We start from the raw sequence: 52904 nt of genomic DNA on the forward strand, positions 1-52904 counted from the left end.
AAATCACATAACCAATAAAGGTTTTATACCCAGAACGCAAAAAGAACTCTCAAAATTCAATAATAAAACAAACAATCCAATAAAGTGTGGGCCTATGGAAGTCTGTTGCTGTCACTGTAATACAGTTTATTGTTTTTGGAAGCTTTTTGTTTTGGTGATAGTTTATTTCAATAAAAAATAGAAATAGTGGGCGCCTGGGTGGCTCAGTGGTTTAAGCCGCTGCCTTCGGCTCAGGTCATGATCTCAGGGTCCTGGGATCGAGTCCCGCATCGGGCTCTCTGCTCAGCAGGGGGCCTGCTTCCCTTCCCCTCTCTCTGCCTGCCTCTGCCTACTGTGATCTCTCTCTGTCAAATAAATAAATAAAATTTTAAAAAAATAGAAATAGTGGAATCATTAAAGGAGTACTAGTTGTTTTACTTTTAAAATTTTGATGCAGTAGATTTGACCTTTTTTGATGTATACTTGTACGAATTTTAAAACTTGCATAGATTCCTGGTGAAAACGTAAAATGGTACATCCAATCTACAAAACAATCTGACAGTTTCTTAACATTTTCAACACACACTACCTAGTCCAGCAAACCTATTAGTAGGTATTGACCATAGAGAACAAAATTTTGTCCACACAAAAACCTGTACACAAATGTTTATAGCAGCTTTTTATAGATTTTATTTATTTATTTGACAGAGAGAGACACAGAGAGAGAGGGAACACACAAGCAGAAGGAGTGGGAAAGGGAGAAACAGGCTTCCAGCCAAGCCGGGAACCAGATTTCCGTCTCAATTCCAAGACCCTGGGATCATGACCTGAGACCAAGGCAGACACTTAATGACTGAGCCACCCAGGTGCCTTTAGAGCAGCTTTATTCATAATCACCAACAGGTGGAAACAATCCAAATGTCACTCAGCAGGTGAATGGATGGTACATCCATACAATGGAATATAACTTAGCAATTAAATGCAACAAACTGTTGACATAATATGATAAATATCAAACCATCACACTGACCGAAAGAAGTCAGTCTCAGTGACTACATAGATAAATTCACTTGTATGGCATTCCAGAAAAGGCAAAACTACAGAGTCAGAGAATAATAGATCAGTGGTTGCCAAGTCCTGGGATAGAGGAGTATTTAACTATAAAGGTCAGAGAATTGTTCTTATGCTGACTGTGATGGCAGTTACAGGAATCTATGCAAGTGTTCAAATTCATGCAAGTATACATCAAAAAAGGTCAAATCTACTGCATAAAAATTTTAAAAGTAAAACAACTAGTACTCCTTTAATGATTCCACTATTTCTATTTTTTATTGAAATAAACTATCACCAAAACAAAAAGCTTCCAAAAACAATAAACTGTATTACAGTGACAGAAACAGACTTCCATTTCCAGAAACAGGCCAGACTAAATGTTCAAAGAAATTCTTCTCAATACCGAATTCTCCCAAGACCTTTTTTGATGCACTTAAAAAGTGTATCAGAGTTTGTGGTAAAGTAAGGGAAACAATAATAGTTCAGAATTCAGAATCTGGGTTTTGTTTGTTTTTACAGAGGGAATGCACTAGGCATCTATATATATATATATACATATATATATGTTAATATTCTTACCAATATGAGGGACAACATCACATAATCAAACATTCACATTTCTGCAGTTAGTTCACACCAGTTCAGGTCAAGTTTTTTCATTTAAAAAATAACGTGTAAGGGGCGCCTAGGTGGCTCAGTGGGTTAAAGCCTCTGCCTTCGGCTCAAGTTGTGATCCCAGGGTCCTGGAATCATGCCCCACGTCAGGCTCTCTGCAGAGCAGAGCCTGCCTGCTTCCTCCTCTCTCTCCCTGACTGCCTCTCTGACTACTTGTGATCTCTATGAAATAAATAAATAAAATATTTTTTAAAAAGTAACATTTTAAAAACATATATTTTTAAAAAATAAAATATTTTAAAAAAATAAATAAAATATTTTTTTAAAAGTAACATTTTTAAAACATATATTTTTTAAAAATAAATAAATAAAATATTTTTAAAAAGCTTTCTGGATTTCTAAATTGCAGATAAGGAAATCGTGGACCTGCAGGAGCCAGTGCAAATCAAGATGGGCAAAGTGCCAGACAGGCAGCGCAGTCACCTGGGAAAACCAGCAATACCAAGAGACTTGAAGCGGGCACTTTCAAGGGCAATTGCTCAGGGCCCAAACAGGGTAGAAGATTAGACCAAAATCATGCCAAAGGCCCTAAGAGTTTACCTGAAAAACCCAAAGACCAAATGTATTTTAAGTGGTACCAGGAAGGTAGTGAAGTTGGCCCCAGATGCAAGGCAAAAGCAAATGCCAATATACTCATAACCCAATTTATTTACTTTTATTTTTTTTTCCTGGAATAACCCAATTTAAACAGCGTTCTCAAAAAAATTCCCACAGAGGGGCACTTGGGTGGCTCAGTGGTTAAAGCCTCTGCCTTCAGCTCAGGTCATGATCCCAGGGTCCTGGGATCGAGCCCCACATCGGGCTCTCTGCTCAGCGAGGAGCCTGCTTCCTCCTCTCTCTCTCTGCCTGCCTCTCTGCCTACTTGTGATCTCTGTCAAATAAATAAATAAAATCTTTAAAAAAAAATTCCCACAGAAAAAAATCCAAAATCCATGTTCAGACAGCCAAAAACCACTAAAATCACAAGCGACCAAGAGTGTGAATCTGAAGAAACAAATAGTGAACCAGATTCAAAAAACCTACAGATATTAGAATCATCAGATGATGAATATATGTTTAAACTTAAAGAAATACCAAATAGGCTGAGAAGTGGGATGAAGGGATAAAGGAACAAGAAACTGAAAACTGACCAGGCAAATTTGAATTAAATATCTAGAAATACAAAATTCAGTAACGTTTAGATAGAAAAAATTGTAAACTGATTCAACAGCAGATTAGACCCATCTTAAGAGACAATAAATGAAAAAAAAGACAATAATGAACTAAAACACAGATCTGAAGAAATGATCATCAATGTAAAAAAGCTACAAACAATATAGTTTTAGGCATATGACATTCCGGAAAAGGCAAAACTATGAAGACAGTAAGATTAATTCTCAGGGATTAGCAGGTAGGAAGAGATGAAAAGGCAAAGTATGGACAGTTTTTAGGGCAGTAAAAATACTCCTAACACCATAACGATGGACCCATGCCATGGTGTATTTGTTGAAAGCCATTGAATGCACAGCACCAAGAGTGAAACCTGATGTAAACTGTGGACTGTGGGTGACTATAGTGTGTCTGGGTAGGTTCAACAACGGCAACAAATGTGCCGCTCTGGTGGCGGACATGGAAGATGGGGGTGGCAGGTCTATATATGTGAGGGGGCCAAGAGTATACAGGAAATTGCTCTACCCTCCTCTCAATTTTGCTGTGAACATAAATTGCTCTGAAAAGGGGCACCTGAGTGGCTCAGTCAGTTAAGCATTTGCCTTGGGCTCAGGTCATGATCTCAGGGTCGTAGGATTGAGACCCCAGTGGGGAAGGGCTCTCTGCCTACTGGGGAGTCTGCTTCTCCTTCTCTCTGCTCGTGGTCTCTCTTGCTATCTCTGTTGCTGTGTCTCTCAAATAAGTAAGTAAAATCTTAAAAAAAAAAAAAAGGAAAATTGCCCTAAAAAAATAAAGTGTTACGGGGTAGGGGTGGGGGGAGAAAAGAAAAAACAAAAAAAAAAAAAAAAAAGAATCACCTTGGGACGCCTGGGTGGCTCAGTTGGTTAAGTGGCTGCCTTCGGCTCAGGTCATGATCCCAGTGTCCTGGGATCGAGTCCCACATAGGGCTCCTTGCTTGGCAGGGAGCCTGCTTCTCCCTCTGCCTCTGCCTGCCATTCTGTCTGCCTGTGCTCGCTCTCTTTGACAAATAAATAAAAATCTTAAAAAAAAAATCTTAAAAAAAAAAAAAAAGAATCACCTAGCTCTACGAGAAGCAAAGAACAGATAAGATGAAGACAGGAAAAAACATGGAGGCTGTCGAATCAGAATTCCAGAAGGTGATAATTGAAAAATTAAGAGAGTGTAACTTTCAAATGAACAGAGAAGAAATAAAGAGGTGCTGTTATTGAAATACTGATTTTAACTCAAACTCCCTGCTCACTTCATAATCCGAGGTACATTACTTAACTATCCTAAACCATAGGGGTGCCTGAGTGGCTCAGTAGTTAAATCCTCTGCCTTCAGCTCAGGTCATGATCTCAGGGTCCTGGGATCAAGCCCCGCATCAGGCTCTCTGCTTGGCAGGGAGCCTGCTTCCTCCTCTCTCTCTGCCTGCTTGTGATCTCTGCCTGTCAAATAAATAAATAAAATCTTTAAAAAAGGGGCGCCTGGGTGGCTCAGTGGGTTAAGCCTCTGCCTTCAGCTCTGGTCATGATCCCAGGGTGCTGGGATTGAGCCCCACATCGGGCTCTCTGCTTAGGGGGGAGCCCGGTTCCTCCTCTCTCTCCGGCTGTTTCTCTGCCTACTTGTGATCTCTCTCTCTGTCCAATAAATAAATAAAATCTTAAAAAAAAAATCCTTAAAAAAATAAACTATCCTAAACCATGGTTTTCTCATTTGTAAAATGGGGCAATAATGCTGACCTCAGAGGTGGTATGGCCATTAGGTGAAATCCGAGTATAGCACTTGGCACAGAACCCAATAAATGTCACCTGTTGGCAATTAAAAAATAATTTTACCAGGGGCGCCTGGGTGGCTCAGTGGGTTAAGCCGCTGCCTTCGGCTCAGGTCGTGATCTCAGTGTCCTGGGATCGAGTCCTGCATCGGGCTCCCTGCTCAGCAGGGCGCCTGCTTCCCTCTCTCTCTCTTTCTGCCTGCCTCTCTGTCTACTTGTGATCTCTGTCAAATAAACAAATAAAATCGTAAAAAATAATAATAATAATAATTTTACCTATGAAGCAGACAGTAAGTTAGTAGGAAATTAAGAATGAGATGAAAATGAAATAAGCATCCCTGGATAATGGTTTGATTTCAAAATCTCTGGAAGGCAGAGGCAGGATTCAACCCTTCTTTATTAGTTAATTCTGCAAAAGAGCCTTCGGAGAGGATTCAATTTTTGTCTGTATCCCTGCTGTTCTTCTTCAAATACCAATCCTTCTCCAGGACATTCTCCAAATCCTTCCGAATTTGCAAGTGGGTGTGAGAGAAAACTATTCTAATGCTTTTATTCCTGCCTCAAGTTCTACTTTATAAACTGATTAAACAAAGAGGATAAAGAGAGATAAGAAAACCACGTACTTACTTTTCATTAATTTTCCTGATAATTCCTTCAGTGGTGAAGAGGGACTATTTCTACTGGCTACTAGAAGTCTAGAGGAGGATTCTTGGATTTCCATGGAAACTGGATGTGTTCCTGTTCTGGCCATTTCAAGATGGAGAGAATGGGCACTGTCACATTCCCGGGAAGGCAGCAAGTGATTCTGAATGTTGCTAGTTCTATTGTTCAGGTCAATTCCTTCAGATTGAGTCATAAGCAGTTGAGCTGAGCTTGAATCCTCCAATCTCTTGTCAAGAGACTCAGTTACAAAAGATGTTGCAGTTTCATGCTTCTTAGATGGAGAGACAGGCTCAGCCTATGCACTCTGCTTCTCGGTGTTGAGACTGTGTGCTCTTATTCGGGACCAAGTTGTAGAGTGAAAACTTTCAGCTTCTAACCAAAATTTAACCAAATGCTACATTCGCCGAAGTTCCATGAATTGAATAAAATAAGGGAGAACAACAGTGTCATGCAGGACTTGTTCAAGAGTCTTTGAAAGACTTGATTTGGGGGCGCCTGGGTGGCTCAGTGGGTTAAGCCGCTGCCTTCGGCTCAGGTCATGATCCCAGGGTCCTGGGATCGAGTCCCGCATCGGGCTCTCTGCTCAGCAGGGGGCCTGCTTCCTCCTCTCTCTCTGCCTGCCTCTCTGTCTACTTGTGATCTCTCTCTGTCAAATAAATAAATAAAATCTTTTTAAAAAAAAAAAAAGAAAGACATGATTTGGTCTCTTGAGTCTGGTAGTCCAGACAAGATCTGCCTGAAAGAAGCAAAAGATTAGCAATTCAGTAACAAATAATTTAAGATTAATAGATTAGTCAGCCACAATCAGCTTAGTGGCACCAGAATTCTTGAATAAAAGTTTACTTCCCGGGTGCCTGGGTGGCTCAGTGGGTTAAAGCCTCTGCCTTCAGCTCAGGTCATGATCCCAGGGTCCTAGGATCAAACTCCGCATTGGGCTCTCTGCTCAGCAGGGGGCCTGCTTCCTCCTCTCTCCGCCTGCCTCTCTGCCTACTTGTGATCTCTCTCTGTCAAATAAATAAATAAAATCTTAAAAAAAAAAAAAGTTGGAGCGCCTGGGTGGCTCAGTGGGTTAAAGCCTCTGCCTTCGGCTCCGGTCATGATCCTGGGGTCCTGGGATCGAGCCCCGCGTCGGGCTCTCTGCTCTGCAGGGAGCATGCTTCCTCCTCTCTCTCTCTTTCTCTCTCTGCCTGCCTCTCTGCCTACTTGTGGTCTCTGTCTGTCAAATAAATAAATAAAATCTTAAAAAAAAATAAAAATAAAAAATAAATAAAAAAGAGTTTACTTCCCTAGCAATTTAATGAATATAAAGAACTAGAAATACTGTCACTGTGACTGCTAAACAGGCAAAGAAACAAGTGTTCGAACTTAATTCAACTATTAAAAAGCTCTTTAATTCAATTATTCTTATCTGACTTTTTTTTTAAGATTTTATTTATTTATTTGACAGAGAGATCACAAGTAGGCAGAGAGGCAGGCAGAGAGAGAGAGAGAGAGGAGGAAGCAGGCTCCCTGCTGAGCAGAGAGCCCGATGCGGGACTCGATCCCAGGACCCTGAAATTGTGACCTGAGCCGAAGGCAGCGGCTTAACCCACTGAGCCACCCAGGCGCCCTCTTATCTGACTTTTAATGGCAGTTCAGACCATGGAAATTCTTGGGGAAAAAAAAAATCTTACGATACTAGTACCAAAGAAAGGCAGCCAATAAAAATATGAAAATATATTCCATCTAATTAAAAATGCCAGAAAAGCAAATTAATATAACATTTTTGTCTGTCAAACTGGAAGATGTTTTTTTCAAAAAATAACAATAAAACCCAACAAAGGCACAGCAGAACAGGCAACACTGTCACCCACTGATGATGAAAATAAAAAATAACAAAACCTCTTTGGAAGAACATTCAGTAACAGAGGGCAAAGCTTTAAAAATCTGCATGACTGGGCGCCTGGGTGGCTCAGTGGGTTAAGCCGCTGCCTTCGGCTCAGGTCATGATCTCAGGGTCCTGGAATCGAGTCCCGCATCGGGCTCTCTGCTCAGCGGGGAGCCTGCTCCCCCCCCCGCCTGCCTCTCCATCTACTTGTGATTTCTCTCTGTCAAATAAATAAATAAAATCTTAAAAAAAAAAAAAGCATCTGCATGATTTCGCAACCCAGTAACGCCACCTCTAGGAACTTTTCCTGAAGAAAAATTGTCCATGTGTGCATGGCCAGAAAAATGTTACCAATGCTCAGTGTTTGTTACAACAGATTAAAGAGTAGCTCTGGGATTTTTATCTTGAGAAATAAAACTAAACTTACCAAAATTTAATAAAAATAAGTTCATTGTATATGTAACTAAATTTAGGTTACGATTATAACCACAAACTATTAGAATAAACAAAAACACTTTTTTTAACATTTAAAGCATTGACATTTTGAGGTTCAGCTTCATAAAATTAGCAGGGTTTGATCAATTTTTCAAAATGGCTTTTCTTAATCCTTTGATATTCAAATTATTTTCTTTTGAAACACTTCATGTGTCATCCTTGCCGGCTGTCTCTCTCTCTCTTTTTTTTTTTCTTTTATTTTTTCTTTTTTTTTTTTTTCCGAGAGAGGGTGCGAGTGAGCAAGCACAGCCCAACCCAACACCGGCTCTAATCTCATGACCCTACCTGAGCTGAAATCAAGAGTGGGGTGCTTAACCGACTGTGCTACCCAGGCACCTCCTGGGTGTCTCATGTTCAAGGTTAACCAGTACATCTCTGTCAACCTCCCTTTCTTGAACTTCACAAAATTCTGATCCTTTGCAAGATTTACTAATTTTTAAATTAAAATTTTAATTCTGAGATAATGGTAAGTTCAAATACAACAATAAGATACAATACAGGGAGATCCCATGTACCCTTTACCGAGGTTCCCCAAGGTAACATCTTACATTACCATATTACAGTATCACATCAAGGTACTGATGTTGCTACAACCACCAATCTTACTCTGATCTTCCCATTTCACCTGTACACAACTGTGGACTTCATTCCATGCAAGGGAATCCATGCAACTTTACCCTGGGTAACTGCCAAGTTACTGAACAGTTCCAATGCCACATGGATGCCTCATGTGGCCTTTTGTAACCACCTCCTCCATTCCTCGGCCCTGGCAAACACTACTCTATCCTTCATTTCTCTAATTTTGTCATTTCAAAAATATTATACAAATGGAATCCTACTGCGCATAACCTTTTGGGACTGGCTTTTGACGCTCAGCACAATTCCCTTGGGACTCACCCAAGCTGTGAGGTAAATCAATAGTGTGCTCTTCTTCATGGCTGAGCAGTATTCTGTGGTATGCAAGTACCAGTGTGTCTAACCACTCACTCGATGCTGCAAGACAGCCGGGTTTCGGCTTTTAAGCTGCTATGGACATCGGGGTACAGGCTTTTGTGGGAATGTAAGTTTCCACTTCTCTAGGATAAAAGCTGAAGAGTGCAACTGCAGGGTCATATGACATCTGCACGTTCTGCTCCACAAGAAACACCAAACTATTTTCCAGAGTGCCTGTACCATTTCACATCCCCACCAGCAACACAGGTGTAATCCAGTAAAACTTACAATTTTATTTTGTGATCAATACAAATGCTGTTTGCAGTGTACTGCTGAGTGTGGCCCACAGACACTCTGACATCTTTGAAGATACACAACTGTTAAGCAAATAGGTCAAAAGACGGGCTAATTTAATTAGACATCAATTTATTCACTTTTCTTTCAATTTATGATGCCATGACACACAACTTTTATGAAGTGCAGAACTGTGGGCGAAAATTCGATCTCCTTCGTATCTTTTTTGGGGGCAGGGGGGAAGAAGTTATTTTAACATAGTAGGGATCCTATTACACTCACTGTTATGTGACCTGCTTTTTGCACTTTAACCTTAGATATTTCTCTAGGTCATCTTCGGACTTTTAAATGGCTCCCTAATATTCCAGATGCGGGGACACCACAATGTATCTACTTCTCCATCGCCAGATATGTACCTGTTGTTCCTCATTTTTTGCTTTCACAAATAACACTGCAATAAAAGCTTTATACATACTTGCATCTACATCTTTTGGCATATATGTGACTACCTCTGAGGGCTAGATCTTCTATTTTACATTCTGATAACTACTTCCACACTGCCTTCCAAAAAAATCTTCATCAATCTACACTTCCACTAAATAGGACTGGCTATTTCTCTGCATCTCCGTTACCATTCAAATTGTCAAACTTTAAAGATTTGCTGATGTGTTAGGGAGAACATTAACTCATTACTTAAATTTGCAATTTCCTGAGTATGAGTGAAATGAGGCATCTTGTTCATATAATTACTGGTTAAATGTATTTCTTCTTCTGGAAATGGCCCTTTTTTTTTTTTAACTGAGAATGCTTTATATTTTTTGCTTATGGGAACGTAATAGAGTATCATTTGTTATACTTGTAGCTGTTATTTTTATTTACTTTTTAAATTTTATTTATTTTTTTATAACATTTTATTTATTCATTTGACAGTGACAGAGATAGCGAGAAGGGAAATATAAGCAGGGGAAGTAGGAGAGGAAGAAGCTGGCTTCCCGCCAAGCAGGGAGCCTAATGCGAGGCTCGATCCCAGGACCCCGGGATCATGACCCGAGCCGAAGGCAGACACCTAATGAATGAGCCCTCAGGTGCCCCAAATTTTATTTTAAGAAGGCTCCATGCCCAATGTGGGGATCAAACTCACAACCCACAGATCAAGAAACACATGCTCTTATCTTAAATACAGATCAAGAAACACATGCTCTTATCTTAAAGCACATTCCCATTATACAGTTCTACTATCCTCCAGCAAGAGTTTCCCATAACACACTCAATCCTTCCTACTAGAAGTTAACAAAAAGTGAGTCACTTACCCAGGTCGCCAAAATGAGCAGCCTCCATGTGGCTTGGCTGCTTCTTAAGTGTTGCTGTCCTGCTACTTGAAAAAGAGTCCATCTTGGCAGAAATGGCATTGATTGCAACATGACTTGGTCCTGCTGCCTCCAGCAAGGCATGATTTTTAGTGCTTTTTTGTGGGGAATGTACAGATATTGAAGCTATAATTTGGGGGGAAAAAGGTTAAAAATTAAACATAATTTGATAGCCTAAAAATGTCTCCTAAAGGACTTTAAGAGAACTTTAAAAATTAAATTTTGTAACACCTCCCTTAAGCATACACACTCAACAAAAAATACTTAACGGGAAAGGGAATCAAGCAGCAGAAAACTGGAAAGCAATGTCCTATTATTATTTATAACTCTCAAAATACTGTGCCAAAAATGGAACTTAAAACAAGAGATGTTTCTTTGAGAACTTCTACTGATGACAGAAAGTACCAAAGCCAGAAAACATTCTGATATATGGACCTTTTCAATTCCTTAATCCTTTTTGTCCAAGGAACAAAACTAAAACTTGTGAAATGGGGTAAAAGTGAGAAAAACATTCTTCAGAATACTTATTTTATTTTATTTTTTTGTCAGAGGAAGAGAGAGGGAGTACACAAGCCGGGGGAAACAGCAGGCTGAGGGAGAAGCAGGCTCCCTGCTGAGTAGGAAGCCCAATGTGGGACTCCATCCCAGGCCCCTGGGATCATGACCTGAACTGAAGGCAGACGCTTAAGCCACCCAGGCATCCCCTTATTTTACTTTTTAATTGGGTAACAAAATTTCTCTAATGAAAAACATTTATGATCAAGGATCAAGCTGCTTGAGATAAAGCACACTTAAAAAATTCACAAAATACATTTTCCTTAGTAGTCTGACGAAAGGGCCTATTGACGTCAGAATAAAGAAATTACCCATTTGCTAACAGGAAATAAGCAACTCAGTATTACAACACTGTCAAAGTAGTCCTGTGACGTTGCTACAGCTGGATCAGCATTCAAACTCTCCTATTTATTCCATACAAATATTAAAGACTCTTAGTAAAGGTCTTTAAGAAGTGTTGGCCTAGGGACGCCTGGGTGGCTCAGTTGGTTGGACGACTGCCTTCGGCTCAGGTCATGATCCCGGAGTCCCAGGATCGAGTCCCGCATCGGGCTCCCAGCTCCATGGGGAGTCTGCTTCTCTCTCTGACCTTCTCCTCACTCATGTTCTCTCTCACTGTCTCTATCTCAAATAAATAAATAAAATCTTTAAAAAAAAAAAAAGAAGTGTTGGCCTAGCACATTGCTATAGCAAGGACAGAAGGGACACCTGGGTGGTACAGTAGGCTAAGCATCTGCCTTCTGCTCAGGTCATGACCCCAGACTCCTGAGACGCAGTTCCATACACAGAGCTTCCTGCTCTGTGGGGAACCTGCTTCTCCCTCTGCCTGCTACTCTCCCTGCTTGTGCTCTCTCTCTAACAAATAAGTAAAATCTTAAAAAAGAAATTTTAAAAAATGTCCACCATGTCGGAAATGGTCTCCTTCCCTGACTCCTCCTCCTGAGGCTCTCTGCTCTTTTATTCTTTTTGCTAGAAACATTTACTCTCCAACCTTTTAATTATTACTAGAGCCAACTTTTCTGAAAAGATTATTTAAACCTGTAAGTACTCCTCTTTTTCCCACAAATAAACTTGAGACCCTGACACATCTGTTAAAATAAATAAAACCAGATAAAATAGGTACCTAAAATCTAAACAGATATCTAAAGGAGATTTTTAAAAAGAGTTATTAGGGGACGTCCGGGTGGCTCAGTCATTAAGCGTCTGCCTTTGGCCCAGGCCATAATTCCAGCATCCTGGGACTGAGCCCCACTTCGGGCTCCCTGCTCGGTGGGGAGACTCCTTCTCCCTCTCACACCGCCATCCTGCCCCTGCTTGTGTTCCCTCTCTCACTATGTCTCTCTCTGTCAAATAAATAAATAAATACATTAAAAAACAAAACAAAACAGTTATTAGTAACTCTGGTTGACTCAAGGGGAACGTCTCACTCACACTCTGGACCTCTCTGCAGCAGCTCTTAGGGTACACTTCTATGGAACTGGAGCCCCAGGGAGTAAGCCCTGACCTGCATCTGACACCTGGCCTTTGATCTGGGCTTGGGGCCTATTAATTCCTTACCGCTAGCTATTCTCACTTTGACTTGACCATATCAAGACCAATTTGTCCAAATACCAAACTCACCGCATCTTCTTCCAAACTAATGCTCCTATTCGATTTCCCTATCTCTGCTCAACCTGCCAGTCTCCAAAGCTCAGAATCATGGGCCCATTCTTTTTCACTCTACATGTTTACCTAAGATTGGTTGATTTTTTCTTAAAGATATTATACATCTACTTACATGTTTATTATCAACACCACACCCTTAATACAGGCTTTTCTGTATTACAGCAAAACGACTTCTTTGGTTTCCATCCTATAGAACTCTTCCAGACTTACCTTTCATAAATACCGTATATAAAGCATCAACATCCTACTCAAAGCCTACAGGCTCCCTATGTTCTCTGTCTAAACTCTCTATTCTGGTCTCTAAGGTCCTTACAACTGGGTATCAATCTTCTGTGAAAATACCCCCTTACTTGTCTGAAGGTCCCTCTGCCCAATATATACTCAAAGAAGAGGCTGGGCTGTTAGGGAAAAGAGAAAGAACTGCCTCTTTCACTCAAATCCTTATTATTCAACTTTTATATAGATTAAGTCCCATTTCTACAAAACCTTCCCCACACTTAAAAAAGCATTTGCTGATCACAAATTCCTCTGAACTCCTCACAATATTTCATCTAACTAAGCCATCATGTTCAGGGCCTCTTCTGCTACAACAAGAGCTACCAGAGTAGTACCTCCTACGTACCAAACCTTGTACTGGGGGCTCGATACACATTTTTTGGAGGGTATATTACTTCATTATCTCTTACACCAATTTTGCAAGACCAGTATTTTCCTCAAATTTTTTTAAAAGATTTTATTTATTTATTTGACAGAGATCACAAGTAGGCAGAGAGGCAGGCAGAGAGAGAGAGAGAGAGAGAAGGAAGCAGGCTCCCTGCTGATCAGAGAGCCCGATAGGGACTCAATTCCAGGACCCTGAGATCATGACCTGAGCCAAAGGCAGAGGCTTTAACCCAGGCACCCCTATTTTCCTCATTTTTGAGATGCAGAAAGACAAAAGTTAAATACTTGATACATGTCAATGAGATAGTAGTTGTTTCAACAGGCAGAACTTGAGCTTTGGTCTGCCAGACTCTAGAAAAATCACCCTTTTACCTTTGGTTGGAATCTCAGACTCTAGAATTATGTGGATAAAATAATATATGTAAATGTCTCCAACTACCTCCCACCCACCATTCCAAAATTGAACATATAATTTCCCAACTTGGTTCTCCACCAGTCACACAGTTAGGCAAGCCAGAAAAGTAGGTGTTAAACTGAAACCTTCCTATCCCTTACACCTCCTATTTAATCAATAACAAAGTTCTATTGATTTTTGCTCTGAACTGATCACTCCATCTCTCTTTATTTTCATCACTGTAGATCCAGCCCATGCCATCTGTGGACTCACTTGATGAATGTTCCTCTCCCCTATCAATCTCTAAGTTCAGTGAGTACAGGAGCAAAGTCTTTTTTTTTTTTTTGCCTAGCCTCAGTTTTTGGCTAATGCCTACAACAGAACAGGTGTTCAAGAAATGGTTGTTATTGGGACGCCTGGGTGGCTCAGTTGGTTGGACGACTGCCTTCGGCTCAGGGCGTGATCCTGGAGTCCCGGGATCGAGTCCCACATCGGGCTCCCAGCTCCATGGGGAGTCTGCTTCGCTCTCTGACCTTCTCCTCGCTCATGCTCTCTCTCTCAAATAAATAAATAAAATCTTTAAAAAAAAAAAAGAAATGGTTGTTATTAGTATGTTGGTGTATTTGCTACTATTCCACGTCTAAGCTCTAATCATACTGCAAACTTCTTGAGGGCCTGTTTCCTATGAAAGGAAGATTCTGTAAGATTCTGTTCTGTAAGATTCTAAGGTAAGCCAGTGAATGCTAAGCACAGATTATGTACTGTCACAGGGTAGGAACATGGAATTTTTTTAGCCAGGTACAGTTTCAGAAGTTAGGCAGGCCAACCCTCTCACTCCACAAATGAAGAATCCGAGGAAGGTTACAGGTCTTCCCAAGGTCACACTGTTAGTAGCAGTTTAGAGTAGAAGACCTGAGAAATATAAAGTGCCTGAGACATCAAACCCCTTCCTTCTACATTCGGATCTCGTCTTTACACATGCTGCTTGCTAAGGGCTTGAAGTATTTATCAAAGTCAATCAAATTCTGCTTAAGGAAAGCAGTATGAACCAACACGGTTCATAAACACCTGGCTTAAAATTAACAGACGTAAGCAGAAAATAAGACTGTAAAGTACCCTAGCTCTTCCCTAATATTACAAATCTCTTAAGTTATAATTAGTCACTCTCCAGCAAACTGAGCATAAATGGTTAATACTCAATGCTAGCCACATAAGATACAAACATCTGAAAAAGAGTCTAAGTAGCGGGCACCTGGGTGGCTCAGTGGGTTAATGCCTCTGCCTTCGGCTCAGGTCATGATCCCGGAGTCCTGGGATCGAGTCCCGAATTGGGCTCTCTGCTCAGCAGGGAGCCTTCTTCCCTTCCTTCTCTCTCTGCCTGCCTCTCTGCCTACTTGTGATCTCTGTCTGTCAAATAAATAAATAAAATCTTAAAAAAAAGTCTAAGTAGCAATCTATAGATCTCATGTAAATAGATTTTATTTATGAAATTTACATTAACGGCTATATAAACAATTTCCATTATAATTTTCCATTCCAATCTTTGTAATTAATATAATAAAATCAGTCAAAACTATAGTAGAGATTACAACCTAAAGAAGCATGCTCTAGCCTATAAACATAGATAATATACTGATTACAATAAAGTACTCTGGATAAATTTAAGTTAAGACCATTCATCCAAAGTAACAGAGAAGTAAAAACTATAATGATCCATACTTCCGGGTAAACAACAGAAAGCCAAGCCTTGTAAGTGGAAGTTCTTTACTCCAGAGCTGTCAGCTGAGTTCAGAGTATTTTTCACTTTGAGTTTTTTTGTTTTTGTGTTTTGTTTTGTTTTTTTAAGATTTTATTTATTTGACAGAGATCACTAGTAGGCCGGGGGTGGGGTGAGTGGGGAGCAAGCTCCCTGCCAAGCAGAGAACCTGATGTGGGGCTCGATCATAGGACCCTGGGATCATGACCGGAGCCAAAGGCAGAGGCTTTACCCCACTGAGCCACCCAGCAGGCACTTTTTGTTTTGTTTTTAAAGATTTATTTATGGGGCACCTGGGTGGCTCAGTCAGTTAAGCCTCTGCCTTCAGCTCAGGTCATAATCCCAGGGTCCTAAGATCGATCTCTGCATCTGTTTCCTTTCTTGGTGGGGAGTCTGCTTCCCCTCCTCTGCCCTTCCTCCCATTTGTGCTCTCTCTGTCTCTCAAATAAAATAAATTTTAAAAAATAAAAAAGATGTTATTTATTTATTTTAGAAAGAGAGAGAGTGAGCACAGTGGGGAGGGGCAGATGGAGAGAGAGTCTGCAGCAGACTCCACACTGAGCCGAGCACCCAACACAGAGCTTGACCTCACGACCCTGAGCCAAAACCAAGAGCCAGACACTCAACCCATGCAAGCACCCCTCGCTTTTTGCTTTTTTAAACAATAAAGTCAACTACAAACCATAAGAGATGCTCAACTACAGGAAAGAAACTGAGGGTTGCTGGAGGGGAGGTATGAGGGGATGGGGTAACGGGTGATAGACATTAAGGAGGACACCTGATCTAATCCTGAGCACTGGGTGTTATATGCAACAGATGAATCACTAAACTCTACCTCTGACACTAACAATACACTCAATGTTAATTCACTGATTTTAAGTTAAAAAAATAATAAAATCAACTCATTAATTCTAGTGAACAAACATGTGATTAATGGAGGGCATTGGTTTACTGTATCACTAGGACAGCCAACAAGTGCTTAGCAAAAGCCTATCATATATGCAAGGTGCTGAAGAATATACAAGTCAAACAAGGAAATAAGTCACAATCATAAATAATTACAAAAGAAGGCAGAGATGATTAATGGCAAGAGAAGGGGGGAAGATAACAGGTTTAAATAGCCTGTAAATGCAAAGCACATCACTTTTTTAACACAATGGAACACCACTGAACTCACCTTTAATTGACTTGACATCTGAGGTTTTCTCTTGTTCTTTGCCTTTCACTGGAAGATAAAAAAGCATCATGACCAACTTCTACAGTCAAAAAGATCCCATCTGTACGATGTAAAAATTAGACAAGCTTTGTTCTAACAGATGAATATTCACAGCTGTACAACAATGGAATAACACCTTGGAGGGGGACAGGGCGAGACAGTTGTCAGGGGAAAGGAAGTGACCCTTGAACATCGTTCAGTCAAGAGCACTGAGCGTGCTAATGGAGAGACAATGTCAGAATACCTGGGTTCAAATCTAGCTTGCAACTTATTACACAGCCCTCTGACCATGGACCAGTTACTTTACTTCTCTGGGTCTCAATTTCCTTGATTTATAACTTTAGAACAGTAATAACAACATCTACCTTAGAGGGTTATGAGTGAAAAAAAAATTAAAAAGAGCCCAGAAGAGTACGAGGTACAAGGTTAATTTAGGATGTTAACTAATATTATTAAAATGTGCCACTAGATGCGTCTTCAAGAAAAAGAGTTCTTTGTATATCGTATCTTACTTTTTGTGTATTCCTCTCATAGCAGCAAATAAAAACATTCTAAACTTATAGTCTAAATATCTAATACTCAAGGCTTAACAACTTCTCTTAAAGTGCTACACAGTCTCTTCTCCATTATACAAAACAGTAGAAATTCTACTGCAAATATGCTAACAATGTAATATCCAAGAAAGGAAGGTACATGGCAGCTTAAGCAAAGCGTGAACTCCTACAGGATCTGACATAAGACTATTTTTTTTAAAGATTTTATTTATTTATTTGACAGACAGAAATCACAAGTAGGCAGAGAGACAGAGAGAAGCAGGCTCCCAGCTGAGCAAAGAGCCTGATATGGGGCTCGATCCCAGAACTCTGGGAGTCATGACCTGAGCCGAAAGCAGTGGCTTTAACCCACTGAGCCAGCCAGGTGCCCCGACATAAGACTATTTTTAACCTTCCTTACTTTTCTTGTATTTTTTTCCAACATTAAATTTTCTTTAACCCCACCATGAAAAGCCTATCAAAATAAAAAATCCCAACATGTGCTCTTCAACAGTCAACACTGAAAGGCTAGTAGCAGGAAATAACAAGCTCTCAAAGTATCAGATAAATTAATCCATCAACAAGTATGTGAGTGCCTCGTATGTGCTAGACATTGTCCTGGCTCAGGAAGGAACAGTCCTGTCTTCAAGAAGTCTACATACAAGAATGTGGAGACAAACATGAACAAAAATTATCATTTCAGGTACTGATCACTGCTGTTGGAAAGAAAAAAAAATAATAAGGTAATGTAGTAGAAGCAACTGGGTTGCATCTGCAAACTGACTGCTTCTCCTACTTGAAACATGAACTTGTCTGGACTTCCAAGGCACTCGACTCCCTGGTTTCCAGCTGCTCCTTCTCAGTTTATTGCCTGGTCAACTTCTACCTACTGAGAGTTTCTCAGAGAAAGTTGGGCACCTTTTCTTTTCACTACGTACACATGTGTATTTCCTGGCTGAGCTTACCCATTCTGAAGGCTTTCAATACCACAGACAAGCTATGAATCCTGAATTTCTATTTCTAGTGTAAAACCTTCCTGACCTTAAAATTCATTTTGTTTAACCATCTACCCATCCTCTTCCAGAATTACACTCGTCCAAAATGGAACATACCCTCTCTTCCCAAACCTGGTTTACTTCACTTTTCATTTTTCTCATGAATGACAGACACTCCCACCCCAGTTTCTCAGGCCAAAAATCTTGGAGTCATTCTTAACATGTCTCTCCTTTACTTCCCACACTCAAAACACTTCTAAGACCAACGGATTTTAACCACTAAAACATACCTCCATATTTCCACTTTTGTCACCTTCAATACATTCTCATCAATCAGATCTCGTCAATACTTGAAACAGACAAGTACACACACAATCCAACAATAACCACATTATTAGTGTTTTGCCTTACTTCCCTTTTCCCCCCAAATATTATATAAAGGGTCCTATGACTCACTACCTGATCCCACTACTCTTCCCTTCCCGGAGATAAATACTGCCCTAAATTGGATGTTTTCTACCATTTATGTTTTTAGACTATTACTACCTGAGTGTAAAACATGCAGTTATTCTATAGATCTTTAAAAATGAAATGAATAGTATTCTTCTACACATATCTGAAGCTTGTATTCATCCCATAATTTGACTTCTCTATACTGATGCATTCATGTAGCTCTAGTACTTTCATTTTAGCTGCTGAATTTCTAAAATACACCTTTATTGATTCATTTTAGTACATGTCTTCCTATGTAGTCTATATGTAAGAAGTTCTCTAGGAGGGGTGCCTGGGTAGCTCAGATAGTTGAGCATCCGCCTTCAGCTCAGGTCATGATCTTCAGGTCCTGGGATCAAGCCCCACATCAGACTCCCAGCTCAGCCATGAGTCTGCCTCTCCTTCTCCCTCTGCCCCTCTCCCTGCTTGTGCGCGCTCTCTCTCTCTCTCTCTCTCTCTAATAAATAAATATAATCTTTAAAAAAAAAAACTTCTCTAGGATAAAACACTATAAGTGGAATTAATAGGTAACCAGTGATGGGCAGTTTTAATGAAAGTGGCCATTTAATTAATATTTTTCAATGGTATTTGATGTACTTTTAATTCATTTTCTTGAGTTCCTCTGAGGAAATATCCTTTTGTATTTATTGGGTATTTAGGTATCTTCTTTTATGGGCTGGCTACTCGATTCCTTTGTCCTTTACTGATTTGCAGAAATTCCACTCATATTCTGGATGTTAATCCTTGGTGTTTCAAATACCTTATGTGTATTTTATTGTATGGAAGCTTTAAATTTTAATGTAGCCAAATTTACATTATGTGGATTGTATTTTCCTATGTCTTAAAGATATCCTTTCCTAGCCCAGGATCAGATTTTTTTTTTCCCTCTGTATTTTCTTCCATATGATTTCAAATGTTGCTTTTTAAAATTCTGGGCTCTTATCTACCTGTATTTATTTGTTTGTCAGATATTGGGAAACTACAGCTCATGGGCCAAATCAAGCCCACCTTCAGTTTTTTATAAATAAAGTTTTAGTTTAACACAGCCATGTCCATTTGTTAACATATAATCTATGGCTACAAGGACACCATCTTGTCTTGAACAGAAAATTAACTGACCCCTGATGTATATGATACGACATAGAAAAATCCTAATTATTTTTCTGCCAGAGGGACAGCAAACATCACTTACTGATTAGTCCAACCTTTCTCAACTAAACAGGAACTCTTTATATACCAAGTTCTCATACACACATGGGTTTTTTCCTGGGCATTTAATTTCAGTCTTAATTACTTAACCATATAATCAGCCTTTGACAGGGCCAAGTCCTCTACCTTATTCTCTTACAAAACTACCTGCTCTATTAATTATAGTGTCAACTTGTCCTGATCCTAAAACCCCTACAGGAATTTTTAAAGTAGCACTGACTGAATGATTAATGTGGGGGAGAGTTCACATCTTTCTGGGATTGAGTCTTTCTATCCATGAACATAGTATACCTCTCCATTTATCTGGGTCTTCTTTCATGTCAAATTAGGTTTTATAAACTCTATAATGATTTTAGTTTTGTTTTTACTGGCATATAGTGGTAAAACTGAGTTTTAAATAATCCCATATAAACACATATATTTTTAAAACCCAGCTGAACTCTTTTAACTTTTATGAGTTCTAAAAGTATGAGTGTAGATCTTCTTCAGTTTTTTTATATATGCAATTATGTTATCTGGGACTAACCATTCCTTTGTCTCCTTTCCATTCCAAAACTTAAAATTTCCCTACTTTTTGTTTTGTGCTATTGTGAAGACTATATTAGCTTTCTTTTTGTGTAATATCCCTGATATATTTTCCCATCTTTTTACTTTTAACCTTCTTATGATCCTTTTTATACTAAATGGCATACAGGAGGAATCTAGTCTTTTCACTGGGACAGCCCATTTCTGTTTATTGTGATTACTGCTCTAGATGTCTGAAGAAGATCATTCTTAAAACTGTGTAAATTTGGGGCGCCTGGGTGGCTCAGTGGGTTAAAGCCCCTGCCTTCAGCTCAGGTCATGATCCCAGGGTCCTGGGATCGAGCCCTGCATCGGGCTCTCTGCTGAACAGGGAGCCTGCTTCCTCCTCTCTCTCTCTGCCTACTTGTGATCTGTCTGTCAAATAAATAAATAAAATCTTAAAAAAAAACTGTGTAAATTTGTTGATTTCTCCTGGTAAATCTGTATATTTTGCTTTATGTATTTTGAGACTGATATTAGGTTCAAAGCAGTTCAGAGTTTTATCTTCCTACTACCATTTTCATTTTATCATAATGTAGTCACCTTTTTATCCCTGATAATGTTTTGTTGTTTCAAGTATGTCATCTGCCACACAGCTTTCTTCTGGTTGACATTTGTCTACTATATCCTGCCATCCAGTTATTTTCAATTTCTCTATGTCCTTATGTCTTAGTTGTGTTCCCAGTAGTTTATTGCTGGATTTTGGTTTATTATCCAGCCTAACTTTTTGTCTTTTAGCCATACAGTCTTTACATTTATTGTGACTGCTGATTTAGGTTTATTTCAACTACATTATTCTATATTGCTAACTATACTTTTTCTTGTTTCTTTATTTCCTTGTATTATGAAACATCTAAAACAAAGACAATACTAGAATTTAATCTGAGTAATACTCAGGTTTGTCAAATCTTAAGATTATACTAATTTGCTTCTAAAAATTTTTCAAAAGAAGACATGCATGTGAAAATTAATTCTCTCCCTGATTGGATTTCCCCTTCTCCCCAGGGAAATAATTTCATAAAATAGATTATTGTCTCCACCTACAGTTTTACTCTTTAACATATTTCTGCATCTGTAAACAACATATAGCATTGATTGAAGGTTTTTAAACATTATATAAGTAGTCCTACCAACTGCCATTCCCAACGGCAGGATACCCTAACCAAATCTTGGTAGAGTCAAGCTTTAATCCCATCCTTCAGGAGTTCTCAAGAACTTTACTGCCTCAAGTAACACCTCTCTCTTCTGTATCATTTTCTCCCTCTCTACCAGATCATTTCTATCGCCATACAAACATGTTCTAGCACCTTTTATCTTAAAAAAAAGAAAAAAAATCGCTTAACCCAAGAGCCCCTTTTAGTTCCTTTTCACTGCAGTTTCTTGAAAAGGGTGTTTTTACTCTTGCTACTTTTCCACACTTCACCTTCTCCCTCCAACCCATTCCACTGATACTGATACCTCTCTCAAAAGTCATCAATTACTCCCACATTATCAAACTAAGTAGTTATTTCATCTTGATCCTGCAAGTGACATTCAACACAACACACCCTTCTTTTTTAAACACTATCTTCTCTTAGCTTCCATGATATCACACTCCTTTATAACTTGTATTTTTTTTAAGGTATATCTTTCTCCACGCATTTACCTTTTTTTTAAAAGATATTATTTATTTATTTGACAGAGATCACAAGTAGGCACAGAGGCAGGCAGAGATAGAGGAGGAAGCAGGCTCCCCGCTGAGCAGAGAGCCTGAGGCAGGGCTCGACCCCAAGACCCTGGGATCATGACCTGAGCCGAAGGCAGAGGCTTTAACCCACTGAGCCACCCAGGTGCCCCTGGTATTTTATTTTTGATTCCCCTTTGCCAATGGCTCGTGTTCCTCTATTTAACTTTTTAAAAAAGTTTTTTGTAAAGATTTATTCTTTTGAGAGAGAGACACACAGACAGACAGACAGAGTACAAGCAGGGGGAGAAGAAGAGGGAGAAGCAGACCTCTGTAGAACCGGAAGTGACATGGGGCTCAATCCCTGGACCTGGAAATCCTGATCTGAGCTAAAGGCAGCTAAAGGCCACCCATCTGAGCCATCCAGGTGCCCCTCAATTTAACTTCTAAAAGCTGGCTTAACTCTAGAACTTTCACCAAGGCTCTGTTCTTGTGTACAGTATGGCAGGAAGTGCTACCTGGCCACAGAACTCATTTTCCTCTTTCTAGCAAGAGGACTATAGCCTATTAGCTAGCTACTAGCTGGCTAGTTACTCTACATTTCCCAGAAGCTTTTGCAGTTATCTATGACCATATGACTAACTTCTCACCAAAAGAATATGAATAGAAATAATTTTGTGTCACTTTCCTGCCAAAGCTTCTCTTTCCTCCTTACCATGGATCAGGGGACTGAGGACAGACAGAAGAGGCTATGACCCAGCTTTGACAACAGACCACACCCCAAGGGAAAGAGGTGTAACAATATGGGAGGAAAGATCCCTGAATGACTGTGAAGCAAAGCCACCCAATAAACTTGGACTGTTAAATTCAAGAGAGTAATAAAAAAAAAATCTATCTTTTTTGAACCATTACACTTCAGTGTACCTTTGTTATAATAGCCTTAGCCTTTCAACATAACTAATCCTCACATTTTATGTATTCTCTAGGCGATCTCATTTAGTCCCATGTCATTAATCATCAGTTATGCAAAATGGTTTTTTTTTGAAGATTTTATTTATGTATTTAACACAGAGAGAGAGCACACAAGCAGGGGGAGTGGCAGGCAGAGGAAGAGGGAGAACCAGGCTCCCTGCTGAGCATAATGCAGGGGCTCGATCTCAGGATCCTGGGATCATGACCCGAGCTGAAGGCAGTGGCTTATCTGACTGGGCCACCCAGGTACCCCTGCAAAATATTTCTAAAGCCAGAACCGTATCTCAAGTTCTGACCTCTTCCTAGAACTACAGATTCATACATCCCACTGCTACCTTGACATATCCACATGGATGTCTGTTACACAAAGTCCTAATTGCCAAAAACAGTTCTTAATTCTTCCTGCCCCATGCTGTAAGCCCAAAACTTTCCCAGTTTTTCTTCACTCCAATCACTTGTTCAAGTTATGCTATTTCTGTCTCCAAAGCATATCCTATACCCCCTAAGTTTCAGCCTTCTTCAGGTTCCTTAAACGCACTCAGCTATTGCTGCCTTCAGACATTTGTACTTCTAGTTCTCTCTGGTTAGAATGCAGTTCCTTTGATCTTTTGTGAGGCTGGCTCTCTCCCTTCACTCAGATCTTAAACTAAATACCATCTTCTCAGACAAGCCTTCCTTTATTATCTGAACAAAGACTGCTGTCCTGTGATCTACTCCCACATCAGTTTAAATTCCCTGTTCAGCACTTTTTACTAGCAGATATTTTTTGTTTTTATTCATTTATTCAACAAGTATTTACCAAATTCCTAACTATGCCCAGGAACTGACCTATACATGGGGATACAGCTGTGAACAAAATCAGCTTCCATCTTAATAAAATACATAGAAAAGTAGAGGGTGATAAATGCTGTGGAGAAAGTAGGTAAGATAGGAGTGCAAGGGCTGGGGACTGCAATGTTAAAAGTAGGATGGACAGACAAAGCCTCACCAAGATGTCAAGGAGATGAGAGAACACAATAGTGGGTACCTGTGGGAAGAGGTTTCTAGGCAGAGGGGAAAAAAAATTAAGTGCAAAGGCCCTGAGGCAGGAACGTATTTGACAACAAAGAGGCCAATATAAAAAGAACAGTGAAAAGGAAACAGAAAACAGGAAAAGGTGAGCAGGAGATGAACACAGAGAAGAAATGGGAACAAGATTAAAGGGGGCCGTGTACAGAAAGCTACTGAAGAAATTTGAAGAGATAGGGGTCAAGGTTGGAAGAAGGGAAACCAAACTGAAGCCTACAGCAAAATAACTCTGCTTTCTCTATTTCCTTTCTGCCTTTGAAGATTTTATTTATTTGAGAGAGCAGGCAAGTGAGCAAGCAAGTGCTGACAGGGGATAGGGGATGGGGAGGTGGGGGTGGGAAGCAGAAAGAAAGGGACAGAGAGAATCCCAAGTAGGCTCTCTGCTCAGCTAGGGACTCAACACAGGCCTCCATCTCACGACCCTGAGATCATGATGTGAGTCCAAATCAAGAGTCAGACGCTCAACCAACTGAGCCACCCTGGCACCCATTTTCTCTACTTTCATAAAACCAGCTTCCTCTTAACTTTTAAGCTGAGATTTGAGTGACATCCTCTAGGAGGACTTAACTGTCCAATCTACGGGGATGACCACCTAGACCAGGGAGTTAATAGTCAGGGATGGTGAGAAGATGCTGAATTTGGTTACATTCTGGGGTAGACTTAGCAGATTTGCTTATGTAGATACAGGAGAGAAAGAAAGGTTCAAGAAGGTACTAAAGTTTTAGACTGAGCAAGTAAAAGAACAGAAATGCAATTTACTGAGGTGACAAAAAATCTGGAGTTAAATTTTGGTACAGTAACTCAAAGAGCCAGCCATCTGTCAGCCTATTATTTCTATTAACAGATATACTGTATCTATTAGGTAGAGGTATAACGTGGACCAACAGTTGGATATACCATTCTTAACTCGGGAGAGAATTCAAGCTGGAGATGTAAATTCAGGAGTCGTCTGCATATAGGTGGTATTTAAAAATGGTATTTCAAGACTGGATGGGATCCCTAAACAGAAGCATCTAGCTTCTACTCTTGCCACATTCAGCCTGCAAAAAGCAACTACCATGATCTTTTTATAACATAATATCAAATCACTCCTCTTTAAAAATTCTAAGGGGTGCCTGGGTAGCTCAGTTGGTTAAGTGTCTGACTCCGGATTTCAGCTCAGGTCACCATCTCAGGGTCATGAGATCCAGCCCCGAAGTAGCGCCACACTGAGCATGTAGCCTACTTAAGATTCTCTCCCTCTCCCCTATCCCTCTCGCGCTCTCTCTCTTTCAAAAATAATAATAATAATAAATTGAAATAATGTCTCTGCATTTGAAATAAAACCCAACTATGGCCTACAAAGCTCTGAATCTTGTCTACCGCTCCAAGCCCAAATCACAGTGGCCTTCCTTCCTTTCTTGAAGGACACCAAACTCTTTCTTGACTCACAACCTTTGGACATGCTCTTCCCTAGCCTCTCGTACCTCCTACTGAGCCCTTGGCTCTAAGTTCCAAGGTCACCTGCTGAGGCCCCTCTCTAACATCAAACCAAAATATGCTTCTCCTCTCACCTCATCTCTGTCATGTTATCAATTTGTAAATACACACAGGTATTAAAAGAGAAATGTATTGTCTGTCGGTCCCAGCAGACAAGAAGGTACATAGGTGCAGGGACATTTTCTTGTTCAGTGCTTAATAATGAGGGCCTAACACAGTGCCTGCCAAGCAGCAGACATTCAAAAGTATTTGTCGGACAGAGACAACAGTCTATTATGTAACATGCAATCTGCCTCATTATACACAGAATGCTTTCTTTCCCCCTTAAAAAAAACCACTTCAACACTGTCAAACAAATTAGAGCGATAAACTACACCAAGGTACATTATCAACAAAGCTTCCTTGTACCATTTTACAGGTTTCCTTCATTCAGCAGAGCTTTCATTCATTCCTCACAGTACCATTCACTCACCATGACATCAGTTACTAAAACTCTGCACGTACGTAAAAAGAATTCTTGAATTCATATCTGAATGGGGCCTTTAGGAACCACCTAATTCTTGGTTGAGAGAGGAGAAAAAAGTGGGTTAACACTTTTTTTTTTTTATCCCAGGTGACAGTCAGTAGCAGAGCAGTCATGTGAACCCAAGCCTCTGATAAGGTTTAGTGGTTTTTTTTGTTTCCCCCCTCTGATACCTTTTCTCTTAAATAACAAAACTTAAAGAACCACTATCACCCAAAAAGACCTACACTTGTTCATTCTGGATATATACTTTAAATGCAACACAACAACTTTATCCAGGATCAAAACTAAACTGCCTCTGCTTAAAAACTGGGCAACTATTAAAATTGAAAATCGGAAATTTCGTTTACAAAGTGAGCGTTCCAACAGTTAAGTTGACTTGCTAAGTCATCAAAAGAAATAGTCTTCATTAGGGAACTTTCAGCAATAAGTAATGTTATTTAGGAACTGCAGGATCCCCCACCCCACCCCCCAAAAAAGGGGAAACTAGAAAATAGCACCAGTTGAAGAAAAGAGCTTTTTCACATGTTGCTTTTAGATAGAAAACCCTCAGTATTCTGAAAAGTCAGAGACTTCCGTAACAAGGTACTAAAGGAATTTCCTTCTTCTGGATCCACCGTTTATAGACACACAGCACACAAACGCGAAAACGGGGTTTGCGCAAACAGGCATTAACTTGTACGGGCTCTGGCAAACACTTTTGGACCAGCGAGATAATTCCCCTCTGACCTCGCGCGAGGAGGCCACCTTCTCCCTCCCTGCAGAGTCCGGGAGCAAAGCAAGGCACGCAGGGGGCGTCTGCGCGGAAGCCGAGGGCCTCGCCACCACCCGGGAGGAAAGCCCGTGCAGGCCCACCTACCCCACCGCCGCCCCTGAAGCCCGGCCTGGCTCCCAGCCGGAGCCCCCTCTGCTACCTTTCGGCCGGAAGAAGGACATGGCGGGGCCCGGGTCGGGGCGGAGGGCGCGGGGTGACTGTCGCGGGGAGGGCCCGGCTCCCCTCATTCAGCAACCGGCCGGGTCCGCAGCGGCCGCCGCACTAGCCTGAAAAGAGACCCTTCTTCCGGGTGTGGGCCCCACCGCCTCCTCGAGAAGACCAGGCAGCTCCTGCCATCATATTATCAACAAGCCGCCCGCCCGGAGTTCCGGTCCTTCCCCGCGCGAGGCTTCACGGGAGGCCGACCCGCCGGCCCCGCCCCCCATCCCGCCTCCTCTCGTGGGTGCCGGGGCACGCGGCCAGCCCGCCCAAGTGATCCTGCGTGTGTGGGGCCTGTGCCCTTTCCCAGGTCCGGCGTCGCTGCCAGGGTTGGAGAGATGCCCATCCGGTTCCCGCAAAACTGACCCTCCCGGAGCCGGAGTCTTCTCCACTCCCCGCTGTCGCCGGACCCTGGAGTGGATGGCGCGGTGCCTCAGGTCTGGGGGCGTCCGGCCGTGGGCACTCAGAGCGTGCCCTTGTACACAAGGCGAGGCCAGCACTGCTGCGCTCCCCCTTAGCCCTCCTGTTTCTCGGTTCCAGTGAGGCTGAAAGGCACAGGCCGACTACAGCAGCTTCACCCTGCACCTGCAGCCCGTGCTTGCCCAGGCGAGCAGACCAAACACACACCCCCAGTCGCGCGGATACCGCAAGGTCACGGTTCCTCGAAGGGGGAAGAGGAGGCATAACCTGTTTTATGCGGCTCCACTGGCTTTCTCAATCACAGTGACCTCGGCAATAAAAAAGAAGTGGGCTTGTTTTCAGAACCAAATCCTACGAATGCTTAAGTCTGAAAGGGGCAGTAACATAAAAGCATCACCAGTAATTACAAGGCCGACTTGTGAATGATCCTTCAACCTTCGTTCAAATGCCTTTTCCCGGGTAAATCTGGCCCTCCATCCATCCCTAAAGCAGAGGGGAACGAAGTCTCCGCCGCCCTCTCAGTGTCCCTCACCACTGGGTGAGTGCGCCGATTGGGAAATAATTGAAGCGTTGTGTGGGCTCCTTTGGGGAAGACATATAGAAGATAGCACTCAATAAATGTCCACTGAGTATTTTTTAAATCAGTAAAATCATGTGACGGTTGGGGAAACGGGACCTAAAAGAAGTCCAACTTGTCCAAGATTATGGAGTGTCAGTGTTTGAGACTGTAACTAAAACCCGGTGTCTTTTCACCATATAATTAGAGCAACTTAATAGATTTGTTTTGGTCCTGGGCCTGTAAAGTAATCACAGCTGATACTTATTGAGAGTTTTCTACGCAGCTACTCTGCCAAAGCCTCCAGATTAAGGATAGACCTTGGGGGACGCCTGGGTGGCTCAGTTGGTTGAGCAGCTGCCTTTGGCTCAGGTCATGATCCCAGCGTCCTGGGATCGAGTCCCGCATCGGGCTCCTTGCTCCGTGGGGAGCCTGCCTCTCCCTCTGCCTCTCCCTCTGACTTTGCCTACCACTCTGCCTGTGCTCGCTCTCTCTATCTCTGACAAATAAATAAAATCTTTAAAAAAAAAAAAAGAATAGACCTTGGGTCTTGGTGTTGGGAAAACTAGGCACAGTAAAGTATCTTGTCCAAGGTCACAAGCTAACTAGGGGTGAATCCTGGATTTCAAACTTAGTTACCTCCAGAGCCTAAGATCAAACCTCTTGCTGCCTAGGTAAAGGGAGTGTGGCCCTGAGTTGGTGTTGAGAATGGTTGTCTGTTCATCTCCTGGGGGCCTCTGCAGAGGCCACAGTGGAATTTGGGCAGTGTCCTTCCAGGATCAGAGGGCTGTTGTAAACCAGCCTGCACTCAGGAGGACCACTCTGCTGTCTTGTGGCCAATAAAACCAAAGGTCTTGCCCTTCAATGAGATTGGCTGAAGACAAGGAAGAGTGTAGCTGATGTGCAGTTGATATAAGGGAATTATGTGGGATCTAGCAGAAGTGTAAGCAGGGGGCCCTTCTCTCTCTTCCCCCCCTGGAGTCCAGTCTCTTGGCAGCGCCTTCTTGTATTTGTTGACTGGCTAGTTGCCTGGGACTGAAGGGGGAGTGCAAGAAATCCCCTGAATATCATCACTGGACAGGAGCCAGGGGGAGTACTCTAATCCCTGCAAATCTCAAACCCTTTCTCATTTTCTCTAACTCAGCGTAGAATCCATGTAAAAGCAGGACCAGCCCTGCCTTCCACTGTGATTATTGCTCTTGAGTGCCTCGTAGCAGAAATTCTGGAGCTGCCTTTACTCCTCCGGGCAGCAGAATATGTATTCTCAGGTGGTAATACCTGTCATTATTTCTTTCTTTCTTTTTTTTAAGATTTATTTATTTATTTATTTGACAGAGAGAGAGATCACAAGTAAGCAGAGAGGCTGGTGGGGGTGGGGGGGTAAGCAGGCTCCCTGCTGAGCAGAGAGCCCAACATGGGGCTCAATCCCGGAATCATGACCCGAGCTGAAGGCAGAGGCTTTAACCTACTGAGCCACCCAGGCGCCCCTGTCATTATTTCTTAGGTACTCCTGTGCTCTCCGTATACAAAGTGCTTTGTCTTTTTTTTTTTTCCTAAAGATTTTGTTTATTTATTTGACAGAGACAGCGAGAGAGGGAATATAAGCAGGGGGAGTGGGAGAAGAAGTATGCCTCCCACCAAGCAGGGGATCCGATGCAGGGCTCGATCCCAGGACCCTGGGATCATGACCTGAGCTGAAAGCAGATGCTTATCTGACTGAGCCACCCTGGCACCCCTACTATCACACCCTTACTTCATCCTTTACGTTTACGTTCTCCCCCCCACCAAAAGACCCCATGAGATGGCTAATATCATTACCCCCAGTTTATGGGTGATGACATTGAGGCTCAGAGTAACTTACCCCGGAAGCACAAGGCTAATAAGGGATAGAGACAAGATTTCGACCACAGTCAGTCTGACTCCAAGCTATTTGCTTATACTAGTTGCTCCTGTCTTTCTTTCTACCTGTAGCTCATACCTAATCAGCTGATTCCAGCATGGGGTGGCTATTTATTGGGAAAATAGAAGGCGATGCATGATACCTAGCAGTGCAGACGCCTTCTGAATCATCACCCATTAAAGTGTTTATACACTTAGGGAAGTGTTAAGTGTACTATTACACTACCATTTAATCTACAGGAACTTGATGATCCACAGAGGAATAAAATTAAAATAAAACAAGAATATAAAAATAAGCGAGAGTATTCCATTCGCCTGAATATGCAGTTGTGGCAAACCGGATATTCTGCATTGCATTTCTAAATTAATCTGTGAAAGCCACCTTAATATACACATAAAACAAAATGAATTTTCACTGGAAAGAATTCCTTTGATGATAGTCCCAATTTTTTAAAGTTAGTTTATTTATTTTTATTCATTTATTTATTTTTGAGAGAGAGATGGAACACATGTGCACAAACTGGGGTGGGGAAGAAGCAGAGGGAGAAACAGACTCCCTGCAGATCAGGGAACCCTATGCAGGACTTGATCCCACAGCCATGGGATGGTTACCTAACCCAAAAGCAGTTGCTTAACTGACTGATTCACCCACATGCCCATTATATTCCTAATTTTAAGGGAATCCATACAGTCCTTTTTTTTTAAGATTTATTTATTAATTTTAGGGAGGACAGGGCAAAGGGAGAGAGGGAGAGTCTCAAGCAGACTCCACATAAAGCACCAAGCCAGACATAGGGCTTGATCTCAAGCACCAGGAGATCCCCACCTGAGCAAAACCAGGAGTTAGACACTTGACTGGCTATGCTACCCAGGGGGCCTCCTCATGATCTTTTTATACCAGTTGTATCATTTACAACAAATCAGTGAGATAAAATCAGCCAGGTAATTATCACAAAGCCAGTGAATAAAAGTAATTTCCTATAACAAACACTTTTTACAAATTGAACAAAAAATTCTATAGCAAACATTCTAACAAATGTGGCTGTCTATATCAAACATTCATAACCTCAAGGAAATTATTCAAATAAATCTTTTGACACTATAGGGGGAAAAAAGCTCCCGTATCTTATTAGTAAGCAGCCAAAACCAAACTCAAATTTATGACAAGTCTCAGAATGTGTATTGCTGTAACTTACATTTCTCATCAACACTCAAAGGTTAATTCTTAAACCAGTGTTTCCCATTCTCAAAAGCATTTGCATCCATAGCTTTGTAAAATTTATCTCTAAGAAAAATTGTGGCCTCTGAGTTTAGTTTTAATCAAAGCTAAAAGCAATTGGGGCTTAATGTAATTTATTTCTTTTATAGTGTCTAATCAGGGAAGATAAATGGGAGCTTAGTTAACATTTTTCCCATCAAAGGAACCCCAAACAAGTAGGAGATATGACAATAATCTCTTAAAAAGGCATAACAAAGACTTCCTTACATACACCCCAGGGGTATAACATCTTTGATCTGCTCTGGAGGTAAGACTATGACACAACTATTCTCAAATATTTCTTCCCAGGTGGTCTACAGGCATGTACTTCCCAGCCTCTAAAACTATAAAAGCAGTTTTCACTGGCAATGGGGTTGTGGAAATCCATTTGTCTTAGAGCTGCCCAAGACACACTTCTGTCCCTAAGTCCCCTGGATAAGCCACTTCTTGTTAAGCTGGACTATTTGGCCTTTTCCTTTAGTCTCATGGCTCCTTTGGCAGTCCCCTTGCATATACCTCCCTCTTGTAAACCATTTTCTTTTTTTTTTAATTTTTTATTGTTTATAAACATATATTTTTTATCTCCAGGGGTACAAGTCTGTGAATCGCCAGGTTTACACACTTCACAGCACTCACCAAAGCACATACCTTCCCCAATGTCCATAACCCCACCTCCCTTCTCCCAACCCCCCTCCCCCCAGCAACCCTCAGTTTATTTTGTGAGATTAAGAGTCACTTATGGTTTGTCTCCCTCCCAATCCCATCTTGTTTCATTTATTCTTCTCCTACCCACTTAAGCCCCCATGTTGCATCACCACTTCCTCATATCAGGGAGATCATATGATAGTTGTCTTTCTCCGCTTGACTTATTTCGCTAAGCATGATACGCTCTAGTTCCATCCATGTTGTCGCAAATGACAAGATTTCGTTTCTTTTGATGGCTGCATAGTATTCCATTGTGTATATATACCACATCTTCTTGATCCATTCATCTATTGATGGACATCTAGGTTCTTTCCATAGTTTGGCTATTGTGGACATTGCTGCTATAAACATTCGGGTGCACGTGCCCCTTTGGATCACTACGTTTGTATCTTTAGGGTAAATACCCAGTAGTGCAATTGCTGGGTCATAGGGAAATTCTATTTTCAACGTTTTGAGGAACCTCCATGCTGTTTTCCAGAGCCAATGAAGAATTATCAGATGGAGAGAGAGAAGAGAAACAAAATCCAGTGAATTAAGTCCCCAATTAGGGTCTCTTTTCTGGGAGCATCCCTGTTCAGGGAAAAGAGATGGAGAAGCTAGCTGAGTGAGACTTCTGATAATGTCACAGACATTAGGACAAAACTTGGAGCCCCCGGCTTGCTTTGGATCAGGATTCTGAAAAAGCTACATCAGAAGTAAACCAGCCCTTTACAGGGATTGCAACCCAGCTTCCAGTCCTCTGTACGACTCAGGAAATCCTAACCCCAGCAATATATCAAGCAAATCCTGATTCCTAGTGCCCTGGGTTCCTGGTGGAAGCAAATGAAAATCCACATGAAACAAGCTAATACCACCCAACGTCTCAAATTATTTCCACAAATGATTGTTCAAACATAATGTCTGGCACACGATCACAGATATCAGGTGCATGAGGAGATAAGACGCTGGGAACAAAAGCCAGGAAAAATGATAAACAATAGAAATAGTGACATGGGAGCTCTAGATCGTGGACTTATTGATCATAGATTTGAATATAATTATATCTATTACGACCAAGGTTATAAAAAAGAACATTGGAAATTTGGGCAGAGAACTGAAAATTATACAAACTGACAGAATGTATATGAAAAAGAAGCAACCAGAAATTCTAGAACTGAAAAAGAAAAATAACTGAAACTAAGAACTAAATCATTGGCTCTATAGGCAGAGTTATAACAGAGAGAATTTGTAAAATGGAAGGCAGGTCAGAAGAAAATATCCAGAAGGAAGCATGCGGTGAAGGTGAGAGTCATAGAGAAGAAAAGAGTGAGAAGGTCTACCGTATGTTGATCACAGTCCCAGAAGGAGAGAAGAGAGAATGTAGCAGAGGAAATATTTGAAACATTAATGGCTGACAATTTTCCTGAAGTGAAGACAGAAAACAGCCTATGGATTTAAGAATCACTGTGAGGGGTTTCTGGGTGGCTTGGTTGGTTAAGTGTCCTAGTCTTAATTTCAGCTCAGATCATGATCTCAGGGTTGTGAGATCGAGGCCCTCATTGGGCTCCACCCTGGGAATGGAGCCTCCTTAAGATTTTCTCTCCCCCTCTCCCTCTGCTTGTCCTCTCACACCCCTGCTCACACACTTTCTCTTTAAAAAAATCACTATGAACTCTAAACAAAAGGAAATACACACCAAGACTATTACAATGAGGGCACCTGGGTGGCTCAGTGGATTAAGCCTCTGCCTTTGGCTAGGATCATGATCTCAGGGTCCTGGGTCCACTCTGCTCAGCAGGGATCCTGCTTCCCCTTGTCTCTCTGCCTACTTGTGATCGCTCTCTGTGTCAAATAAATAAATAAAATCTTTTTTAAAAAAAGACTATTACAATGAAACTTCAGGAAATAAACAAAAAAATTATTTTTTTAAAAAAGATTTTATTTATTTGAGAGAGAGTATGTGTACATGAGTGGGGAGAGAGGGGCAGAGGGAAAGGTAGACACCAACTCCACACTGAGTGGGGAGCCTGATGTAGCACTTGATTTCAGGATCCTGGGATCATGACCTGAGCCAAAGGCAGACGCTTAACCTACTGAGCCACCCAGGAGCCCAACAAAAAATTATTAAAAATAGCTGGGGGTTCGGGGTGCCTGGGTGGTTCAGTCAGCTGGGAATCTGCCTTCAGCTCAGATCATGATCCCAGGGTCCTGGGATCGAGCCCCACATTGGGCTCTCTGCTCAGTGGGGAGCCTGCTTCTCCTTCTCCCTCTGTCTATCCCCCCGCCCCCGCCTTGTGTGAGTCCCTCTCTCAAATAAATAAATAAAATCTTAAAAAAAAACCTGGGGGTTGGGGAAACAGATCACCTTCAAAGGAGTGACACTTAGGGATCCGATATTTTCAACAGCTACAGTGGAAGCCAGATGACTATGGAATTAAATCTTCAGTGTGCTGGTAAAAATAACTAGCCACCTGAAAACCTGTACCCATATATTTCAAAGATGACACAAAATAAGACATTTTCAAATGAAAACAGAAGGAAAAAAATGTCACTAGCAGACCTGAATTTGCCAAAGAATTTATAGAAAGTGATAACAGATGGAAAGTCTGAGCTACAAGACATACAGAACAAAGAAAGTGGTAAATATGTAGACAAAGATAAATCAACACTTAATGATAACATGAAAGTCACCCCCTGTGTCTGCACATGATCACCTCACTTATGATACCCTTTTGGGGGTCTCCAAGATCACCTTTAGTTTCGATAATTTGTTAGAAAGACTTGCAAAACTTACAAATAGCTGTTACCTTCACAGCTATAGATTCTAAATGCTAAAAGATACAGGTTAGGGTCAGCCAAGGGAAGAAATGCATAAGGCAGAATCCGGGCAAGTACAAAACACAGAGCCTCCAGTTGTCCTCTCCCCATGGAGTCGAGAGAGCTCTACTCTCCTGGCATTGATACATGACAACATGCATGGAGTAATGCCAACCAGAGAAGTTGACCCTAGGCTAGTGTTCGAAGGATTGGGACTCCATCCCACAAACAGTTGCCTTTGCAACTAACCTCTGTCTGCAGCCCCTCGACAGGTCATACTGACATCACGTGACCCAAAGGTCCCACCCCGAATCACACTGTTACAATATGGCTGGCCCTAGTTATAATACAACATATCTATCTGGCATGACTTTCCAACAGCCTAGAGATGACTGCCTACCAGCCAAGAACTGAGGCCAGACCTCTCTTTTGGTGAATTAAATTATTTTCTACATAAATATCTAACACGTTTAAAAATTTCACTGATGTGGCAGGTCCCTGAATCTTTGTAGAGCTTATATCCCACCTTCTGGCATGGTATGTGTCTTACCAGGGCATCTAGAATACCTGCCATTTCTTGTTCACTGGGTCTGGTCATATGATGTCATCAGTATAGCGTCCTAGTGTGATGTTCTGCAGAATGTCCCCACAGTGAAGGGTTCTTAAGATCTGCAGTGTCCGTGGTAGCCACTAGCTCCACGTAACTTTTCAGCCTTTGAAATGTGGTTAATTAAGATATGCTATAACCATAAAATATACACCAGATTTTGAAGATTTGTTATGAAAAAGTAACATAAAATATCTTATTAATATCATTATATTGATTATATATGGCAATTGATAATATTTTAGATATGTTTAGTAAGTCAATACATATATTATTAACTTCCCTTGCTTTTTTACTTTTTTTCAGTGTGGTTACTAAAATTATGTATTTTTATATTTTTGTTGGACACCATTGCTTGGACTATTTTGATACTGAGTGTGATGGTTAGTTTTATGGGTCAACTTGACTAGCCGTGAGGTGCCCATAGTAGGCGTTCTTTCTGGGTATGTCTATGACAGTGTTTCTGGATGAGATAGGTATTTGAATTGGTGGACTCAGCAAAGTAGATTGCCTGTTCCAGTGTGAGTGGGGACCATACAATTGTTGAGGGTGTGAAGAGAACAAAAGGTGGGGGAAGGAGGAATTTTCACCCCCTTTTTTCTGCCTCACAGCTCAAGCTTGGACATCTCATCTCATGGTCTCCTGCTCTCAGACTGGATTTTGTACGATCAGTTCTGGATCTCAAGCCTTTGGACTCCGACTGAATCACACCCTGGCTTTCCTGGGTCTCCAGCTTGCCAACAGCCTCCTACGTCACATGAGCCAGTCCTTTATAAAAAAATCTCTCTCTCTCTCTCTCTCAGTTCTGTTTTACTGGGGAACTGTGGCCAAGCGACTGCCAGCAGTAGAATTAACAAGGACTGGACAAGACTGAGTTTGTGCTGTTCTCCATCCCAGATTAATGCAGACTGCTTTTGAGCCTCATTCTTTGTTTTTTTAAAAAGATTTTTATTTATTTATTTGACAGAGAGAGAAATCACAAGTAGGGAGAGAGGCAGGCAGAGAGAGATGGAGAAGAAGGCTCCCCGCCGGCAGAGAGCCCAACGTGGGCCTCAATCCCAGGACCTCGAGATCATGACCTGAGCCGAAGGCAGAGGCTTTAACCCACTAAGCCACCCAGGCCTTGAGCCTCATTCTTAATGTAATACAAAAACAGTGAATTTGCTAAATCTATAACCACATACCAATTATCAGAGGTTGTGTTCATCTGGAAGGGCAACTAAAATTAGGACTACTTCTCAGTTAAATACATAGTAGTTCACCATCATTCAACATGATCCATCTGGGTTCTACAGGGTCATATGCCCATGAGTGAAATAGAAAGTAGAATGGGAACAACTACCCATTCTTTAAATCTCTAAGGGGAGATAGTAATCTGTCATTCCACCCAGGATGTAGGATGTACTATGGCTTGATTTATTTTCTCAGCCAAGGGTTGGGAGTAGTTTCAGAAACTTCCAGTTGGCTTTTCTTCCCCACCTCCCCACTTTTTAAAAAAATTAATGACTCTCACTCTACAAGTCAGGGAGCAATGTGAAGGTTCTGCCATATTCTAGGGAAATCCATACTGATGATGCCTCATCAATGACTAAAGGCCTATTTGGAGAAAGGATTGGGAGAACAGCCACTATATATATTTGTTGTGGCATTTCAAGGTTTCTCAAGATTTGGCCTCCTTTTCAATTCCTAGGCTCAGATCTTAGAACTCTCTCAGGTTTGGAAACAGATGAAAGGTCATAACTTTTCTATTATGGTAGTGACATCAGCGTTCTGATATCTGATCTTGATCTTTTGATTATGTGAGTCAAATAATACCTTGTTTTCTGCCTGTCTTAGTCTCTTTATGCTGCTATAACAAAAACACTGTAGAACTGACGACTTGAACAACAACAACAAAACCTTATTTCTCACAGTTATGGAGACTGGAAAGTACAAGATCAGGGGTACTGGCAGAGTCTATGTCTACTGAGGGCCTAATTCCTGTTCATAGATGGCTACATTCTCTCTGTGTCCACACAAGACAGTCGAGGCAAGAGAGCTCTATGGGGTCTCTTTTATAAGGGCACTAGTTCCACTCATGAGGGCGCTCTGATGACCTAATCACCACCCAAAGGCCCTACTTCCTAATAACGTCATCACACGGTGGGGTTAGGATTCCAATATATGAATTTTGGGCAGACACAAGCATTCAGTCCACCACACTGTCCATCTATCTCACTCCAAGAACATAATCATCATTAGCCATTCCTACATATACCTATGGGTCCTACATATTCCTACATAAACCATAGGTATATGTCTCTGACAATTTAGGGCTGTTCCAAGGGCTCTGCTATTCTAGAATCCTGTTATCACCATTAACACTAGGGAGCCCAATTCCATAACTGCATCTCCTATCACAAATTCTGGGCCACCATTCAAATTCCCAATAATCCAGTGGCCTTCTCACTAATTCATTTCATGTTTTACATGAAACATGGGACCTCTTAGGGAACATAGTTCTGCTGATAGAGCCTCTAACATGACATAATACATTCTGATATTCCCATTTCTCTGACCTGGAATTATCTCTTTAGCAAATCCAAACTTGTCCATGCATAGGCCAGCTGCTAAAGAAAGACCATAGACACAAACTCACTGATGTTTGCAATAGGAAGCTATCTGGTTAGAGTGTACAGGTAGTAAAGGGTGTGGCCAGGTGTCTACTGTATCTGTTGCATTATCACAATCCCCCCTTCGTGGCCACAGAGTCAGTCTGAAAACTCACAGGGCCCATCATCCGCTAGATTTGAGCTTGGACTTGATTATCATTTGGCCACCATAAGCCTTTATTCTAGGCAGAGGAGGGTGTGATGTCCTCTGGTTTCAATCAGCCTTGTCTGAGATCCCATGTCACACAGTCCTTGGAAATTCTGGGTCTTTCTTCTATCCTGGTGGATAGTTACTCTGGGATATGATCTCAAGTGTACTTGGGGGAATGAGGAAATTTTTAATATATAGAATTAGGGTGTATTGCAAAGTCCTTCCTTAAGGGGACCCGTCTTCCCTTTCAAACAATGAGCTCTGATCCTGAGAGCCGACATTCCCCTGGAAACTTTCCCCTGAGTAGGAATGTGGTTTCCATGATGACAGCTGGCATTAGCCTGCTCATGAGCTCGTGAATTCTCTTCTAATTATATAAATAAGGGTGCCCTGCTCAGTTGTCCTCATCTTTTCCCCACTGGTAACACTATGATCCAGTAGCCATTTCTCCGGATAAATTCCTGTGGATCAAGAAACTTGATGGATAGTTCAGCCTTGCTCGCAACCCATTAATTACACTCACCTTCCTTTGATAATTAAATGCAGTTGCCTGGCCATTGTCATTCTGGAATCCTGTCATTCCCATTGATAGTAGCACCTTTCTCACTGTCCATGCCAGGCCAACAGAGGTGTGTCATCACTGAGTATCTCAGAGATGTTGGTGGCCTTCACAAAGGCAGAGTCTCCCCTGATGGGTTCTCGGGTCTTATGTGGTAAATCAGTTCCAATGTCCATACTTTAATCCTTCTGACTTTTCCTTGATACTGTGTCCAGGAAGTTCTGCCAATATCCTCCTCATTTCTCTAGGCCGAGTTCCATCCCAATAGTCAATTAGGACTGGCCATAGTGCTGGGTGTTGACTTGTGGATGAAAGTCCCCAAGTGGGGAAAAGTCTTATTATTGCGGGCTTATCTTTCACCCAGCACAATCCAACAGTTTCAGAACCCACTCTCCCACATGCCCCTCCCCGTTCTTCCCATCACAGTAATATGGCCCACAAGTCCTACGACGTGTGTTATTTTCTCCCAGAGCAGTGACTGACTAACTGGTCCAGGAGATGCACCTGACTTTGATTACTTGCTTTAAAACATTCAAGAGTGGAGGTGTGGATCTTCAGTAGAAAAATAGCATTTTGCAAGGTTTCTGCTTTAGCCCAAGTCGTGGTACATTCTCCTCTGGTAAGAAGGGGGCTCGAGGAGTCTCCCGGGTCAATCTGCTCAGGCTTGTCTACACAAAGGTCCCCGTTTCACAGCTCAGATTCCAGTCTTCTCCTTCATGCTGACTTTGACTGGGACACCTGTCAAGATGGTGCATTCTCTTTTTCAACTCAGCCACTTTTTGTTGGTTTGTTTGTTTTTAATTAACATATGATATATTCTTTGTTTCAGGGATACAGGTCTGTGGTTCATCAGTCTCACACAACACCCAGCACTCACCACAACACATACCTTCCCCGATATCCATCACGCAGCCACCCCATCCCTCCCCCCCCCCACTCCCGTCAAGCAACCTCAGTTTGTTTCCAACAACTGTGCCATTTTCACAGTTAGATCCTGGACCTGCTTTACAGCAAAGTCTGTTCTACAATTGCTTCTCGAAAGCTGCCAGAAGGGTCTGGTGGCTTTTCACAGAGTGGTTGGAATTGGCAATTGGCTACCATGAGCCTGCTGTTTTGTGTTCAGCCAGAAGCTGGACCTATCACCAAACTCTGATCCAATGAGTCATAGCTGAAAGCCTGTGTAATTGTGACACATGGGGTTCCCCTTTGTTTGCCCAGGGTTGTCTGCTTCTCCACCCACCACCCTGCATCATATTTTTATGGCTATCGTACTGGTGAATAATCTAACTCCCAAATTTCAATCACTCGGTTACGCTTAGCCTGGGTTCCCGAGAAAGCAGAGCCGGTGGCAGAGGGCTCACGGCAGGGCTATGTCCAGGAGCACATTTCCAGGGAGCAGGAGTGAAGAATAAAGGGAATGAAGCAGGACAGACAGGAACCAGTATGAGATGGTGTTATTGAGTGGGCTGTCACTGAGTAGGAAGGATTGCTGGTCTGTAGGGTTGCGCCCCCAGTAACCTGTCTGCGTGCACCCACCAGCTCTTATCTCCCATTGATCAACATCCACCCCACAGGGCATTCACTTGCATCTCAGGGCTGTGCATATCAATCCCAGGGCATTGTTAGTACGGAAGCCTCAGAGCAGGGGAGAGAGGCAGAGTTGGGGCAGGAGATGAGGTACTATCAGATTCCCTTTGTGTGATTTTGTCCAGAGCCCATGCAGAGCTGGAACCAGAGCCACAGGAGACCAAGAGGTCCTGGAGTGACCCAAGACAGGGATGGGAAACAGTGGGTGACCACACATGCTCCACCCTAACTCCAAACATGAAAGTCCCGAGTAGCCTGGAGGGAAGCCAAGGGAATGTGTTTGTACAAGTCACAAAAGTGCACAGATTCTAGATACCTGGAGGACCCAAGGTTTGACTGCCCATGTTGTTAATGTGCTGCTGGGAGTAAGGACTGTAAAGAAACCAGATAAATGGAATGCTAGAATAACTTGTTTTGGCTTGGGTTTGGGCTGCCCTTATTTCCTGTGCACAAGGACAGTTGAGTTGTGTCCAAAGCATCAGGAGTGGCTGATAAGCCGTATCAGTTATGCCACCACAAGGACCTGGTGTGGTCCTTTATCCAGGATGTCTCAAGTGTATTTCACAAAGCACCCTACTATCAGCAATGGTCAAAGCTAGACAGGATCCTGGCAATGGCCTCCTACAAGTCCCCATGCTCTGTGGATCAGAAAAATGAAGTCTCTCACTGTGTGAAAAGAGCAATGATCATTACCACCCTGGTGATCATTTCAGCTAGCGTTTTTGAGCACCTACTAGATATACTTTTTGGAAACTTAATCCCCATAGAGGCTCTCATTTTGCAGATGAAAAAATCTCACATAGGCTCTGAAATAACACCAGCCTGCATGATTCTAATGAAGAGAATGTAGAGGCTGATGTTTAGCTTAAAATTGTTTGGTCTTGGGACACCTGGGTGGCTCAGTTCGTTATGCGTCTGTCTTTGGCTCAGGTCATGATCTTAGGGTCCTGGGATCAAGTTCTGCATCGGGCTCCTTGCTCAGCGGGGTGCCTGCTTCTCTCTCTGCCTGCTGCTCCCCCTGTTTGTTCTCTCTCCCAATCGATTTCTCTGACAAATAAATAAATAAAATGCTTAAAAAAAAAAGAAAATTGTTTGGTCTCCCCCTCCCCACCTCAAAAGGAGACTAGTGAGCCTCAACATTCATAATCAGTCCTCTTATCACCCCCCATCTTGGATTGCCTATCTGTCCACAATCATGGAATAAATTTGGATGATGTCTTCCCCATATTCTGTTATTATGAGTATCTATTCCTTCATGCTCAGTATCTAAATAAAAAGATAGAGATAAAAGACTCACATCTGTTGAGTGTATGCTGTATTCCGGATACTGTGCAAGGGACTTCTCATTTGCTTAAGTAACATAGTGTTTCAGCCTCACAACAGCCTGGCATGTTGCATGTTATTATTTGCCTCATTTTGCAAATGAGGAAACGAGCCATCGGAGAGATGAAATGAATCACCTAAGATCTTTCAGCTAATAAAAAGCAGAGCTGAGGATTGGAACATGGTTCTGTGGGCATCCAAAACCCCTTTTCTTTACACCACGCTGCATAATGGTTTGGTTTGGTTAATTTAATGGTTCATTTCACTTGGAAATGATAACCATATTTCACATGGAAGTGACTGAGAGGTTTTAACTCCTGGTCCTGACTTAGGAGAGTCAGAGACCAAGTATGAGACATGGGTCTGCACACAGAAGTGTGAACATCTCCAGAAAGCTTTCGTTTTCAGGTCAAGCAAAGACACAAAAGAGCCACAAGGGAGAGGACAGACCCCACCTGAAGTGGGGTTCATGAAACTGAGATGCTCGAGGATGAACTTTCTATCCAGGAGTCTATCCAAACCTATAACTGCTTTTTGGTACAAATGTTTTAAAATTTCTTTTTTTTTGGGGGGGCGGGTAACAGCTGATTGTCCAGAGAAGGGAAACCTTGCCCTCACTGAATCTGGCAACAGTCAACTATAGAGACAGGCAGATATAACAGTAATTAGCACCCACAACTTGTGCAACCCCAATTTGCACAGTCTGCTGGAACCAGACCACCAGGGGGCTGGAAAGACCACAGCTATACCACTCCCGAGGCAAGGTGAGAAGAGGGATGGTGAAGCCCATGTTCTAGAAAGAAGGAGGTCTTGTTTGGGGCAAGGGGTGGGGTCAGTGTATAAGGGGATCAAAAGGGATTTCTTGTCTGGTCTTTCCTCACTGGCAACTGCAGAGCAAAGCGAGTCTATCTCTCTCCTTTTTGGATGTATTTATTTATTCTGGGGGAAGGGACAGAGGAATAGGGAGAGAATCCAAGAGAGACTCTGCCCAGAGTGTGGAGCCCGAGGTGGGATTCAATCTCACGACGCCTAGATCACAACCTCAAGATCATGGCCTGAGCAGAAACCAAGAGTCAGACACTGTGCCACCCAGGGTCCCGAGGTGAGTTCATCTCTTTATAGTGACAGCCTTTGCATTGGCACGGAAGAGGAATCCAGTCACTGTTCCTTGAACATTTTCTGAGTGTCCATTATATGTCTGTTCTTTTTTTTTTAATATTTTATTTATTTATTTGACAGAAAGAGAGAGATCACAAGCAGGCGAGAGGCAGGCAAAGGGAGAGGGAGAAGCAAGCTCCCTGCTGAGCAGAGAGCCTGATGCAGGGCTCAGTCTCAGGAACCTGAGATCATGACCTGAGCCGAAGGCAGAGGCTTAACCTGCTGAGCCACCCAGGCGCCCCTACATATCTGTTCTTAAAAGATGACACCTCGGGGCACCGGGGGGCACAGTCATTAAGCGGCTGCCTTCAGCTCAGGTCATGATCCCAGGGTGCAGGGATCGATCCCTGCATCAGGCTCCCTGCTCAGCGGGGAGCCTCCTTCTCCCTCTCCCAATGCCTCTGTTTGTATCCCCTCTCTCACTATCACTCTCTCTATCTGTGTCAAATAAATAAATAAAATCTTTTTTAAAAATCTAAAAATGAAAGATAGGGGCGCCTGGGTGGCTTAGTGGGGTAAGCCACTGCCTTCGGCTCAGGTCATGATCTCAGGGGCCTGGGATCGAGTCCAGCATCGGGCTCTCTGCTTGGTGGGGAGACTGCTTCCTCCTCTCTCTCTCTCTCTGCCTGCCTCTCTGCCTACTTGTGATCTCTCTCTGTCAAATAAATAAATAAAAAATAAAAATAAAAATGAAAGATAAAAAATGGCACCTTGGAGTGCCTGGGTGGCTCAACTGGGTAAGCAGCTGCCTTCGGCTCAGGTCATGATCCTGGCATCCTGGGATCGAGCCCCACATTGAGCTCCCTGCTCAGCGGGAAGCCTGTTTCTCCCTCTCCCTCTGCCTGCAGCTCTGCCTACTTGCGTTCTCTCTCCATCTCTTTAATAAATAAATAAAATCTTAATAAATGATGGCACGTCATACCGGGAAGAATGTAGGTTTGAGAACATTAGTGATCTGGATTCCTACTCCAACCCAGTCTTTGTCCTTGGGTAAACTATTTGCCTTTGATGAGGGTCATCTGTAAAATGAAAATATCACCTATCTCATAGGATGGTTGTATGTTTAAAAATAATATATTTGAGGGGTGCCTGGATGGCTCAGTTGGTTAAGCAACTGCCTTAGGCTCAGGTCATGATCCTGGAGTCCCGGGATTGAGTCTGCTCGGCGGGGAGTCTGCTTTTCCTGCTGACCTCTTTCCTCTCATGCTCTCTCTCTCATTCTCTCTCTCTCTCTCTCAAATAAATAAATAAAAATCTTTAAAAATTAAAAAAAATAGTATATTTGAGGTGCATAGAACAGAATCAGGCCTATAGAAATCATTCAGGATTGCCGCCATCATTGCAAAGCTTTTGTTGTTTATTTATATTGAAGGTCTAGCCCCTGTTCTAGGCCCTGGGGCAGGTGCATGGAAGATTAGATCCTGTTGTTGCCCTTGAGAAGGACGCTGTAGCAGAGGAGTCAGGGATCTGAGATTCTATGTTCGCAGAGTCAGAGGGAGAGGGGACTTCAGTGTGACTGGGACCCCACTTGCACTAATAAGCATCCTAGAGTGTCTTTCCAGCTTTTCTATCCATCTCCTACCTTTGCTTCAGGACTCAGCTCCAGATTCTCCTCCTCCAGGAAGTCCTCCCTGACTGATCCAGCCCTTGCAGACTTAATTGCTTCTAAATTGTCATACTGGCATTAATACATATACCTGTTATTGGAGACCTATTATGGGCAAGACATCCTTTAGGCGCTATCTCACAACCATTTCACGCATCATCATTCTAATTATACAGATGGGGCAGTTAGGGCTCAGGAAGGCCTCGCCTGGGCTCTATAGACAATCTGCAGCAGAGCCAGAATTCAAACTCAGATCTGGATGATTCCAAGGTGGCTTTGGCCACTCGGGAGCCTGAGCCAAATCCAGTCCATCCATTGCTTATTTTTGTAAATAAAGTTTTAGTAAGACACCGCTTTCTTTTGAAGGCTGCTTTCACTTCGTAAAAGCAAACGAGTAGTTACAAAAGAGCCCAGATGGCCCTCAACGCCCAAGATATTTGCTGTCGGACCGACTACAGAAAAAAATCGCCAAGCCCTGCTCAGAGGCCCATTTTCTTGCCGCCCCATCTCACTTCTCCCTCCATCGTTGCAGTTACAGCACCTACAGTGGCACCTGCTCCCAGCTGGTTGAAGGATGCAGTGCTTTGCAAGAAAACGACCTCAGCAGCACCCCCACAGGAATTCAGGGCAATTGAGGATAGACCCCGAGTGCCCAGGGACCGTTAATACAGGAGCACATGTTTTGGAGGAAGCTCAAGTCTGGTGGCTTCGCTCCACTAACCTCCGACCTCCGGCAGCTTGCTTTGAGCATCATCTCCATCTCCCCGAAGCTCGTGCTCTGACTCGCAGAATGTCCCCCTGCTCTCTGCAGGTGCCGGTAGAGAGCCTATTGCCCAACTTCAGAGGGAGCCATTCTCCTGCTCTAGGGAGTTCATTTCCATATGTGACCCCTGCATGCTGTGATCACCTAGGTAGAGTCTGGAGGGGTAGGAGAGAGAGACACAGCACTCTTGGGGTCTGCGGTAAGAGCTTCTGTTCTAAACCATTCTAAGAGTGGAGCCCAGGGTCTGGTGGTGGGAGGGAGGAAGCTGGGCACCCTGCAGCTTTCAGTCCCTGCAGAGCAGGAGGACTTGGGAAAGGAGAGGAGGAAAGCCACGGGTGAGAGTTTCAGGGGATGCCTGTGAGCAGGGAGTGCAAACCCACACCCTCTCAACTGTGTAATATAAGCATTGCAGGCTTGGCATGGGACAAAGCCCCTGGGCAGGGAAGTGTCAGAACATACCATTGTGGTGCAGACATCTCAAGCCACCAAGGATGAACCTGCAGTTCAACCAAATCAGGCAGTCATCTCCCACGACCGCACACCTGAGCACCAATGGGGATGACGATGTAAAGGAAGGGTAGAATAGAGTTTTCCCGGCATTTGAGGGAAGGGTGAAGCTGCGCCGACATTTAGATGAGGCCATGTGTTGGTGGGCTCAGGACAACGTGGGGTTCTGTGTTGAACTGTGCCATGACCCAGAGTCTCGCTTCTCTGGAAAAAAATAAATGTACAATAATTGGGGGTTCTAGTTCCATATCAGAAGATAAAGATGGATCTTCAGGGGCAACTAACAGTTGCTGCCTCGGTGGCAGAGCTCAGATTTAAAATGCATCTCTCTGACCCCCAAACCAGGACTCTCAGCTGCGGTCATTTGTAGAGAGCAAGATGGAGTCACTCGTTTCAAGCAAGGGTACCGCAGCTACAAGATATTGCAGACACGAGCCTCAGCTGACACCCCAGAGGAGTTCTGCAGCTGCCCAAGACTGATGAAATCCCCTTTAAAAGGGAGGAATGTTGCAGTAAACTGTCAGACTCTTCAGACATGTTCCCTTAGTGTCTGACCACTTAGAAAAGGCAACTGCTGGGGCACCTGGGTGGCTCAGTTGGTTAAGTGTCTGGCTTCAGCTCAGTCATGATTCTGGGGTCCTGCTGAGCGGGGAGTCTGCTTCTACCTCTTTCTCTGCCTCTCCCCTCTGCTCCTGCTTTCTCCCTCTCTCAAATAAATAAATAAAATCTTAAAAATGAAAAAAAAAAAAAAGGCAGCCGCTGCCAAAGGTTCTGCACCATTGATCTCTAAACAGAACGGAGATCCTTCACTGTTTGAACAAAATAATCAGTTAAGTGCTAAGACCCGACCGGGACTGGACTGAAACCTGATCTCAACTGCATGACCGTAGACTGACTTCGCTTTTGGTCTGTTAACCCCCTCTGTTATCCTGTTTGTTGCATGACTTGTCTTAGGTTCTGCTCTCTGTGCTGCCTAAGAAGCCAAGTGAATCACGTGGCAAAATATCATTGACTTTGGACCCCTGAACCTGCTTGATCATTATGTTCACCGCGCTCTAATGCTGAACAAAGCTGACGTTGTGGAAAGGCACAACGTCGTGTGTGTCCCTTCATTGTGGGCTCGTAACATCATTCATTTAATTCCATCTGTAGATCTAGAAAGGTTCTTACTCTTGCAATGGCTCTATTCTATATACACATTTAAAGTCACGCCCATGAATGTTCCTCCACTTGAAAAAGCCCACACCCACAGCTGTCACTTAGACCTGGGGTTTGCTCGTAAGGTTTTCTATTCATGCATTCCTCCTACCTGTTCCTCGATTTTGTCACCAGCTAACAGTTAAGTTTAAGGGGAGATTTGGAAGGGAAGTTGCAAATAGGAAAGCTTCACCTTTCCTTTATTGTTTATAGTCAGTGTTCAGTAGTCAAGAAATACCGATATATTTGTGTTTCTGGTGGTTTGGAAGCCCTGCGACTGAGCAAATTCCTTTCCTCTTACCGTATCTCACTTTGCTTCCGCAACACGAGAAGCCCGAGTCACCTGACTTAAGGGTCCTTCTGTTCCTTGGGTTTCCTTGGAAATCTCAAGTCTGAGAGTGGCTTCTACAACTGTCATCCCCCCTTAGAAATTTCTGTCTCTGGTGGTTCAGGACCAGAACACACAATGTAGTTCATCATGATGGAGAGCACCCCACATCGGCGGGAATGGGTTACTTCTTCCAACTCAACATGCAGACCCAGTGTTGAAGAACTCTGGTGGATTCTTCTCCATCTTTGGAAATAGAACGGTATGTGGAGGCTCTTTTTTTGTGTGTGGCAAAATATACACATCATAGAATTTACCATCTTAATCATTTTTCAGTGTACGATTCAGCGACATTAAGTACATCCACGCTGGTGTGCAACCCATACCACCATCCATCTCTAGAACTTTCTCATCTTCCCAAACTGACACTCTGTATCCATTAAACTCTAACTCCCTAGTCCGCCTCCCTTTTGCCCTTAACAACCACCATTCCACTTTCTGTCTCTCTGATTTTGACTATTTTAGGTATTTCATATAAATGGAATTTCATAATATTTGTCCTTTTGTGACTGGCTTATTTCACTTTGTGATTCATTCATGTTGTATATCCCAGAATTTTATGCCTTTTTAGGGCTGAATAATAACAATAAAATCCACATTTTGCTCATCCATTCATCTGTTGATGGACATCTGGATTATTTCTCCCTTTTGGCTATGGGTAATAATACTGCTATGAACATTGGTATATAACAGTGGTTGAGTTTTTACTTTCAGTTTTTTGGAGTATATACCCATGAGTGGAGTTGCTGAATTGTATCATAATTCTATGTTAATTTTTTTAAGGAAATGCCAAACTATTTCCCACAGGGCTCCAGCAGTTTACATTCCTGCCATCAATGCACAAGGGTTTCAATTTCTTATCAACCCTTGTCATTTTCTGGCTTTGGTTTTATTTTATTTTATTTTTTTAAATTTTTGTAATTTATTTTCAGCGTAACAGTATTCATTGTACCACACCCAGTGCTCCATGCAATACGTGCCCTTTCCAATACCCACCACCTGGTTCCCCCAACCACCCACCCCCCACTTCAGAACCCTCAGATTGTTTTTCAGAGTCCATAGTCTCTCATGATTCACCTCCCCTTCCAATTTCCCTCAACTCCCTTCTCCTCTCTGACTCCCTTTGCCCTCCATGCTATTTGTTATGCTCCACAAATAAGTGAAACCATATGATAATTGACTGTCTCTGCTTGACTTATTTCACTCAGCATAATCTCTTCCAGTTCCGTCCATGTGGCTACAAAAGTTGGGTATTCATCCTTTCTGATGGAGGCACAATACTCCATCATGTATATGGACCGCATCTTCCTTATCCATTCGTCTGTTGAAGGGCATCTTTGTTCTTTCCACAGTTTGGCGACCTTGGCCATTGCTGCTATAAAAATTGGGGTACAGATGGCTCTTCTTTTCACTACATCTGTATCTTCGGGGTAAATACCCAGGAGTGCAATTGCAGGGTCATAGGGAAGCTCTATTTTTTTGAATCCTAAAGCCGCGTTCTTGGAATGTGTCTAAACAAGGGCTTCCAACACGAACCAGAAGAGGGCAGCAAAACACTAGTCACTAGACTGTGTTCCTTGCTCTGGGACTGGAAAGCAGCTGCAGGCTTTCCTGCCCTTTGGTTCTTGTGCATTTTCTGGATTAACGGAACGCCAGGACCTGCAGCAGGTCCACACATCTTTAAGGAACACACCAAGCCTTTTGATTTTACCATGATATTTCTCAGCAATAAGATATCAGAGGACATGGCTAAGTTATTCAAACCAGGGTGGAAAAAATAAGCAAAACCCCACTCAAAATTAATTTTACTAAAGATCCAGTGAATTGACTCATATAAATAAGATTGAATCATATAATTAATTGAATCATATAAATAAGAATACAGAATGAATATCTTACTGAAATTACCAATTTTAAGCTTATTTTCTCCATGTATATTGCATTATTTACTAGATTCTGCATTCACAAAAATACATGTAGTGTTCAGACAGAATGATATTTGAAAGGAAAGTGATCAAAGTGTGTCTCAACTAGTTATCACAATTGACAATTGCCACCAGGAACATGGCTTCTTCACCCAACTGAGGGCAACAACTGGACATTTATTAATTAGCATTTAATGTACAAAAAGAGAGCTGTTCTCTCAAATGTAATGTGAGATAGTTATGAACACATCTTAAAAATTTTAAGATTCCTGAATAGGAAGGAATAGACTGACCCATAGGAAAAAGGTCATTCGTGTTTCTCTTCTTCTTTTTTTTTCTTTTTTTTAGATTTTATTTATTTGAGAGAGAAAGACTGAGAGAGCACGCATGAGAAGGGGGAGGCGTACATGGAGACAGAGAGGCATACTCCACGCCAGGCAGGGAGCCTGATGACTAGAGATCGAGCCCAGGACACTGAGATCATGACCTGAGTCCAAGGCAGGTGTTTAAAAGACTGAGCCACCCAGGAGCCCGTGTCTCTTTAAATGGAGAAATTACAAAGAAGTGTTTCCTTTAAAATTAGCTAAGGGTCAATAATGTCTGTTTCCACCAATGTTATTTGCTATTGTGCCGGAATGTAGATGAATGCAAAGATAGGAAACAAACAGGAGGAATCAAAGCTACAACAGTGATGCAAAAACACGTTAGGTCCTTTTTTATTTCCGGCTTGTTCATTCAAGATCATGTTAGTGAAATGTAGCAATAGCTCATTCCCTCATTACTCTGCACTGTGCTGTCTAATATATCAAATGATCCACATGTCCTCTAGTACTGATATAAAATTGCTTTGTGTCCGCCTTTGCTAGCTTTGAACTACTTGCACAACTTCCAGCGGACATGAGCAGTAATCTCTGTTGGTCTGTATCATAGGAGGCATGCTGTGTATGTTTAAACTTTAGATCCTGCCTTTTCCACTTGTGTGAAGTTTCAGAAGTCCTGAAATATTGGTAAGGAAAATCCTAGATTTCAGTACCGGGAACTATAGATTCCCCTGCTCTCACCAGGGATCTGAGCTATCACTTTGCAAGGACCCTACAAAGTATCTGCAGATGGTGGACGAGTTTCCAGTCCTCCCGCAGGACCGCTCTAGGCATGGACAGTATGTGGCCCGCAGAGGGGCCTCAGGCCAAGTGCATAGTTGCCACAGGTGGACCTCAGCAGCGGGGCGGGCTCCGTCCTGCTGTGATCGGCCTCAGCTGGGGAGTCCGTGCAAGGACACCCCCTACCTTGGGTGAGTGGGCTCATGGCAACCCTGAAGCCCTGGATGGAAGGCAGGGACACTGGGGGATTGCTGAAATGCAAGAGACATACATCTACTGTTCTAGGAAAATGCTTGCCTATCTTCAGGAGAATTCCAAGTTTGCACAGAAATGAATGGAACTTTTGGGAAATGATGGAATGACTGCATAGTTAGCTTTGAGGTCTGATACAACCTGATACAACATTTCTTATTGTGCTGCTGGGCTCCATGGGGCCTCTTGCCATCAGGGTAGCCGGGAGACAAGATAGGAAGAAAGAGTCTTTTCAAAAAAATGTTTCCCTCATGAAAGTTTATCGTCTGGGGCACCTGGCTGGCTCGGCAGAGGAACCTGTGACTGGGTCTCCGAGTTGTAAGTCTGAGCCCCACATTGGGCTCAATGCCTTGAGAAATGCCTTGATGGGACAATGGAGACCCACATTTAAGTTTTAATTTAAAATTGAAATTTAATTTTAAAATTAAATCTTAAAAACAAAATATGGTCTAGAGGATGTACAATGAAAAGTAAAGTCTCCCTTGTTCCCACCCAGAAGTAGCCAGGGGAGATGGCTGGCACCCACTGCGCCCCCATTTCTCTTCCTCAATTCAGCCTTCAAGCCCAAGAGATCTGTGAACCCCCCAAGTGTGGGGAACGAGGGAGTTGACCCCTCCACAGCACCTCTGCAGGCCTGATTCATGACCTGGGTGATGACCCAACAGAAGCTGTGTGAGTGCACAGGGGTTCCTGCACGTGCGCTCACTCCTCAGGTTCTAAAGCTGTGTCCTGGCAACAGGTCCCTCATTGTGCTCTAGGCCTTCGGCCGCGACTTGGCAGCTGAAGGAGAGCACTGCGAGCTTAGTTCGTTAACCTCAGCGTCTGGTCTTACCCAACTGCTCTATGGGCATCTCCTTGAGCAGGCCGTCCCGCTCCCCCCAGCCCCGGGCTCTGTGGGCTCTGCGGGGTCCGCACCTGCCAGGAGGGCTGGTCCGCCCCCACCTGGCTCCCTGTGGCAGCAGACAACTCTTGGCGCCCAGGGCTCACCCGGCGGTCCACGCCCCAGGCTCCATTCGCAGGCGGTCCTCCAAGTACCCCGCAAGGTGGCAACCGCGCCCAGTCCTAGCAGCTTTCAGAAGGTACTCGGGGATCCTGGAGACTCTGCGCCTTCTTTTTCTAGGGCTCCTCACCACCTTCTGCAGGTGGGGCTGCCGGCTGAAGGCGATGCTGTCAGCTCCTGGATCACAGGTGTCCTGCCGCCGCAACTGCGAGTCCATCGTGGACACGGTCACCCCCTGTGTGCTGCAGAAGCGGTTCGTCACCGGGCTGCAGCCCTCGGCACCCAGGAATGTCCATGATGCCTCCACAGCAGAGCGGGTAGGCAGAAAGCCCAGAGAGAGCGACAAAGGGTTGGCCCAAATAGAGACTCACAGAAAGGACCCTAAAAGCACTGGGGCCCTACAGGGGGCATTTAGGCCCCTGTGGGTCCATGGAGGCCTCTCTTCCTTTGTGCCCAGGCCTGGGCCTCTGCTGAGAGCCGTCCCCCGGAAAGAGAGCTCAGAAGACCCATACAATAAGAAGAACCCCAGCTCCCATAGGAGCTCCTGCCCCACTCGAAATGCCATTACCAGTTCTTACAGTTCCACCAGGGGCTGCTACCCGGTGCAGAGGAGGAGGGGTCTGCCCACAAGTCAGGCCTCGCGGCCCCCGACGTCCCCCCAAAAAGTCAGCCAAAAGAGCCCCTTGTGTCCTGCCGGAGTGCCTGCACTTTGCCAAAAGAGCCAGCCGGAAAAGGATGCCGTGGTGCCCCAAAAAGTCAGCCAAAAGAGCCCCTTGTGTCCTGCCGGAGTGCCTGCACTTTGCCAGAAGAGCCAGCCGGAAAAGGATGCCGTGGTGCCCCAAAAAGTCAGCCAAAAGAGCCCCTTGTGTCCTGCCGGAGTGCCTGCACTTTGCCAGAAGAGCCAGCCGGAAAAGGATGCCGTGGTGCCCCAAAAAGTCAGCCAAAAGAGCCCCTTGTGTCCTGCCGGAGTGCCTGCACTTTGCCAGAAGAACCAGCCGGAAAAGGATGCCGATACCACCATGGGGCAGAAGGCAGCGCAGAGGAACTACTCATCCCCAGCTGACTGTTCCAGGCCCCCAAAACGCAAGGTTTGTCTGCTGCCACACAGGCGAGGGGAGCCTCTGAGACTGCCGTCACCCCCTCAGCCGGGGTTTCGAGTGACTGCTGAGGACCTTGACCGGGAAAAGACAGCTGCTCTCCAGCGCATTCAAGATGCTCTTCGAGGGGACACGGAGGCCACCTGCAGCTGTGGCCCAACTAGCCCATCCAGTGCCTTGGCCCTGCCTGCTGCAATGGCTGCTCCCCTGCCAGCCTCTGACTCCCAGGTCACCTCCGTGGACTGCTCCCATTCTTCCCAGCCTCTCCTCTTGGGGTCTCACCCTGGCTGCAGTGGGAGCAACTTGGCATCTACCCAGGCCCTCTCGATTCAGTCCAGGGACAACATGGCCTCAGTCACAGTCCCCACAGGGCTGCCTGCGCTGCCTGGAGGTAATGGCAACCCGGGATCCACTGCCCAGGCCCCACTCG

The 52904-nt window shown here is 43.2% G+C and overlaps 1 protein-coding gene across 3 annotated transcripts; it reads right to left on the reverse strand.

Annotated features, from left to right (window-relative positions):
• Nucleotides 1–5110: 5110 nt before the first annotated feature.
• Nucleotides 5111–27098, reverse strand: LOC122898148 (A-kinase anchor protein 10, mitochondrial-like). 3 transcript variants are annotated; one of them, XM_044236224.1, is made up of 5 exons: nt 26911–27098; nt 16460–16507; nt 10193–10375; nt 5993–6029; nt 5111–5778 (listed from the first exon to the last, which is right to left on the reverse strand). In XM_044236224.1, the coding sequence occupies exons 1-5, from the start codon at nt 26996–26998 to the stop codon at nt 5688–5690; spliced, it is 447 nt and encodes a 148-aa protein (XP_044092159.1). In that variant the 5' UTR covers nt 26999–27098; the 3' UTR covers nt 5111–5687. The 3 variants fall into 3 exon arrangements, with proteins under 3 accessions (XP_044092159.1, XP_044092161.1, XP_044092160.1); XM_044236226.1 differs by lacking the exons at nt 5111–5778; nt 5993–6029 and adding an exon at nt 6268–6297; XM_044236225.1 differs by lacking the exons at nt 5111–5778; nt 5993–6029 and adding an exon at nt 7373–8965.
• Between the last annotated feature and the right edge of the window lie 25806 nt (nt 27099–52904).

This window comes from Neovison vison, unplaced genomic scaffold (genome assembly GCF_020171115.1).
Source record: "Neovison vison isolate M4711 unplaced genomic scaffold, ASM_NN_V1 Scaffold_135, whole genome shotgun sequence".
NCBI lineage: Eukaryota > Metazoa > Chordata > Mammalia > Carnivora > Mustelidae > Neogale > Neogale vison.

Coding starts and splice junctions, on each gene's coding strand:
- LOC122898148 (XM_044236224.1), bottom strand. CDS start 26,998: ATGAGGGGAGCCGGGCCCTCCCCGCGACAGTCACCCCGCGCCCTCCGC. Junction 6,030..10,192: donor TGCTCATTTTGGCGACCTGG/GTAAGTGACTCA, acceptor TGCTTCTTTCAG/GCAGATCTTGTCTGGACTAC. Junction 5,779..5,992: donor TACCAGACTCAAGAGACCAA/ATCATGTCTTTC, acceptor AGGCGCCCCCAA/ATCAAGTCTTTCAAAGACTC.